General features: G+C 43.1%; 2 protein-coding genes across 2 annotated transcripts; both read right to left on the bottom strand.

Annotated features, from left to right (window-relative positions):
- Window positions 1–10,699: 10,699 nt before the first annotated feature.
- On the bottom strand, window positions 10,700–21,830 carry cav1 (caveolin 1). Its single transcript, XM_069687074.1, has 3 exons — window positions 21,524–21,830; window positions 20,438–20,605; window positions 10,700–12,790 (listed from the first exon to the last, which is right to left on the bottom strand). The coding sequence occupies exons 1-3, from the start codon at window positions 21,557–21,559 to the stop codon at window positions 12,449–12,451; spliced, it is 546 nt and encodes a 181-aa protein (XP_069543175.1). The 5' UTR covers window positions 21,560–21,830; the 3' UTR covers window positions 10,700–12,448.
- Window positions 21,831–25,182: 3,352 nt separating this feature from the next.
- Window positions 25,183–30,849, bottom strand: cav2 (caveolin 2). Its single transcript, XM_069686421.1, has 3 exons — window positions 30,575–30,849; window positions 30,173–30,360; window positions 25,183–27,872 (listed from the first exon to the last, which is right to left on the bottom strand). Exons 1-3 carry the CDS (start codon window positions 30,722–30,724, stop codon window positions 27,722–27,724), a joined length of 489 nt encoding a protein of 162 aa, XP_069542522.1. The 5' UTR covers window positions 30,725–30,849; the 3' UTR covers window positions 25,183–27,721.
- Between the last annotated feature and the right edge of the window lie 21,437 nt (window positions 30,850–52,286).

The raw sequence follows: 52,286 nt of genomic DNA, 5'->3' as shown, positions 1-52,286 counted from the left end.
TACAAACCCTGGTTAACTGCTGACCAGGACAGTAAACTCTGATTGATGCTCCTGACCCATCCGAGGCCCCCCGGCTGCTTCATAACGTGGATGGACTCTTTATTTACCTCTCAGCTGCAGCTTGTTTTAGCTCACGGATGGAGCGGTGATAAAGGGTGTGCTGCCTTCATCACTCAGCGGCGTATCTCCTTCAGCAGGAGCTTTACAGTCTGTGAGAGATAATGAAGGTTCATTAAAGGTGACATGAAAACAGGAGGTCAGGAGAGGGGTTTTAGCTGAGGCTCTTGTCTTTACTAGAGATGTGTGTTAAAGAGGCCTGCTGACAAATCTTTATACTGTTAATTCACAAAAGCTTTACAAACCATGCCAAGCAACACTTTTTGGACACTCTTTTTCTATGCAATTATTTTATTGCAAATAGAAGATTTTGTGCAGTGCTTGCTTTGTAAATGTCCTGCCGACTCATGTCCACATTGTTTCCATCACAGACTGAACCTTTTGTCACCGTCTGGTTACTGCCTGTCAGTCATCACAGGACCCTGCTGGGAGGGTCAGGCAGACTCCATATTTTCATGTCTGGTTAGACAGATCAGCGTGCCCATCTTTCCACTCCCTGTGTGTTAGATAAAGACACTCATAATGAAAGAGGAAATCAAAAGACTACAATCTCATACCTAACAGGAAATGGGTGCTGCAGCAGACAGGAGAGACAACTGTCAATCACTAGTCTTGTCTAAAGATCTGTCTGATCATAACAAAACAACACAGTATCCAAACCCTTCAAAGGCCATCAGTGGAGGTGTGGATGTAATAAAGGAGAAGCTGTATCAACTCAGGAAAGTACACATGTGCTTTTAAGACTGCAGAGTCCATCCACATCCCAGTGATAAGATGTCTTACAAGAGATTTAGCTCCGAATATTAAATGTGGTGAATCAGCTGTTAAGACATGTGATAAATAGTTACATCAGTCTCAAAGTGACTTAAAAATATCCTTATTTTCATACACTGTTAGAAAAACTTTGGGGGGCTAATAGGGCTTATATTTGTTTATATAGGCACATCGCATTACAAGGTAGAGTGGAAATCACAGACTGCTAATGCCAGCAATGAGGATGCTAACTGCTAACTTGGTGGAGGACATCCTGCTACCAAACATGGAGGATTAAGAGGACAAAGAAGACGACTTTCTGAACGAACTGCATTAAATAATGTAAGTTAGCAACGCAAGCAGAAAGTAAGCTACTTCTGTCATGTGCGGCAAGCCTCGGGCTAACGCTAGCTAGAGCTGGCAGGCAGTTGCTAGCTAGCAGGAGTTGTGTATTACTGTAGTGACGTCAGAGGAATCTGCTTTACCACATGTACGCTTATTACACCGCTTTTTACTTACAAAATCAATTATTTGACACAACACATTGATTTGGAAATATAATTCTTTAAAAATGATTATCTTTCCATTTTCTGTTTAAAAATAGTCTGTTACACTCACAGTGAGAGCTGCGCCCATAGCAACGGTTAACTCTAGCCTTCTAGAAATAAGCTAAGCTAGCTGTTTTTACTCATATTAAAATGAGCTAAGCTAGCTGTTATTACTCACATTACATAAAAACATTTCCTCTGATGGTGAAGTAAGTCACGGTGAACGGGACCTTAGGAATCAGCGCAGCGCCTGATTGAGATTTTCTGTCTCGTCACTGTCAGAGTCTGTTGACATTTTCTTTTCTATTCACCGTCTTTAAACTCCGCCGTATCCCGCGCTGTGTTCTGTTTAATCTTTACTTCACGTGCTGTCTTCAGTTTCGTAGATCTCTCTGTCGTAGCCTTCAGTTTATGTATCCTTTAGCCTTCATTGTTTTCTCGCCACTTTCATCTCTTTTCTTTTTTTCCCTCTGAGAACAAATCAACATCAAATTTACTGGACATCTTTCTGTGGATTGATATGATTACACTTAGTCCTTTGGATTATGTGATTAAAGCCGCATCCCTAGCAATGGTCTGTTCTTCATAGCTACGGGCTGTTATCGAGTAATAACAGACCTCAGAATGTAGAACCAAGTATTGAACACAGCAATGTAGTAATACATTTTAGCTGGCCTACAGACGTTTTTTTGCCCACAAATAATTATTTTGTAAATCCACAGAAGCTTTTTGTGGAGACATTTATTCTGATTGTGATTATCTGTGGTGGTTGTTGTTGATTACTTTTGCATTTGATTTGTTCAGTAGTTTTGCTTGGAATTAATTGTGCTTGCTCTGTTAGCCTACGTGCATTTTAATCCTTTCACTGGGATATTAAATCTAATATCTAATAACTTGCATCCTAAATCATGAACACCAACATTAAACAATCCAGCCCCTATAGCTCCCCCAATTATTATTATTATTTTCTTTTACAAATAAGCCTAAATATAATAAAAATGCATTGACATCTCTCTATTTAGCAAAACAAAAGTCTGCTGCATTTCCACTGTGTCATTCCCATCTGAAAGTGTTTATGTGAAGCCTTCAAGAGCTCTTAAACTCTCCGTCCTGCTTGTTTATCTTGAGAGCTTTGACTAAAATAAACTTCACTCAAGTGGCAGTAAAAATGTGTGGGCATTTTTTATCATGCTGTAGGCTATATACTCATGCTTATTTCCTTCTACCTATTTTAATGCAAATAGAAATCTACTGTAAGCTTGAATATTTATTTATATTATATGTTAGACCTGAAATCTAGAGTTTCATAACTTGGAGAGGATGCTGCTTTTTGTTGTGGGCAGTCTTACATCATCTTACTTCCTGCTTGTCTTTGTTCTGGACAAAAAGATAAATAAGTCAACTTTAAAAACATCTATAGTGGAGTTCAGTTGTCAAAAGAATGTAGTTGAACTACCAGTAAGCTGCTGCAAAATGTAGTTAAACTATACATGAAGTTCACTTCTCAACGCTGGCACATGAGCAGTGGTGAAGAGCGCACTGCCAAAATGACTCTACACAAATTCAGAGGAAAAGATGTCGTCACAAAGGTTAATTGTCAGGTGATCTTTGGCAATGCAGTGCAGAAAAAAGAAACAAAACTGGAGACAAGAACAACAAAAGAAACATGTTTTTATAGTTTCCCTGTTATATTTGTAGTGTTCTGTTGAATCAGAGCGATGTGGTTAAAGTGACGTACCTATTCAAAGAGCAGAGGACCAGGTGTGCAAGAAGAACATCTGTAGAGAGGCTGCTGTGGTGCGCGCTGAGCCGGAGGGGATGGATGTGCGCCAGCCTTCCTCTTGCTTGATGTCATAGCATGCTTCATTGTTTTCACTATTCACTTCTCGAACAGCTGACAGAGCGCGCGGCCAAAAATGATTCAGATAGTTCCCCAGGAAGGCAAAATTCAATATCAGACTCTTGTTTTTGTTACACGTGCGGTCACAAAGTTTTTTCAGAGTAAAATAAGGCATGAAGAATTACAAATGTGGTGCAACTGTGCGAAAAAGGAAATTCTGCTCCCTTTAGCTCAGTAGGACGCGTCAGAGGAGCCACAAGTTTATATTTCTACTGGGTACTTTTCAAAGGAGTTCCAGATGCAGGACGAATTAAGTTAACTGAAACATCTAATATTTAATAAAACACTCCACTGTGCATTTTGTAAGAAGAGACAAAGATGAATTGTATTGATTTCTGTGTGAGTTCAGACTCGACGCCCTGCAGGCAAACAGCCGCAGAGACTGTTGTTCTTGTAGTTCTTGTTGTGCTTGGCGTGTGTCTGTGTGTGTGCGTGTGGTCGGTGTGGGGTCTGTGGGGTCGGGGCAAACCAGGACAGCAGCAGCCTCCCTCAGGGTTTGTTTGTTGAAACCAAATAAAGCGGACACGCTGCAGAACACAGAGGGCAGTGTGTAATGATCTGACCCGAAAAAAAATAGATATAAATGTGTTTCAGCTGCAGATGTCTGTTAAGAGATCAGGAAGGACAGGGTTCCGACCACCAGCAAAAGGCTGGACACTGAAAAATAGCCACTTCTTCAAGCCGGTAGGTGTCTCACAGGTGGACATTAGACAAAAGACAGTTATAATAAGATGTTAAAATAACCATAATAAAATTAGATAAATAAAAACAGCACACCAGTTAAGAGAAGGCCCTACACACAGGTCTGTATGTGACTGACTGACTGACTGAGTGACGGTTCTTTCACAGCCGTAGAGAGAGAGAGTTGTGACATCGCAATGGCGGATCACGAAGCATATTGGACCTCCACTGCCGCGACTCTCTGTCTATACGGCTCTGGATACTTTGTTCGAGGAGTAGGCGGGGCTGCTCCTCCGCTGCTCGTCTGCTGTCCTCACCTACGTCCGCAGCGTGCACCTGCTTTCAAACACATTGTCATTGGCCTCATAAGGACAGTCCTTGTAACACATTGCCCACAAAAGCGCACATTGACCTGATGCGGTCAGCCACATACTAGGTTTTGACCTAGTCTTGTTAAGTTTATTATATTTAAAACAAATTCCTACCTGACTATAAACTCTAACTCCTCTCTTAAACAGCAGAAGTCCTGCAGCAGCACAGTGAGGTCAGAGGTCAAGCCTTAAAAGACTGTAGCTAAACAAAGCCTACAGAGTCGATGTGACGAAGCCGTGAAAGTATCCTCTTAACCACCATCTTCAGGGAAGGTGAGCGTCTCTATTTGATGTATTTTGACAGCAATAAATCACACCGAGTCACTGAGTCGTCTCTCTGTAATCTGTGAGGTGTCTGTGAGAGGAAACAGCTGCTGATCCCGAAGCCCTCCGGTGGTGAAAAGCCACAACGTTTATGCCACCCGGACTCTGACTTTCCACTGACGAACCCCCTGAGTCACACAGAGAAGAGACCGAACATCATGTCTGCAGCATTGTTAGTTACATCTGTTCGTGAGCTGCTGGCTCACTCTTTTACCACAGGAGGCCTGTTCACTTGACAACCGATCTGCTGTTATATACACAGTTATTTAACCTGGAACGAGAGATAAATCATCTGAAGAGGGCAGGTAGAGCCGTCAACAGAAAGCACCCTCATAAAGAACACAGTTTAGTTTTATATAAGTGTAATTGCTTTCAGACAGGGTTCAATGTTGATTTATGTTCACACTTAAACTAGCACTAATTTGCATATAGTTTCAATCATCAATGTTTAATCACAGGGTAAATGGATCTCTAATGTAGTACTTGACGTAAACGTATTAGTTAACTGACAACCAAACAAAATGCAGACACAAGATCACATCAGTTATTTTCTTTGTAAAATAAAAACTGATTCATTCTTGCTCGGATCTTTGGAACAAATTACTTCACCACCAAATCGACAATTTGTAATCGAATGGAGCGATGCCATGCCGCGAGCTCGTTCGGGCAGGCAACTCGAGCTGCTCTGATTTCACACTTGACATGCGTCATTCACCGCAACACCAGACAAACACTCGGTCTAGATGTTTCCGCTCTCTCCCTCTGCTATGTTATTTTCACCGCTGCCCTGCAACAGGACTGCGCTCATAATTTCAGCGCCACCACCACCCCAGCATCCACCTGCAGGCTCCGGCTACGGGAGTTTAAGATGTTATGTCATCACTCCTCAAATGTCTGAATGTAGAATAAATTTGCGAGAATACATTTCCTAGACGCCAAACACAAGCTGTGTTCTGCTGCTGTAATAAACATTTAAAACGTGAGTTGTCTGAAATATATAAGTAAAATCTTTATGAAAAAGTATATACTGCAAAAAACAGTCCATCTCACATCACAGGAAAAGAATATGAACATCCAGCAGGAAAGCAAAAAGATTTCGTATTTGTTTTAGCACACACCCTTACTACAATTTGTAAAATTATCACTGTTAAAATATTGTCATGGGTTGATTTGAGGGCTGCACGGTGGTGCAGTGGTTAGCGCTGCTGCCTCACAGATAGAAGGTTCCTAGTTCGAATCCTGGTTCGGACGTAGGAAGCCTTTCTGTGCGGAGTTTGCATGTTCTCCTCGTGCATTTGTGGGTTCCCTCCAGGTACTCCGGCTTCCTCCCACAGTCCAAAGACATGCTCGTTAAAATTGCTTCTAGGTGTGAATGTGAGCATGAAAGGTTGTCTGTCTCTACCAATGACTATATATATAGATGGACAACGCATCTCCATCTGCTCCCATTGTACGAAAGTGATGTCAAAATAGCCCCCGCTATAGGAGCTGCCATCTTTCGATGGTGACGTCATTTGGAGCCAGAGCCTACGCAGTAGAGATCGGTGGGTGGAGCGGCCATAGCCACTTCCGCTAACCAAAACACACACTTAACTTAGCGATTAAAACAGCCAAGATCCTGCACGCCGCCGTGTTTAACAGCAAAACAGCTTCTTTGGGTTGGTCTGAGGTTAACGATTGTTTTAGTAACGTCTCCTCTCGCCATTCCTCCTATCAAATAACTAATTAAAAATAAACTTGTCAGAAAAATGGACATAAATCAGCATGATAAGAACTAGCTATAATGACAGAAAGCATGTTTGAGAAAAATGTATCGGGTGTGTATTTTGATTTTATAGTTTGACTCATCTCGTCCCATCTGTTAACATGGAGGAGGCGGGCTTTATGACCTATACTGCAGCCAGTCAGCAGGGGGCGCCCGAAATGTTTTGGCTTTAGTTTTAGGGAGTTGTCATGTCGTCCATCTTTTTATACAGTCTGTACGGGTCAGCCCTGTGTTTGACTGATGATCAGTCCAGGGTGTACCTCGCCTCTCGCCCAATGACTGCTGTGATAGGCTCTAGTCCCCCCGCGGAGCTGAACAGGATAAGCGGTATAGTTAATGGATGGATGGGTTCACTTGAACAGTCACTGATCGTGTCCTGCCATCATGGACCTGCAGTTGGATAGTTTTTATTCAGACAACAATAATAACATTGCAACACTCCAAAATTTAACAACAGTAAAAATTGCTGCTGTGGTAGTTTTAGAGTTAAATACGCAAAACTGGTGTTATTATGACAAAATTAAAGCCATCACAATTAATTAAAATAAAATTGCACTTAATAATCCATTCATCCATTATCTATACCACTTATCCTGTCCAGGGTCTCGGGGTAACTTATAATAATAAATTTAATTTGTATAGATTTAGTGAAGAGTCGGGAAGCGGCCTTTTGATCTAAAGTGAAACTGACGTCTGAAGCAGGTCATGTTTGCTTTAGCATAATTCTTTAAAGTAGTATAAACAGGATGTGACGAACGCATTAATCAAGGTTCGAGATGTTTATTGTCACTCCGGTTACACGAGTACAATCGTGGGAAATTCTTATGCTGGGAGGCTCCATTTAAAAAAACAAACAAAAACAAAAGAAAAGAAACAAATAAAAAATAAGGATATTTGATCAATATGTACATTTTTCTAAATATATACATCATAAGGAAAAACATACATGTAAGGCAGAAATATACACGTGAGTGAGTATACAATATCCAGGCAAGAAGTCAGAGACTCTGCATTCAAACAATGTTATCAAACATGATACCTACACACCTCACTAATGAGCCCGGCCGTGTCAGCCAACATCCATACCGGCTCTCTCTGTTGCTTCTGTGGTTGGATGGAGAAAGTCCCTGCAGCAGGTTTCTTTATCTGGTGTACCATTTACCCAGAAGAGAAGAGGCTGTCAATAGCTTTGGAATATGTTTAACAATCACATATGAATGTCTGGCTGTTCGTTTACTTTCAGCTGTTTAGTGTACAGTATTATGCACTTCTTTATTCACACCACCAGAGGGAGCTGCTGCATTGTAAACCTGAATTCAGCAGCCCAAAAAAGTGAGTCAAGAGAGGACACAGAAACAAAACTTTCTTACCTGTTATTTCTATTTGATTTATTGGTTGAAAGAAAAATGAATCCCCAAATATTTAGATGGTCGATTAATTGTTTTGTTGCATTTGTTGGTTCAAGTTTCTTGTTTTCTTTAAAGTCTTTGCTTCTTTTGGCATTTTGTAAATGAAAAGTCTTTGGGTTTTGGACTGTTGGCTTAGGACATCACTTTGGGCTTAATGGGACAATGTGATGAGAATTTTTTACAAGCCCCGTACATTTTAGATAGATAGACAAATCTTTATTGCCAAATGTTATAAAAACAACGAAAAGGCAGTTTAGCAGCTCTTTGGCACAGACAAAACAGCAATATTGAGACAAAACAACCACACATGCAAAAAACATGCTACAAACACGCTACAAACATGCTAAACATGGACTAAACATCTAATTGATTAATCATGAAAATAATCAGCTTGTTTAAAGATAATCATAATAATAGTTTATTGCAGCCCTGAGTCTCTTCCCTTACCTCAGCACAGATTTCCAGACACAGATATTAATATTTATTGTGAGTACAGAGTCTATAATCCACCTGAGCTGCAGCTGCGGGCTGACAGAACACCGAGCAAACATGGAGAGAAATGTCAAACTTAGAGAGAGCAGGATCAAACCAGGAATGTCTCTATAGGAGGAGAGGGCATTATAGAAAACTGAACCACCAACAAGCAAAAATCTGTCCAGAACAATATCAGTGTCTATAAAATGTTTTCTTCAGGAAATTAGATCATCTTTAGTCTTTGTACCCAAGGTACGTCAAAAAATGGCAGACTGGGGGCGCTGTTTAGCTCAGTCGGTAGAGCAGGCGCCCCATGTACAGAGACCACAGTCCTCGTCGCACTGATCGCAGGCTCGACTCCCGGTCTGCCGATCATCTGCGCATGTCATCCCCCACTCTCTTCTCCCAACATTTCCTGTCTATCTTCAGCTGTCCTATAAAAATAAAGCCAAAAGGCCAAAAAAATAATCTTAAAATTTTTTATTTTTTTTTAAATGGCAGACTGAAAGGTCAGAAAACATTTTAAAGCAATTATAATATAATGATTTGCTGAAAAGATACAAAACCACTCACATGATGTTCTTTTAATTTGAAACCACATTTATCGTTTCAGGTTTGTAAGATTAGGACCCCCCTGTGATATCTTCAACGGGCTGACTTCCCACGAGCACACAGAGGAGCACTGAGCCAGCAGCTGCTGGTAACTTCTCACCCTGCTTGTATCAGGTCACTGCCATTAGCTCACACATGCCACTGTCCAATCCTGCCGCCTGCATGGAGGTAACAGAGGCTCCTCTGTGCTCTCTCTCATCCTCCTGTTATGTCTGCTTTGATCCTGCACAGCGAAATTTCCCCTGTGGAGCGAGAATGTTTCACTCCATGCTGTGACCTCTGACATCCTGTATAGGAGTTCTCTGTTGTGGTTGCAACTTGTAATGATGATAGTGTGCAGACTGAGCAGAAACTTATTTTAGTATATTTTTTTGAGTGTTTTAAAGATACTACAAACTTCCTTTCTCCAACGGGCTTGTGAACATTTGGGCTCCCGCTGCAATGTTTTTGTTCTCCCTTATTTTTCTCCTCTAATATTGTTTGCGTAGCAAAAACTTAAAAACCATAACTCACCTAAATTGGCAGGTAGATTGCAAATTGCACCCAATACTCAGGCACGTATAATGACACTTATTAACAGTAAACTTGGTTATTACAGCTCCAAATTGAGGTTATTACCTCTAAAACAGCTCCACCCAAAGCCAATATTCGTCTTTTAGATGTCCCAAGTAATGCTGGTGTTTTGTTCTCAAAATGTTATCAATTTTCCCAACATCATATTTATAAGATCTCGTCTCTAAGACCACACGGTCCCAAAACAGGACCATAGAGAAATTATTTCTGGTTTCTTGTGGAAGAAGTCGACTGGCCTGCGCAGAGCCCCGACCTCGAGCCGATCCCACACCTTCGGGATGAACTGGAATGCCGAGTGCGAGCCAGACCTTATCTACCAACTCTAATACCTGACCTTCCTGCATCCCGGTATCAGATCTCCGCAGCCTGGTTACAAAATGTTATAGGAAGACTTTCCGGAGAAGTGACGGGTGTTAAAACAGCAGATTAATAGTTCCAACAATCACACAGGGTTGTGCAGCTTGCTTGTCCACATACTTTTGGCTGTTTAATGCATCTTTGTGACTAAAATGTTATATTAACACCATCACAAACTTGAAACATAAACCCGGAAGCAGCTTCTTTTGCATCCTTGAAAATCAGCCCTTGAAAGATTAAAACAATGAACTATTGTTCAGGTCGACTTGACTTCACTCTCAACGTGTTACTGCTGAATAATTCAGTTTACAGAGAGTCCAGGCTCGCCTCGGGCTGCTTCATTAAGCGCCTGCTCTTGCTGTAAATTAACTTGAATACAGTCAGGAGACTAGACTCCGGTCTCATGAGCATTGCCCAACCCTTTTATTTGTTTCTCCAGTATCCATGGAAATGTTGTGCCAAGCTTTGAGGGGGGAAAAAAACCCTGTGAGCAGCACTACAGGCATTCGGCCTCGCTGACACTGACTCAGATAGAAAGAGAGTTTGCAGGGCACTGCTGCTGGAAATTATTCTTCAGCTGCTCCGGCTTCATTCTTATGTATTTTTTTCCACGAGTAGCTTCAACTGGCCGCTTCCTGCAGTACAGATGAATGAAACCAGTCTCCAAGTATCCGCTGTGAATCATTACATAATTAGATTTGCTATGACTCAGAATCACAAGCAATAAAAAGCAAAAGAACAAAAAAATATACTGTTAACATTTGACTCTAAGGAGAGGCCACTTTAGATAGAAAGAAAGACACATGAACACTGGATTATATTAAATTTTAATGTGCACAGCGTGATATTGTACAAGTAAAAGCAAGAAGGAAAAAACAATTCTTATAAAAATATCACCTTTAGAGCTTAAAAACACTCAATTCAAAGAACAGGTGCTATGATATTACCATCTCTGTGTGCAGACAGCAGGTAGACCGAAGGTGACGGAGTCAAAGCAAGCTTAGTGTCTCAATAAAACACAACCCCCCCACCCTCTTCCTCAATACCCCACCCCATCCTAAAACCCCACTCAGCTTTCCCTCCCTTCACCCATCTCAGGGGCGGGAGGCGACAGTTTGATGCTTTTTAGCATCATGTCCACAGTCGAGAAGCAGGGCAGCAAAAGAAACAAGAAGACAAAAAAGGGGAGGGTGCAAAATTATGACCAGATAACAGACAAAAAGGCATCCAATCACATGCACCTCACATTGTTAAATTCCAATGCATTAACCTGTGTAAGTACCACAACTCTCCACACAAGCTTGTAGAGCATGAAAAAGTTACTGCTAATACCTCTGCACGTGTAGAAAGGAGATCTTCATTAGTGCTTTTCACTAACGATACTGTCACATAGATTAGTGCACTGGAATGTGGCCATAGCTTTTAAAATCTCTGCACACACCCATACAGTACATAAAGGATATTAAAACAAAAAGTTAACCCCTCAAAGTTCTTCATATTCATAGTGTAGGAAATAAAAAAGCATTCACTATGCCACTACGGTGATGTGCATTAACAAGCAGTGAGCTTCACTAAAGAATGATCAGAAAACTCTCGTTGGAGTAAAAAATAAGGGAAAGTTCTTGCAAAATTCAAATGCTAACATTCTCTGTCACACACTCATGTAATATTGAGGATAATGGTGAAGTAAGAAGCCGATGCACAGAGCGAGTGAGCTGTGACGCAGATCATTTCCGTGCCACGAGGCTTTGTGGCGGGCGTGGCGGCGAGCGGACGGCGAGTTGCTGGCGAGGCGACGCAGGTGCATGCAGGAACGAGGGCAGGTTCAGTGTGTCAGACTGCTGGAAAAGCCGGGTGAAGAGGGGCGGGGGTTGGATGTTGGTTTTGGTGGGTTGGAGGTCACGGGGGGGCAGAGGGAGGGCTGCTGCTGCTGCTGCGGTGCTGTTGGGCTTGTTTTGTTTGTGCTGAGTCAGATAGAATTTGGCAGCGCTCGCTCGTTCTCTCTGCTCTGACCTTCCCAACCCCGACGTCCCACCATCCTGCCCCGCCCAGCGGCTCCAAAGAACACAAACACAAATAAGCGCCGGGGACGACAGGGATACGGCCTGACATCCCCTCTTCACATGAATCGATAAAAGTGGGAAGCTCTCCACAGAAACAGTAAGAATGGAGGGAATTTACGTCATGTGGCAGAAAACAGAAATGGAGCTCGGTTTCTTGATGAACACAGTTGGCAAAAAAAAAAGAGCACGAACAAAACAACAACAAAAACCCCGGAGAACGACCCTTTGATTTTCCTGTGCCCACCCATTTGGTTACACCAACACTGGAGAGAAAAAAAACAGCTGGAGAAAAAAAGGCGGGGTCAGGTGCCATGTGACCATGCCCATTCACTTCCAAACAAGCCCCGCCCAGCTCTGGAAAAGAGTCACCTCTCGTTTTCCAGAGGTTTATTTTTTTCTTCTCTGTTAAGACTTTTCCCTCCATCTTGTGTGGCTCTAGCCCTCCCATCTTCCCTCCCCTCTTTCCGTTAATCCTCCTCCTCCTCCTCCTCGTTGAGGATGCTACACCTCCTTGGACGTGCGGATTCGGATGCTGCTGAAGCACTTGCCCATGGCCTCGAACAACGGGTCGCAGAAGGTGTGCACGCAGATGGAGTAGACGCGGCTGATGCAGTGGATCTCGATCAGGTAGCTCTTGATGCACGGCACCACGGCCCAGATGTGGATGAAGGACAGGATGGCGAAGAAGATTCCCCAGATCAGCGCCAGGGGGATGCCGACCAGCGCCGTCAGCAGCCGGTAGCACCAGTACTTGGTGACGGTGAAGGTGGTGAAGCTGGCTTTCCACACGCCGTCAAAGCTGTAGGTCCCTGCAGGCTCAGCGATCACATCCTCAAAGTCCACCTGCAGAGGAAGGAAGAGGAAGAGTAAGAATATAGCTGATAAAATAGTTATAAATGAGATTCATTAGGGATCAAAACTTAGCATTAGCATTGTATATTTGGATCCTTTTCAGCTGTAACTCTTTGATCCATATGAAATGATTAAACTCAATTAATGCCTCCACCAGAAATACATAGAACAATGTACACGATTCGATTTTTTCTTCCACACTTCCCATTTGCTTTCAATGAACGCGACCACTTTGCTTACACTCGCGTCCGCTCAGCCTCGCTGGTCACTTATTGGTGTGAACTGAGGAGTCTTTTCAATCAAGTCAACACCCCACAAGGTTTATTTACTAAATAGTAATCACCGTTTACTTTAAAGGCATGATTCTGACTAAATGAGGGAGAAAAGCTGGTAAAAAGTGGCGCAGCTTGCCTGGTGCTACATGCTAGGTATCCCAGCATGCATTGAGCAGTTCGTGAAAATCTTGGAGACAACTACATAGCTGGTTAGCTCGCAAGTCTTACTGTTAAACAGACTGGCAAATTATATGTACTGTATGTTAGCTGTAGGTAAAGTTTTGGCTCAGCTGTTAGCCAGTAAGCTAATGGTATGCTAGCAACATTTAAAGCTCTATATGAGCCACGGCCTAAAGATATCCTCTTGCAAGGTCTTAGCTAAGATTTGTTCTGTTTCCTGGAGTGAACATTTCATTTGTATTAGAACCTTATTGGATAGGAGTGACTTTTTCAGGTATTAAAACGTAGAAAACATAAACTAAACAAACACATCATGCTCTTATTTTTCCCCGCTAAGCTAGTGACCATGGTATAACCGGGATTATGACCTATAACGCGTTCATTATTGGGAATTTATTGACTCAGCAGGTGCAGAAAGGGAGCCATGCGACGCGCATGTCGTCCATAAATTCCTGATAATTGACACCTCGTCAGCCATTATCCCTTAATTATTTGACAAACCAAGGTAGAAGTTATCGGAAATGAAAACAAAATACTGGTTACCACCACACACTGTTCAGTCTAGAGAGACAGTCAGCACCACCACCAGTGACTCAAACACCTTCATCCACCGCCAGCAGTGTTTCACAAGAGCCCTGATATGATGCTAATGAAACCACCAGATGAATTTTATAGTCCTTCCAATGTGAACTCATTATTTCCACATAAATCAGCAGCTTCACTCCCCGTTAATGTGTCAGATTGCAGACATGGCGAATACGACTGCTGACAGGATTTATATCTCCCCTTGCACTGACTGGTACACAGTGTAACCACCAACCCCTGTGTCCCGCCCAAAGTACTGATCGCTACACACTCTATCACTTTCGACTGCTTTGCTTTCTGCTAATCTACTCAAGGATTTCTGTCTCTAGATAGACAGATAGATGAACACTTTGTTGGATAACATAGAAGTCTTTCTGAGGCTAAATTGGGATCAAAATGGACAAACTAAACATTACAAATTTTCAGCTATTCTTACGTTTACTGATGGCCACAGATGGTCCAGATGTAGCCCGTAAAACCCTGTAAGAGCTGTATCCTCCTGGTGGTTTAACGACGTCGTGTCACCGTTTGATATCTAAATAATTATCAGGTTAAGTCTACTTCCTGGAAGCTTTTACATCCTCGTTGTAAACACTCCCTGTGTGGTGGCAAGTCTTTCTGAGGTGCACAGGAAGCTAGGTGTTTAAAATGTCAGGTTTCGAGGACTAAACAGAAGGAAAACTGCACAAAGAGTGCCAAAGTTCAACAAGAGAAAATCCAAAGAGGAAGACATGCATGTACCACCCATAGTGTTTGAACCCTTCTCTACCTTCCATTAAAACAAACAGAGAACATAGTGCCCCTTTTCATTATACACACATCTCTTTAAATGGGACAATCCCTGCAAGTGTCCGTGACCTGACCAGTGCCGTGTAAGGAACCAAGAGGAAAAGAGGCAACTCGCTCTCTGTATACACAATGCAGACTCTCTCCCTCTCTCATCCTCTGCACCGGCTTCTGAGCGCTGAGTCAATATTTATCTTACAGTTACTTGGAGACTGTGTCCTGCTAACAGAGCAGTCGGGCTACCGAGGGCTGATGGCTGCAATATCAATAAGTCATGCAGATATTATCCAGTGTGACACTGTGGCTCCGACATGGAAAAGTTAAGAGTTTCATTCCTAAGCGAGATAGTCGCCACTGTTTGGAAGACGGGACGGCCATTTACACAAGCTGAGTGATGGCTTTAGAGGAAAGGTCATTAGGTTAACATTTTAGGTCTCTGAAAAAGAACCTGGTTTGAAGGTACGCTTATTTCGTAAAGATGATGATTTCCAGAAGTATATTATTAGGAAAATTGAACCAAATCTATTGTGTGATGTCAGAAATCTATGTTTGAAAAGAGATACAAAAAAGGACCAATAAGCAAAACTTATCTTTAAGGGGGGGTATTATGCTAATTTCAAGCTTCATATATCACTCTGTGATACCTGTGGAGTAGCTTAGCATCATTTACAGTTAAAAATGCTCTTCATTTTTCTCACACTGGTGCTCTGTGCAGGCCCTCATACAGCCTCTGCCTGAAACGACTCAGTCAGCTCTGTCCCTTTAAGAAACCCCGCCCCTACAAAGCCCGCTTTCTTCTGATTGGTCAGCTTTGTGACGTCACAAAGTGCAGCATGTGGAAAAAACTGGCGTTCACAGCAGCCTGTAGACTGAGCTGAGAAGCCTGGGGATTACTCCAACATACTTTTACCTACAGGTTTGAAACTTCACCCACGTTTCGTCTGAACATCCAACATGGTACCATTATGTCTTAAAATGTGAAACAGCATAATAATGAAATAGTCACACATTTTGGGAAATATGTTTATCAGCTTTCTCACCCAAACTGATCTCACCTCTGTTTTGTATAATGTGGAATCCAGATGCTAGTTAGCTTAGCTACAGTACCATTCAGACACGAAACAAGGTGCGACGGCTAGCTTGGCTCTGTCAGTTTGTAACACTTCTATATCTAGTTTGATATAAAAGACAGGGAATATGCTACGTTTATTGATAAAACACCGACATGATTCTCTCAAAGGAGGTTGGACTAGAAATCAAATCTTGATTTCACAGGGTCACCCTTTAACTAATGGAAGATATCTTACTTTTTCCATCCTTGATGTCATATTTGGATCAAACTCTTCAAACATCCCAACAGTCTTTTCTAACATTTTCTAACACAGCATCTTCTTTAAGTTATTCTCTCGGTCCGAGCAGCAGCATAAAGCCTCTCACACGGCACCCAGCTGGCAGAGCTCACTACAGCCTTATAAAATAAATCTGACTGCAGCCACAAAACCAGCGCGCCGTCCGTTTAATTTTTCCACAGCTTCAAATTTTAAAGTGGACCCGCTCTGCTCCAGTTTCCAGAACTTTGAGTGAGACTAAATGAAGGCCTTCTGCACAGAGGCACAAACACAGAGACGGCGGGAGGGTGGAGAGTTTCGACTGCATGGAGGGAAGCTGTTTCTTTCGGTATATACAGTTCTGTATGAGTCATTATGATCACACATCTTTGTTGTACGGTACATTTTTTCATGTTTGCTAATTGGTTTTTGTTTTGTTTGACTTGTTTTATAAGAAAGTGATGATTTCTATTTACTCCAAAGGTATATGAGGACTTTTCTCGGAGGGAAACAGGTAGAACATATGACATGTGGGCAATAGCAAAAACTTCAAGAAGAATTTCAGACACGGTCACTAATGATGTCCAAATATAGACATCTATAGTATCAAAAAAGCAAAACTTTATGTACTTTTACTGCCGCAGCCCACTTATGACGGGTCAAAGCGTTGGTGGACCTCTGCAGTCCAACCAGAGACTTTTAAATGAAACAATGGAGTCTCAGGGTCAGCATGTGACCAGTCCCCATGGCAACTGTAATATTGAGTAAATAAGGGGATGTGCTATTTTCAGAGCTCTAACTTCAGGCTGTCAACCATGCTTGAACACACAAAGCGGGCCTCTGAAGGAGAAGATCAGAGAGTGGAGCACATTAATGGACTCGTCTGTCGGTGTGAAGGCTTCGGTAGCCCGGGGAAAATGTTTGGTTTGATTCAGGGGAGAGATTTGGATGATTGGCAGCGGGGATTTACTGTCTCTGACCGACAGACAAAAGGCTAATTTCACTCATTCAAAGAGGTGAAGTAGTAAGAAGTTAGACACGTTTAATCAGGTATAATTTTGATTCAGAGGTCATCAAAGCAACCCGAACACATTAGCCCGTTAGCTTAGCTGCTACTCCCACATGAGTTTTTACATCAACACCTGAATAAAAATGTATCCTAATTCTAACTTATAATAATCATAGCAAGTCGCTAACTTTCTTGGATGCTTTAATGCAATAATGCAAACCCCTGTTTTTCATGTATTGTGTCGTGTATGCACAGATGTGTTAAATTTGCATGACATTTGGATGGAAACAAAACTCCACTGCTCGGAGTCTGAGAGATTCATGAGCATGTGACGCCTCCGCTTACAGGGGACTGTTTTATTGTTTAGTTGTGAGAGAAGATTTTTTACACAACACAGAGGATAAATCAATGATGAGACAACCATCCCAGATTAGATGTGACCTTCAGGACTTAGATAAGCTGCTTCTCACAACTCCTTCACAAAAATTGTCTCCAGTGGGGGCATTTTTCCTGCACTGACCCCTCCCCTCTGCTATATAAAGACCCACAGAGTCTCCAGAGGAAAAAGCTCTCTTTACAGAGCAAACTCTGCATGCATGTCAGTAGTGGAACTCGTTTGATGTGGCCAGGTGATTGAGGCCAGCTGCAGCAGCTACAGCAGAACAGCTCTGCCAATAAGAATGCATGCATGTGTGTGTCTGTGTGTGCATGCAGTACATCTGCACACGCAATTATAGGTGAGCGCTGTATGTGGGGGTGTGTTTGGTCACGCTGGATTGCAGAATGAGGATTGCTGGAAGGGATTCCCTGCTTGTGCTTTTTCATTGGGGCACACCAAACACACGTTTCCACTTGGCAGAGCTGATTCATTGACCTCAAAGCACCTCAGAGCCGCTGTGTACGGCACACTGTAAAAACCAAACACTCGTCAGAGTTTGTTCCCACATCCAGAGGGGGGCAGTGAGCACATCTGGGTTCCTCGCGATAGAAAAGACAGCCGAGTTCTGCAGCAGTTTTTGAGATCGTAAGACAAATCGGTACGAATTCTCCTTTTAATTTGTGTTGGCAAGCATGAATTTCAAACTAGTGTCTTTATATAGAAAGTATAGTTTGTGCCTGCACGAAAGACCTTTTAGTGTCAGTCATTACTGCAGCGTTTCATGGTGGCAGCGTCAGAGCTTTTACCAGAAAGCTCTTCCGTGAGGCCGCTGTTCGTCTCCCATGTGGAACCAGAAGTCAACATTGACGTATTATTAAAGCCCAAACTGTGACCTTAACATAGCCAAGAAACAAAAAAAAGGTTGGAGTTTTGTCATGCTAAAGCGCCGCATTGAATCAGAAGCATTTAGAAAAGCGATTCAGGTTTTGGTGAAAATATGGCACATCAGGGGAACTTCAAAAGCAGGAAGTTAAGTCACGTTATGCATGCTCATTTGAAATAAATCAACTTTAACTTCTGGTTTCGTGCTGGACACAAACTTCAGTCTACAGGAAGAAAGTCTCAGTATTGTTGGACCCTTCCATCACCACCCAAAGATTCAGGTGACTACTTAAAGACTTTAGTGTCACTTCTAATGTGAATACATTAGTGAGCAATTTGCTGCATGTGTGCACAAAGCTATTCTGATTTTGTGACTCTCTCTCGAACTGCCCTCGTCGACTTCTGGCTGTCACATTAAGTCTAAGATGCTCAGATGCTCTTGTAATCTTAATCTCTAACTAATAACCGATTAGAGCAGGAGTACAAAGTCATTTTTACAGTGTACCCTCATGTGATGTCAGATAACTTCACTTGCAGTCTGCTGAGTTGATTAGAGGGAGGCAGGACAATCGTAAAGCTGCATTCTATTCTCAGACTGGAAGGAGACTCTGACTCACAGTCACAATGCAGGAGAGCTGAGAGGGAGAGACGGCAGAGAGCGCTGGAAGAAGTGGAGACAGAGACAGAGAAAAGGGAAAGCAATGATTGAAGCTCTTCTAAAACAGCTAAAACATTAGAGAAAGTTTAAACTCTCAGTCCTTGCTTCTTGAAAAAGAACATCTTTATGTGGCAGCTTTGGAAGAAGGACCTGCTGGACATATGACTAGCTTTTATACCCCAGAACACCGAATGTACCCTCTTTCCCCCACTAAAAGCTGAAACACAACTTTCTCTCACAGGAATCAGCGTGTCACACGGCAACAATTTACAGCAGAGGCTCCCAAATCTCCAGAGTAATAAATTCTTGTGTTATACGACCATGTGATTTGCAGATATTTGGATATTCTCGTGATGGAGCCTCGTTTAGGAACATGCGCTTCTGCACAGTTCACATGATGAAAGATCACAATTAAAAAAAAATATATCTCAACATGTCTGCTGACCACAATGCCAATAAAGCTTCACCAAATTGAAGTTAATCACATTACAGTACAGCCAGCACAATTTGACATATAGAACAATAAGAGGTTGTATTCTAAATTCCTAATGAACTAATTCCATAATGTGAGACTGCCAGCTGTCATTTGGAACCTGACAGCAGCCAATAAAAAGTAACACATGGATTTTTGCTCTTCTGACGCAACTACAGGCATGTGGAGAGGAGGAGGGTGGAGAGAGGGAGAGACCAGAATGGGAGGAAGAGAAGGGAGGAGAGATGGGGAGTGGTGAGGGATATCCCCTCACTCTAACCAGCTACTTTGGGTGTTTCCCTGTTTTAACAAGGCAGAGTTCAGGCATTTCAAAGAGCTGACCCCTCCTGTCCCATGCAGCGAGCCGTTTGACCCCCACGATCATGACAAAACTGCTCCTTGCTCCCAGCTGCTGCTCCCCGCTACAATCCAGACGCGTCAGGTGGCTCCCAGCGCGCCACTCCTTCTGCTGCTACAACCTCTCCTTCTGCTAACTCCTTTAAACAAAATAAACACCCGGTATTTATGCGGTCAGGCTGCTCTCTTACGGAAAGAATTCTACTTTCCAAACAGCAAGGCGTGTGCAAGAAGGACTGTGGGAAGTGTCTGTTCCAACAACAGGAAATTCGTAACGCTTCCTTTGTTGGAGCGAGGATGTTCAAGTTTTCAAGTCCACCGCTCGTGTGGATATTAACGCACACAGAATGCTTGCCATTGTATCCCTACAATGAGCTTTAATACCTCTGCACAGCTTTTCCTAATAGGGGAAAGTTATTGAGGGGGAACGCTTCTGGAACCACGGTGCGCAAAAGACCTGCTGTGCGCATTTGACGCGCACATACGCACAGATCACCAGTTTGACAGTTCCTACACTACAGCACATAGTTTCCCACTTTAGTTCAGTTTGTATTGAATACCAGGCGGCTCCACTGGGTAGAGGAAACGCTCAAACTCTGCAACAGGTATTTTGGTGACGTTATAGTTTCAGTTGCCAAAAAAATATAAAGATAGCGACACACAACAGCTGCACGTTTGGCACCAAATACAAGTGATCCGTAGTGATCAGCCGTCCAGGTTTACTCACCTTGACAACGTCGTCGTTTACGTGCTTGGGGTCCCGGTTGACCAGGTCGATCTCTTTGGTGTGGACATCCTCCATCGTTTTCTCGTTCAGACTGTCGTTGTCCATGTCTTTGTTGTTCGGTTTGTATATGTTCCCTTGTTTTCGGATGAACGGCGAATGTAGAAACTCCTGTAAGGATCCGGAGGAGGCAGAAAAAGAAGAGAGTGAAGAGGAGGAGGGATAGTGTGCAGCGCGCTGAGAGGGAGAGAGACTGGAACTGTGAGTTACCAGCCTGCCCCACAAACAGGGATGGGTTTAAATGAATAGAAAGTGAAGCACCACACCCCTAGATCCAGCCGCAAGGGGTCCTCACCACCCGGAGTAGAAATCTAATACCCTGACATGACATACAGTTAACTCAATATGGACCTGGGGGCATGGCATTTGCGTAAAAGCGATTATTCAAAATTTCAAACATGTATCTATTTGCTAGGCTTTTACTAAATAGATTTGGGGTATTTTTCTAACAAATAGTGGTCATCAACTATAATTATAATCTAACTTGTAAGTATGTGGACAAATGCAGGTTAAGTGTGGGGAAACACGGTGGATTTCCGTGTTCATAGTTTTAAAACAGTGTGCGTAAAGACCCCTGTGGTCTCCACGGTCCTACTTTGTGCTCCGCGAACATTTCAAGCCCATTATTTATACTCGCAATTAGTTACTGTAAAAACATATGCATGATTGTAGTCTGAAATGTTAGAAAATACTGTGCGTTTACTGTCCTTTGCTCTTTTACGCACGAAAACTTTAAGTGCGTAAAAGCAATAATCAGTTGTTCTGTATTAGCAGGTTAAATCTCGCACCCACATGCTAATGTATACTCAATGGTCCTTCACATTCCCTCAGCGTGTGTGGGAGAAGCGCTCATGACTAGGTGCCAGAAAAAAAGAGATAACAATTGAGACATAGCGCCCTGGAGATGAATAAAAACATATCCTTAATGAGCTCAAATAATCAGCAGCTGCTCGATTACAAAAACTCGTGTCAGCAAAAAAAACTTTTAACTACGAAAAGCGCCAGCAGCACGTAAGAGCCATACTGTACCTCTTCTGTTTCGCCGTCCTTCAGTCCTCCTGTCATGCTGTCCTTAAGTTTGAACAGATAAGCGCGGTGAAACGGACAAGAAGACAATATAGGAAGCCGTGTGGGAGGCGTGGAAGCGAACTAAGAGGACCGGGGCTCTTCTCAGGGACCTCTATGGTGATCTAATTCCTGCCCTTTTCACTGAACGTGACAAGAATTTAATGCCAAGGCTGTGAGGGAAACCTCCGGGGTTTCCTCGGATCCCGCAGAGTGCGTCTCTGCAGCCCGGCTGGCACCTGTGAGGAGTGACGGGAGAGCCGCAGTTAAACCTGCCTGGCTGGAGGAGAGACTGACGCGATGTCAGACCTAGGGGTTGTTTTAACCCGCGTGGAATAACTTTATTTGAGGATCAAGGCAGAGTATAATAAGCTTTTTGTTCAGTGAAATGTGGGCGTTAATTGGAGATGGCAAGGTGTTGATACTTGCCATACCTTCGCCTGAGGGGGACCAACTCGAGTGTTTTTTTATGAATAGAAGAGAGACAGAAAAACAAATATAAACGAAACTAATATAAAATTTATATAATAACAAATCACACTTCATTCAGCTCTTTAAACAATATATTACAAGGTGTCATCACTTTCTTCATCTTTCCACAGAAAATACGTTCATATCAGTATTTAAAATTTATCCAAACAAATTGAGGTGAATTGACACTCCAGCTTCTCAAGGTTGTGAAACACATGCTGGTCACTCTGGTTTGTTTACATTCTTGTATCAGCTCACCTTGGACTGACTTGGCTTACACATTCAGCTGGTGGGAGTGGCACGTACACTGGTTGTCACTGTTACAGATTGTTGTCACATTTAACGGACTTTTTTAGATCATCATGCATAAGGAGCAGCATGCACACAGGTGTCTTGTTGTGAATTGTTGTGGTGCCTCTTAATAAGGCCATCACGATAGAGGGTTTATAACTTGTAATTAATTGTTTTAATAATGGACAATTAATACTTTAATGCTTTAAAGACAGCTGTAGCAAATGAAAAGGCAGGGCTTAGCTAGTGATGCTAATGTTGTTTAAGGTTGAGCGCTGATGCTGGAGAGCCAACTGTCAGGTCTTAAATTAATGTTAGCGTTAGCTGAAACAGAGGCACTGTGATTTTATACTAATTTTCTGTGGTTTCAACATAATACAGATGGTCAGTGAGTTAGTTTAGATGATAATGGTAATTCTTAACTAAAGTACACTAAAATAAGTCCAGCAGAAACAGCAGTTAAATGTCCTGTAGCTAGACGACAGAAACGGCGTTTGGTGATGTAAGGGTAAGGGCGTGAACAGCCTCCTAATACCAGACCGTCTCATTTCAGTTCGGGTTTAACGGTCTATGCAGGCTACGAATGGCGCAACCTCTCCGTAGACCGCCTCCTTCGAAGGCTTAGTTTATTCCTCATAAAAGAGTTATGTAAGCAGGCAAAGCTGTGTTGTCAGAGGCCCAACACAACATCGCTCTACAGGTAATGAGAGGGAAATATGGTCCCATGGCAGAAACGGATCTGTGGGAACTTGATGGCGAGGCAGTTTAGGTTTACGATGTGATTATCAAAAACATTTGAATTCATCTGAAAGAGCAGGGACTGAACAGGTTTGTTTACAGCTGCTTCTGGAGGAGGGTCCTGGAAAAGCTGTGTGATCAAATTTTATGTGACTTTTCCGACCTTTAAAAACAACAGTAAGCTCGTGAGCGCAGGCACGTTGGAAGTAGGGGTGCGGGTGGTGCGACAGCATCTCCTATCGACATCACCTGTTTGTCCGGGATTGTCCCAGTTACAAGCTGGGTGACCAGAGTCCTAGCAGATATTTGTAGAACACTTAAGTGTCCCGGTTTTCAACATTCACTACCAAATTGTCCCACTTTTCACCACAATTAAAATAATAATTATACACTTGTTTTCAGCGCGTACATAGGTGTTAATCATGTTCTGTTCCACTCAATATTACCTTACCCAATCAAAAAACACCACACATCTGAATTCAACATGGATTTGTCTGTATGTGTGTCAATCAATCAATGTGTTGTTGTCAGGGCCGCTGCTATAACGCTTGTCCAGTATGAGATGTGCGTGACGGTGTGCGGCAGCTAACGTTTGTACAGTTTGTCAGATGATTTCAATTGTTTACAAGAGCACAAAGTTGCATACATCAGGCTCTTTATTTTGCTCTGAAAGTGCACCACATTGATGCATTTAACACATCACCCCCTCCAAGAAAATAGTTCCAGCGTCTCTGTATGAGTGACACAAACACGCGTAGCCTCGACTCACTTCCGGCCTGTGATGGTGAACAGAAGGTTAATGTAGTTAATTTACAGACAAATCAAACTCTACACACACAAAGCTGAGGCTGCTATCACTCATTTGCACACAATAGAAGTCATCTGATTCCTTGTCAGGTGCCTTTTTTTTTTGCCAACACACAGGAAGTGATGTAACTATCACAAGGTCTATGTTTAGCTGAGAGAGACTGATAGGAATCCCAGACTATGATAAAGGGTGTGTCTGCATTAAAAGCAGTCACATAGCAACAAAGGCAACAGTGTGGACAGTGTAGTAGTACGATTAAAGGCATTTCACTTCACACATGATTCATTTCTAAATGTAACCTTAAACCTAATAAATAAACCCAGTTAATTTTAAAGTGGTAACAAACAGCAGTGATAATTGCTGCAGAAACGAGTATCTACCACCAGCAGCAGCAGGAGCAGCAGTAACAGAAGGTTTAACAGCAGTAGTCTTCCCAGCTGCAATAGTGTTTGCACAGTGGTGACAGTGTTACTATATACAGCAGCAGCAGTGGTGACAGTTATATCAGATGTATAAAAACAGTCCTATTTACTGTCATTTTTACAGTAAGTCCTCGTTGAAGTGTTTGCCTGACGGTCTGGAGGGAGGCCAGAGGTCAAAGGTCAGGGGCAGCCGCAGAACAGTTACGTTTGGTGTCTTTGGCCGGTGTTTTCAGCATCAGGAGGGCCAGTAGACGTTTCTGCTAGTAGTAGTTGTTGTCGTTATATATATAATTTGTCAATTTATTATTATTATTTTAAGTACTGTTTTAATTCTATATTTTTGGTGTGTAGAAGTCTGGCTGAAGGTTAGAGGTCAGAGTTTACTTTACAGGCACACATTTGTTGCTAAAACATGACAGAAAACAACAGCAACAAAAGCAAAATGTGACTTAAATTAGTATGTTTTAAATATATATGTATATTTTAAACAATATTATGTATATTTAAAGAAAGAGAAAAGAAAGAAAAAGAGAAAAAAGAAGAAAATCAGAGAACAAGAGATGTCCGAGCAGTCAGAATATAGGTTCATCGTAGGTAACTGTTCACACACTGAGTGCAGAACATTACTAAGTTTAAGGATTACACGAACGCCCTCGCGTTGAATGAATGCACAGAGACTTAAGTGTAACAGGTAGAGATGCTGTGCAGGCCTGCAGCTCTCACAGCGAAGCCTCGGGTCATGTTCCATCGACACACAGCTCAGCCGTGTGTAGGAAAGTGTCTAGTGCAATCTCAGCAAAGTGATTTACGAGAGCTTTCTGGCACTCAGTTATCCCGACCGCACTCATCTCCTGTGACAGAAGAAACCACACGCAGAGAATTACCTTGAGGAAACGTTTCTTTATTTTGGTCATGAAGAGCACGTTTGGTTTGTTAAAGCAAAAGTTCCAAAGTTAATAAACCCACAAAAAGCAGGTAAAAATACACGTTACTGATAGATGCATGACGTTTTATACCTCTGCAATGGATATATAACTCTTGAAGAATATCTGGGCTAAGCTGAGGTTGATTAGTGCTTGATGAGGAGGGGAATCGCTGTAGCCACACACCTGTATCTTCCACTATTGCACAACCCTGCCTTGAAAGTCTAAACACAAGCATGTTGGCCGTCAGCTTGTCAGCGGGCTGACATCAGTGAAAGGATTAAAAAAAGCTGTGACAGAACTGCGGGCCTTCAGCTGTCCGCTGGAACAAAACATGAAGCAGCGTCTCTGTGAGAGCTCGCATCTGTAGCACACTGTCTGATTCTCTCTGTTGTGTTTAGCAGGTTAGCTTGCTAGCTTGTAGTTCTATGTTAAGTCAGGTTAAAATACTTGAATCTCACTTAATATCCTGGTAATTCCTACATTTTCCATTTGACCTTTTATCTCCTGACATCATGTTTTCTAAGGGGAATCCTCGGCGCAATACTTTTACACCTGGTCCATATTGCACGCCTAAGCAGCCTATGTGCGTTGCATAACCTCTAAAAGGTTAGAGCACTAACACTTGCGCTTAGGTGGTGCATACATTTTACAAAAATGGCTGCAGTTTGGTTTTGCACTTTGCTAGGTTCAGAGACTTCACTTATGTCAGTTTTTGGTCTGCATGGGACTCAAACGCTCGTCTCCTGGTCCAAGTCCTGTGTTTGTTCGAGCCATCCACCGCCCCTGACGGCCACTCTAGTGGGCTGACCGTCTTTACATACTACATCACGTGCCTTTGTTACAGCACGTTTGCCATGTGTGGTTCACGCTCCATGACCACATCAACCCTGTGTAAAGCCCCAGGAGATGAGCAACAAGCTGCTAATGAAGGCGTCACATCTAGCAGCTCGGTGTTTTTCTCAGGAGTGTAAAAAATGGAGGCAACGTTTGACAGCTGATGTGACTTGTGCCTGCTGGATGTTAGAACAGACAACTGCTCGCTAACATTTATGTTAATTAGAGGCTAGTTTTAACTTAGAGTGACAAAATTAGAGCGAACAGAAGAGAAGCTGAAATCTCAGCAGAATGAGTTAAGTATGTACCTGACACTCAGCTCCATACCTGTTGCAATGATTCGCTCTATGTCCCTTAGATGTTACAGCACATAGCAACTTTCTAAAATCCACTGCATAAAAAAGGGGTGTCGCCTGCGAGCTAGTTTAGGCAGACAACTCGAGCTGCGCTGATTTATAATTGATATGCTTCACTTCCACAGTCACACTTCCTCCCAATGTGGCGTCTATTTAAGCTGCAAGATTTCTAGTCTCTCTCTCCGCTCTGTCATTGTCATCGCTGCCCTGCACCAGTATCATGCTCTTACTTTCAGCCCCACCACCACCCCAGCATCCACCTGCAGGCCCCGAAGAGGGGGGTTTAAGATATTCTCTCATCACTCCTAAATCTGCGAGGAGTGATGAGGTCGGAGCCTAGCGTTGTCTTACTGAAATGTAAAAGTCAAGTTGCTGTGTGATTTCCTCCTCGCTCTAGAAGCATTGCAAACCCCAACCCACTCACTAGCTGTGCTTTAGCAAACAACAAGCACCTCTATACTAAATATGCATGTACCAGAGTCTCAGCGCAACCAAGGCTTCAACCAATACAGTACGAAAGTGTTGTGCATACTCCACTAATGTCAGCGTCTGCCAATCAGGGATTGGTCGTTACAGGATAATAAATTATGAAGCCAACTTTTGGATGATATTTTTTTACATAGATTAGCTTTAAACAACTCTTATAGCTTAGGTCCATATAAAAGCAAATGCCCAATATTATAGCCAGTGCACTGTGAAATCAACACAGCAGCTACAGTTAGCTTGAAAATGTGCAACAAGCTGCATCTTAGCATCTAATAGTCATACTGCTATCTACTGTGATTCATTACATTCAACTTCTAGCTGAAGGTTTTTGCAATATATACAATATATATAAAAAAAAAGCAGAAATATTACATCTCTCAGCAAGTCGGCAGTATGTCTGCCTTATGAACGATGCTACACTCCTCTGAATGATTAAACGTCTCTCAGCAACAAAGTAATGGAATGACAAGAATTCATTTTGGTCACAATCAGAAAAACAACTTTTTCGGTGATGCACGAGTTTCTAAATAGTATCACAACTATTTACTTGGTATAATGACGTCAGTAACAAAGGCCTGCATGCATGCATTTGATGATTTGCAGGTTAAAAGGCATCTTTACTAAAACTGGGGTAAATTTGGTTAAAGGATTTAATGGCTAAATTTCAATCAAAACACAGATGTGTAAGTCCTTCACTTTCCACAAACTGAGCTCTGCTTTCAAGACTTCTTTTCCCTGCAAATCATCAAATTCATCCTTATTGTTGCCATCCTTCTCTGAAATCCGTCCTACATTTCTCTCTCCGTGGGGACAGAGAGGCGTCTGCTGCATCAGTTCTCCACGGCCTTCACTTGAACGGAGGACAGGATCTTTCCCATGCTGTGGAATAGCGGTGTGATGAACGTGTCCGTCAGACTCCTCCACACCACCTGGACTGATGGTAAGAGCATCAGGAAGCACTGGATCAGCGGCATCACCAACCTGGAGGGACGAAGGCAAGCGGACACTTCAGATCGGCAGCTGGGAGAGGATGCGCTCAGAAAGTGCAATAAATGATAAATAGGTGATGTTTTACATGTTGCTTACTGGAGCTGGATAGGAGCTAAGAAGTTTACTTTCTCTGGACTCTGATCTTAAGATTTTGCTAGTTTAGGCTCATTGTCAGTGTCAGGAATTACGGCTGTTTGAAGGGAGTCGGATCTTGTGGCTCCGTTCGTTTCCGAGAGCCTTTCAAAAGAACGGCTCATCGTTCGCGAACGTCACACTACGAGGTAGAGAGAGTGGTCAGACTCGCGAACGTGCCTGCTCTATATTCTCCAGTGTCAGCACGCACGCATATTTAAAATTCTGTGTTTTTAAAATGTAAAAGTAAACAGCAGAATAATTCAGGAACAAGTAATCAACGTCATTGATTTGCCAATAATTTATGATACATCTCTGTATGACTACAGAGATGTCAACAAAAAAACAACAAACGTGGCGGAGGGTGGCGACATGATTCCGCTGCACGTGACCTCGTATAGCGGAGTTGCAGTTGAAAAAGCTGCTGATCGAGGGCGGGCAGTAAAATTTGGGCACAACTATAAGAAGATCGGCTCCCACCTACGACTCAGTTCCCGTCGTTCGCACCCAAGGGCCGTGTAAAAGAATCGGATCGTTTGCGAATGTCGCAACACTACTCAATAGTCAATATCTACTTGTACCCAATTACACCATCAATTATAGGGGTAGTTAGTAGATATGTCCAACTACTTCTTAATCTTATCTTTTGGAGGGAGACAGAGGCTCACATTTGCAGGCTTTGTTTAGCACTATCAGTGTTCAAAGGGCCTTGTTGTCACCTAACAAACAGCGCTGATCTACAGGGGCAAAGCTTGCCTGGGACCTGAGCCTTCGATCTGAAAACTCCACCAAGTTGACATGAAACAGCAGTTTTTCTTCTTCAAAAGTTATCGATCCATTGAAAACCATGGGGCGACTAAAAATTGGCCAATTAGGGGAACTATGTCAGATATTCGTGTCACATGGAGATTAAAACCTGGTCTCCTATATGAACGTCTTGCTTTTGTTTGACCAATCTATAGCCAACTGTTTGCCACTCTGTTTTATCTGTGCTGCACCTGTGTTGATGCTACCAATGTTGCTGCAAATATCTTTAAACTATTTGTCTGCACATTTATGTGGATTTAAGAAATAAACTTGCTAAATATAATCACATAAACAAGTGCACTGTAAGGTGGTTTGTATCTCAACTGCATCACTGTTACTTCCGTGCAGCCTGCGATCTTCCCTCTCATGCGTTACCTCAAATAAAGCAGTGTGTTGTACAGGCTGTGCTCTCCTTTGAAGCAGCACCCCTCTGTGATCTCCCTTCCTGACATTCCACATGTATCGACCACCTCAGCGTCACCACCGAGTACCTCTATTGACGAATACCTGCGGTCGAAAGGAATCATCCAGAACTTGTGACCTCACCTCAGGTTAAAGGTCACCCGAAAGTAACTCTGCAGCTCTCAATCTGCATGTGAAGAATGTCACACTGTGGTCTGCAAACAGGCCTGTGTGGCTGCTAGCATCCCAGCTAACCTGCAAAGGGCACGGGGCGTTTCTTTTTATTTTTCCACTACCAACATTCCTCCTAACTTTCCATAGAGGCGCTTACTTCATGGCTAAAAGTGTTCCATCAAATGTTAATAAATGGACTCTTTGGGTTGTGGAACAGATGCTTAGCTCCAAAAGCGGAGGCACCTGGTTTGGCGTGATGCGGGCGCTTATAGCCGACATAAGCATGACATAGTTATCCAAATATAACGCTGACAAAATGTTTAAATGTTAAACTGCATGTGACGTCCACTGTAAAAATAACTTCTGTCAATGTTTGCCTACAGGGCCAGAACAAGTATGCAGCCAATTAGCAGCAGCCCCTGAGGAGCAGTCGCACACTGTAGTGTTCCTGTTCAGTTCTCACAGGGACGAGGGCTGTGTTTTTGGGACCATGAACCAAATTTTTTAGATGTTTGTGTCACAGAAAAGTGTTGGCAAGGCTGAAAATAAGTTTTAGGATATCTTTTGTACATTATAAGTACTTGTTTCACTACAATATTGAACGTTTAGTGGTACTTTAAATCTCCTACAGTTACAGGTTCTCTTTTCCAAACTATACAGTATTTTAAGCTCATTGCATCACTCTGATATAAAGATGAACCAGGGAAATATCTGGCACTGTGTCAGATCAGCCAGGCTAATCAGAGACCTGCAGCTCGAGAGGAACTTCTCCCTACCAGATGTGGATGCAGCTGAGCACCGCGAACACCACCCCGAGGATGAAAGCCATGGGCACGGCCAGCAGCGTGCTCAGCAGCCGGTACAAGATGAATTTGACCAGCTCGAAGGCGGCGTGGCTTCCTATCCAAACTTTGTCGAAGCTGTGTGCCGAGATGGGCTCCGCGATGACATCTTCAAAGCCGACCTGTCAGATCAAACACACACACGGACACGCAATGAGCTGAAACAATGATGGTGATTGATTGACGCGCAGGCAGCGACTTCCAGGTATTCACGCTGCCAGTCTCACAGATTGTTACATGAAAACAATAAGGTTACAGCACTTTGTAAACTTAGCAGCCGCCACCTTGTGTAGTTTCACTTTCAAAGATTAATTCTGCTCCATGTTCAGACTTTACCTTCAAGTGCGCGTTGATGTCGTTTGGATCTCGGTCCGGCACCGCTGTGTACACGTTCCCCTTCTTCGACAGGATGGGTTCTATCGATCTGTTGAACTCGTCTTCGTCCATAATTATGCTGGTGTCCGATTTCTCCTTTTCCAGACCCATGTTGTGCAGTCAGACGGTGCGGGGAGAGCAGCTGGTGACGGTGCGCTCTGCGCTGTTCGCCGGACTGAGCGCCACCCCGCCCCGTATGGAAAGCAGCGCAGCGCAGCGTGGGGCCGAGGAGACACAACAAGCTCAAAGTCACTTCCCGAGAGCTCAGCGATGACTGATACCACTGTGCGGCGGACTGGCCTCCAGACAGGAGCCGTGCAGACCCCAGAGTCCTCAGGGATAAACCAGCTGAATACACCAGCAGTGTTCATCCATGTGATTGAGCGTGATCAGTGGGAAGAAAAGCTGCAGGCATTCTTCTCTTTTCAAAGTCTGTAAAAGTTGTTCGCTAAGTGGAAACTTTTCTTAATGTTTTGGAATAAGTTACCAACCACACATTTGAGTTATGGTGCAGAAAAACAGAACTTTAAATCACCTGCAGGCCTTTGTTTTTAAAGGAAAGAAACATCCACGTTTATTTTGTAAACGTTTTTAACTGTAGATGTCTGTAATTATTGTTGCTGTAGATGAACACATCACTTCTCTACCTGTTGAGTTGATTAACCACAAATGTTCTTTTCGCTGTGTGCGGATTTATCACTCTCTGGCTGTGTCTCTGAACACTGCAGCCAACATAGTTAGAATAACTGCAGGTCCTCAGATGTCTAAACAGGAACACCAACAGAGAAGCATTCTCCTCAAGCAGCCGCTGCTTCACAGGGAGACGAGGGCAGAGGTTTGACCTCAGCACTCAGCAACATCTTTGTGTATGATGTTTGCAACATTGGAAACGATTATTCTACTAATTAAGAGCATGTGAGGTTAGACAGACATGATGTTAAGTACAGTTTTGCTACTTTTAACACTTTTTAAAATCAAAAAAGAAAGAATAATTATTATGATGTTTTCTTAAGATGCAAATAAATGTTTGTGGAGACAATTATTCTTTGTATATCTGAGACTTCTCTTTGTGCCTGTTTATCCTCCAAGAGTTCAGAAACAAATAGAAAGTGCTTTCAGAGGGAAACTGAAGAATATGGATTGCGAAGATGTATTTATATTTATGTCAAACTGAACAAAAGAGAAAGTTTGGCTTCTTTGAACTTGATTGTCCGATTGACTACAAGGCTAAGCTAACTAGCGGGATTGCATTTTTTAAGGACTTTAGTTAGAGAGAGAGGACGGTGGATAGTGTCGGAAACAGAGGATAAGACAGTCAGGATGACAAGCGACAAGGGGCAGAGGGTGGGAGCTGAGCCTGGGGCTGCCACGACCTCTGTATATAGGATTGTACAAGGATTAAGGATTGTTATGAGTTTAAAAGCTGCAGTATCGGCTTCCTGGCTCCTTTACTGATCTTTCCTCTAATATTACATCACCATGGTGTGAGTGAATACTCTATTCTGATTGGCTGCAGGTTGTCATTAATTCCTAACAATGGATTCATCATGGTAACATCATCTAACATCCTGTTCGCTCAAAGTTCAGTTCACACAGATTAAAATGCACTTGTTCAAGTTCACAGTCCAAAAAAAGAACTAGTTCACCTTAATTTATTTGTTTTTTTTTAGCTGCACAGAGCTGCTCTGAATGTTCATAAGAACTGGCTTCAGCTGTACCAGTAGCTGCATTGTCTGATTAGCTAGCAGCATTAGCCTGCTGGGTGCATGCCAGGTGCCGAAAATCAGACTTTGGCTGCTGTAAAACACGATGCTGGGAAACTCTCTGTACCTCTTGGAGTGTGAGCGGTCCTTCACGGTCTCGTTCTTGTTATGAGCATGTTCAATGAATGTGTTTTTTTAGCACGTGGATCTGACGACGATTTAGCTTCTTATTAATCTATAAACGGACATCATGTAAGTTCAGCTGACAATCTGTTCTAGATCTAAGATTTAACTTGGGATGAATTCCCTTGACGCTGTGTCAGACTTCCGCAGATGCATCAGATCGATCCAACCTCCGTTCAACAAACGACCATTTTAAAAGTTTTGTTCTCCTCTTGAGGACAGACCTGACAAAGTTTGAATTATTACTTCTTACAAATCAGCGTCATGATGTTGAAATTTCGGCAAAAGTAAGACCTGTCAATAACAAGTAAATCACAAGTTTCTCTTTCTGTAACAATGCAGCGCGCGAGAAAGGAAGTCGATTATTGCTTAGCGCCCGGCACGCTCACCCGTGTCCCCAGAGGCTGTATCGTCTCAGACTATAGCTGATGGGAACCGAGATTACTGAAGTAGTACACAATACTTAAATTGCACTAGAACCATATGGGATGATAAATGACTTATATTGCCATTACAGGAGAAACAGAGTTACAGCTTAGATTTCAAGGAAACACTGGTACTTCCTCTTCCTGTCAGAAGGTTCTGGCCTCCACACAGTTCCTAAATACCTGTTAATGGACACCTTGTTTGTCATCTTCACCTTACATGGTTAGAAAATCTGCAGTTTTTTTAGTTAAGATTATCTCAACCAATGAAATTATTTCCTTAAGGGCCGCTCTGTCTCTGCCAAATGTTTGTCCCAACCTGCCTGCAGCCCTCTTCACTTTGCATCTCATTTGTTGATGCGGCAGCCTCAGCATCCTGCCTTTTGATGGGCAACATGTAAACAAGACCCGCTTTTGTTTAGACACCGAGGCCTGGACACATCGCACAAAAAAGTGGGTCAGGACAGTGAGTGACAGCAAAGCAGAAACACGGCAGGACAGAGGGACGTCGGGGGGACAATACAACACCACAATAGTCGTGGATTAACACACAGAGAGCGGCTCTGACAGAAAAGCATTTGGCGAGGGAGGGGAGGCCGGGCAGGCCGGAGGGTGAGGCAGGGACAGAGGACAGCGTTGACATGAGAGAATGTGAGTGTGTGAAAGAGGGAGCAGCAGAGGAAGTTATTGCCTTTGGTTTGTGTTACAGTTTGGATGCCGATAGTGTGATGAGATCATAACAAGGTCTTTGCTGAGCCAGTGGAGGAGCCTTATAAGGACGCAGATTTTGGTCAATCAGTGTGTCCAAAAGGTTTATGCCAGAATGAGATATATCAACTAAAATTACATCACATTTAGAAAAGATATGAGTAAAACTGTTTAGTCTGGTGAAGTGGTTTCTACTGAGTCAAAAGCTGCATTTCCAGCACAGGAACCTTCCCCAGGGACTTTAGGAGGTAGTCAGTGCATTTATTTACCCTGCAAAAGGTCCCTGCTACAGGGGGACTACTTTCTGAGAGTACAGGGGCTTAAGGGAGGGACTTTCAGCACTGGACATTTCTGATTGGTTAATTACTTGCAGAATTCAAAAGGCCACTTTCTCAAGTCAGCTCGCCAGTTTGCCTTATCTTCACAGATCTGCAGACAACAATGGGCTGGAGGAACCTTTTAATCCCTTGAGAAGTCGCCCCTGGGACTGAAAGTCCTGGGTACTTTTGGAAACAGCTTTTAATCTTCCCTTGACTGAAACTTTGGTAAACGTTTACTGTCTGTTGTGCGAGAATCTCGAAGATCTCAGTTTCGTTCTCTTTGGCGGCACCTGTGGCGATAAACGATAATTGCAGGAGCACACTTCCCAGATATCCAGACAGTGTTGCATGTGTGACGTCCACGGTTGGCTCCGGTTGTAACTCTTGATTTTCCTGGCTGACGGTCACTTTCCTTTTCAGACTGTTTGCTTCATCTGAGCGTCGAATCTGTTTCTTTTTCTTTGGATTTTCACGTATTGTTGAAGTTGTATCTGTAGTCATCCATCTTTTCTTTGTTTGTTCAGCCATAGTAGATTACTGTTTACTTGCAACACTTGCAGAGAGCGGAAAAGCAGCCGCTTAGCTCCGCCTATCCTCTCTGGCAGACCAACCACTGCTGGCTGATGGAAAACGTGTCACTAACTGGGCGCCGCTTGTGATTTTTTTCCACCAAAGTCGCCACAGACACCCAGTCTGTAATACTGCAAATGCAAAGGCTTTCATCAGTGGGCCATCGGCTAAATCACCATTGTGTTGCCTCATTCAGTGATAGATAGTAACTTAACAGACATTTATTTACATGAAAATCTTCTAGATTGATTTCAGTACACGCTCATTGTCATGTTCCCAAAGTAATGAATTGTTATAAAAACAATAACTCTATCAAATACAATACTTTCCTCAAGCCTACACCAGCTACTCAAGTTCAGCTCAACAGCTTAAGTTCAAGTCAGCACCTCCAAGTCTGAGGCCGTGGTTCTCTGCCAGAAAAGGGAGTGAGTGTCTGCCTCAAGTGAAGGAGTTTCAGTATCTCGGGGTCTTGTTCACATGTGTGGTCCAAGCGGCCGTAATGAGTATCCTCCGCAGGGTGGCTGGGCTCAGCTTTAGAGATAGGGTGAAGAGCTCGGAGTAGAGCTGCTACTCCTTCGCATCGAAAAGAGCCAGTTGAGGTTGTTTGGGCATCTGATAAGATCCCGTGGGAGGTTTTCCGGGTACTTCTAACTCGATATCCCAAGAGCTCACTGGAGGGATTTTATATCCCATCTAGGCTGGGAATGCCTCGGGATCCCCCAGTAGGAGCGTTGCTGAGGAGAGGGGCGCCTGGGTTCACGTGCTTAGCCTGCATGTAACCTGGCTCTGGATAAGCAGAAGAAATCAAACTTGACTTTACTTGAACATGACATTTATGATCACTAAACTCAGACCAGTTTGTTGACTTATGTCTCAAGAGTTAAATGCTGCAGCAGCTCTTGCACCAGCTGACCTCCGTGTGTCCTGTGAGCCTCTCGATGCTGCAGGTTCACCTTTAATTAATCCACCAAACAGCCACATTCCAGGACATCCCGATCCCGCACTCCTTTGAGACTCAACGTCCCGGTGCAGAGCGGCGTGGAACGTTTCCTCTGATTTCATGAGGAACAAATGCATATTTGTCCAGGAGTTTCCAGGGGGAACAATGATATCAGCGCACTCGCAGAGCACTGGGATTTCCTGCTACACCCAGAGGACCCTCATCTCTGTGGCCTGTAACACACATCACCTTGAGGAGAGGGAGGGGAAGGTGTTGCCTCTGTGACGTGTGAAAAACACATGAGCTTGTGTTTGCTTTTTATTTATTGCAGAAAATCCATTTAAATCACTAAAATATTTACATCATGATTATTTTGTAGGCAATAAGTCACAGATTTGAGCCAAACCAGGAACTTTGTGATGAATGAGACCCAGAGTGTGAAAAATGAATACACAGCGTCAGCTCCGATCTGTGTGGAGCAGCAGAGCTTCTGCGATCGTCTGTGTGTGTATACGAGTGTGTGATTTGTGTGGGAGCACTCACACATGTGATGTATGTGCTCTGCAGTGTATTTATTTTTACCCTTGTATGTTTGTATGAGGTTGTCTGTATAACGTAAATCCTGCCATGATTGTGTTTGTGTATGTGTGCAGAGCCGTATGCTCTGTGTGTATTTATTCCTGTCAGCTCAGGATCGTGCAGGAGAGTCGTGTTCTTCAAGCCCCAGAGGTTGCTCCCTCTCCTGTGCCCCGAGGGTCGCAGGTGGAAGGTGAAAATGTGGATCAAAAAAAGCCTCTAAAATTGTTGGCTTTTCGTGCAAGAGCAGGCGAGCTGAACCAGCCTCACGTCTGGCATTACCATCAGCCATTTTCTCTCTTAAGTTGTCGTCTCTGCGAGTGACTCATGCAAAATTCTTTCCAGTAATAATGAATATTGCTTCCTGGCACAGAGGCTGGTAAAGAATTGGGTCTGTTAAAAACAGAAAATGACCCTAGCTTACTCAAAGCGAGGCCTGACTTGGATGTCTCGGAAACTTACAGATGAAACAAAGCAGCTGTGATAGACAAAAGGAAAGAGAAGCGCAGACTCATGAAGAATGTACATATGACACAGGTGTAACATGCACAGGCCTGCAATAAGTCCAATGATTTCCATAGAATGAGGTCGGTTTATTACTTTTCAAGAAATAAACTTCTGTCTCCTGTTTTTCCTGGCAAGTTCGCGAGCAATAACTTAAATCGTAAACCTGTCGAGTTGAGTGTCTTCATTAGGGCCGGTGTTATTGTCCTCACATCACTGCTCACTGTCAGAAACGCAGCACAGACACGCCCCCTCATCACCTCCGGGTAAAGTAACCTGAAGAAAGACGACGCTCACCTTTGTTGAGGCACATGAACTGAATGTGCAAGAAAACTACAGTAAAGTAAAATATTTACTTTGCAGAGTATTTTACACAAAATCACAACAGTATCTTAATTTCCCCCGAATTTCCCGCCTGGGGATCAATAGAGGATTATCTTTATAAGAGGTTAATGCATCATTGATTTGCTTCTTGCTTTTACTTTTAGGACTTATTCTGTTTTAAAGTAACAATCTTTAACTTTTTCATTTAAATAAATGTCTGTTAAGTCTCTATCTATCGCCGAAAGAGGTAACACAATGGTGATTGAGCCCATGGCCCACTGATGAAAGCCTTTGCATTTGCAGTATCACAGACTGGGTGTCTGTGGCGACATTTGCGGAAAAAATCTCAAGCGGCGCCCAGTTAGTGACGAGTTTTCCATCAGCCAGCAGTGGTTGGTCTGTCAGAGAGGGTAGGTGGAGCTAAGCGGCTGCTTTTCCGCTCTCTGCAAGTGTTGCGAGTAAACAGTAATCTACTATGGCTGAACAAACAAAGAAAAGATGGATGACTACAGATACAACTTCAAAAATAAGTGAAAATCCAAAGAAAAAGTACCAAACTCGACGCTCAGATGAAGCAAACAGTCTAAAAAGGAAAGCGACCGTCAGCCAGGAAAATCAAGAGTTACAACCATGACAAAGGGAGCTAGCCGTAGACGTCTGGTTAAATTGGGACGTGTGTCCCCTTTATTACCAATTGTCGCCAGTGGGTGGCACTCAAGAGCACGAGATTGTTACTTTAAAAGATTCTCATTGTAACCAAAGAACTGTTCTCTGGCAAGTTGCTGTAAATCAAGTTAGCATCAGCTATTTCTTCATAAGATATAATGCAACCCTGCTGTGTGTGCATGCTGGTATGAGTTGCTTAATGACATCCAGACACTGATCAGTACCCTACAGTGCTGCAGGAACAAGAATATTTAAAACTAGCTTTCCCATCCATCCATTATCTATACCATTTTTCCTGTTCGGGGTCGCGGGGGGAGCTGGAGCCTATCCCAGCTGTCATTGGGTGAGAGGCGGGGTTACATGGTCACATTGACTGGCAGTCCAGCCAGTCAATCACAGGGCTGACACAGACAACCATTCACACTCAAATTCACATCTCCAGGCAATTTAGAGTCACCACTGAACCTAACAAGCATGTCCTTGAACTGTGGGAGGAAGCCGGAGTCCCCGGAGGGAACCCACGCATGCACGGGGAGAACATGCAAACTCCACACAGAAAGGCCGACTGCGTCCAAGCCTGGATGCAAACCAGGAAACGTCCAGCTGTGAGGCAACAGTGCTAACCACTGCACCACCATGCAGCCGGAAATCAGCTACATCTACGTCACTCACTAATGTGTTTGGTCTGGGCCTTGGAGATGCAAAAGAGGTGTGGGTTCATGTTCCTGAACAAAACTCTGCCTCTGTTGCAGCTTGTCCACAACAGCGTCACACAACTTAAAAAAAATCAAACTCAAAATGTCCTTAGATAAAAGATTATGTACATATTTGATTGGTCAAACTACACAAAAGCCTCGCAGATTCAGAGTTGAATATTAAAGTACATGTAGTGTTGATACAGTTGTCTCTGCACCACCGCCGTCAGGTGAGGTGGATAGATGGATGGAGAGATGAGAGGGGGAGAAGAGGGATGTCGGTTTCGGAGAGGAGGAATGTCCTGACAGGCCCCGGCATACTGAGCCTCTGACTGTCACATTTGTTCTAGGCAGTGGAAACATTTCTCAACAAGCTTGAAAGCCCCTCAAACCATTTTCCAAAACAGCCCGAATCTGTCTGGCAAGGTGTTGGACGCCATCTGTGCACTTCAGTGTCACCTGTCCCTCTTGCTCTCAATCTCACAGCTGGAAATGTTCCATGTAGATAGTCAATGACAGGACAGGCTTCTTCTGGCTAAATCAAACTTTTTGCCACATTTGCAATTCAAACTAACTTCATAAAAACCTAACAGACACCCTGCTATCAGCTGCTTTCACTCTGGTATCCTCATTTCTCGGTGGCATCATTTCCTGTTTTGTGGGAAGATAACAGGCACCATCTGCTGCCATGACGGGTACAAAACAAACATCATAAAAGCTGATGGGAGCATTTTCCTGTTGAATTAGGCTCTGACAAACCTGCAGGTGTGTGCCTGTCACACAGGAAGCTGGCATGAGGCTGGAAGTCTGCCCCCGGAGTGGGTGGTTTGTTAACGGTTGTAGTGCAGGAACAAGTAAATCGGAGGGAATTTATGTGTAACCATCAGTAAGCACCATGTTGACAAGCGTTACGTTTCCCTAGCAACAAAAGCGGCCTTGGGTCCCATGAAAGGCGTATATAAGTCTAAATTATTATGATTATTATTATTGTTATTATTATTATTATTAGGCTATAAAAATGAATTGCGGGCGCAACGTCCCAATTTAACCAGATGTCCACGGTTGGCTCCCTTTGTTCTCTTGATTTTCCTGGCTGACGGTCGCTTTCCTTTTTAGACTGTTTGCCTTCATCTGAGCGTCGAGTTTGTTTGTTATTGTTGAAGTTGTATCTGTAGTCATCAATCTTTTCTTTGTGTGTTCAGCCATAGTAGATTACTGTTTACTCGCAACACTTGCAGAGACCGGAAAAGCAGCCGCTTAGCTCCGCCTACCCTCTCTGGCAGACCAACCACTGCTGGCTGATGGGAAACGTGTCACTAACTGGGCGCTGCTTGAGATTTTTTTTTCCACGAACGTCGCCACAGACACCCAGTCTGTAATACTACAAATGCATCAGAGGGCCACAGGCTCAATCACCATTGTGTTCTGCGATAGCTAGTGACTTAACAGACATTTATTTAAATAAAAATCTTCAACATTATCACTTTAAACACACTCAACTCAAACTTTCACTCAGAACAGAAAACACAGAAAGCCAACTGATGGTGTTGACCCTCCGGAGACAAAAACCCAGCTGAACAGAGAAACCACAACCTCCTAATGTAGCCTCTCAGCCAGGCTGATTGCCACCAGCTGAGGGAGAAAATCACAGGTGCAGTCAACAGCTCCTAATCAGCAGGGAAACCTGTGACTAACTTTGGATCTCTGTCCACAACACAAGCAGTCCACTGCCTTTCTCTGAGCATGCTGAAATGCGGTTTTTTGCACTGTGAGGTTGAAGACATATTCAAACTTTGAGAGGGGTTTTTTTCAGACCCGAGGCCTTTTCCCCTGAGAGTTTGGTATGTTTACTGAAGCTGGATGTGAACTTGGTTGCGGCCCAGAAAAGCCTGCAGCTCAACTCTCGTAGAGTCCACTAGCTGAATTAATAAACTTGTGTCACCTGTCTTTGTGTCACAAAGTAAAAAACATAACAATAACGTACAGTACATACCAGGTTATAACTGCAGATTCAGTTTGTTTTGGAGAGAAGGAGACGTCTGTGGACAATTTGGCTCTTGTTAGATACCTAAAAACAAGCAGAGCGCTAATAAACAAGCTAAGCTAGCGGCTCAGCTTGCAGCCCTTCAGACCTGCCATGTTCACCAAGTGTCAGATAAAAAACATTTTAACATGAGATAGCTTAATTGAGCTAAGGTCTGATTAACATTACATTTCTGTCTAGCACTACATTGTTGTTGTTTGCTATCATCACGACATTAAAGTCATTTCATGCAGCTCTAAACCAGTGTAGCTAACAAATTACGGTATCAGCATTGCTATTGGTGTACTTGCCAGTATCCGAGCCTCCAATTTTGGCAGTCTCTGAGGCATTTTCAGATACTGGTAGCGGTGTCAGAACAACTCTACTTAAGGGTTAACTTCTCAATAAAGAAATCGACACTAACAGCGCTTGTGTACACACAGTGTATTGTGTAAAGCTGTGAATGAAACCACCCATCTAAGAAAAGTCAGCATTGTAGCTTTGAACTTGTTGGCAGGGAAACATTTGAATAGCTGTTTGTATCCCCTTTCAGTTTGCCACCTTTAAGTTGGAAGTAGAACAGCCTCTTGTGTCATCACCCTAAAGGGCTTTTTAACTCTAAAAATGGAAAACATGACCTCACGTCAAGCGGGAGAATTGTCTGTACGTGTAGCACTCTTTCTCCTTCAATGAAATACTCAGAACCTCAGAGACCTCAGGGGGGAAATGATCACTCAGGACTTTGGTTGTACGCGTTGTTATGCTCGTATTTAAAGAAACTACATAGTCACTATTGAGCAGAGAGAAAATAGCAACAGCATCATTTACGCTGCATTCCCTCTAATCTTTAAGTAACACCCTGTCATCCCAGGACTGATAGAGATTTCACGCCCTGTGCCAAAGGGATGTAATTTCCTCTCACGGATGGCAGACAAAGAATTACTCTCTTAAGTGATGAGGGTTTGGCTCCAACCAGGTGAGAGACACTGATGTTTTTCTCCCTCCTTGAAAGTGATTTTGAGGCTGCACTTCACGTGAAGGATGACAGCATCGGAAGGTATGCGGAGCAGCTGTCGGGTCATGCTCGATACCACACTGGGACAATGTTTCTAGTGTTGAGTCAGACAGACCCACAAAACTATTGGCAACTTTTTTTGTTTGCTTTTTTGGGTAAAAGTGTCCCCTTTCATTCCATTAAACATGAGATATTGATCACATGGTGTTATCTGATGACCAATAATTGTCTTGAAAAAGAACTCAGAACAAATTGACCACCAAAACAGTAGAAAAACCTAAACCCAAATAGCCTCTTTCCCCTTGAGAGTGCAATAGAGGACAGAAAACTTTAATGACTGTTTAAGGTTAGAATCTCTAAGTTTCATTCTCTTTGGTGGCACCTATGGCGATATACAGTCATTGCGGGAGCACACTTCCCAGATATCCATACAGTGTTGCATGTGTGACGTCCACGGTTGGCTCCGGTTGTAACTCTTGATTTTCCTGGCTGACGGTCGCTTTCATTTTTAGACTGTTTGCCTTCATCTGAGCGTCGAATTTGTTTCTTTTTCTTTGGATTTTCACTTCTTGTTGAAGTTGTATCTGTAGTCATCGATCTTTTCTTAGTTTGTTCAGCCATAGTAGATTACTGTTTACTCGCAACACTTGCAGAGAGCGGAAAAGCAGCCGCTTAGCTCCGCCTACCCTCTCTGGCAGACCAACCACTGCTGGGCGCCGCTTGTGATTTTTTTCCACCAAAGTCGCCACAGACACCCAGTCTGCATACTGCAAATGCAAAGGCTTTCATCAGTGGGCTAAATCACCATTGTGTTGCCTCATTCAGTGATAGATAGTGACTTAACAGACATTTATTTAAATGAAAATCTTCCAGATTATTACTTTAAAGTAGCCATGAAGTATTGCCAGCTAAATTTGGTTAAAAGCGTCCATGGAGGGAATGAAATGTAAGTGACACTAACATTAGTAAGACTTAAAATTGAAGAGCACTAAAACTAAGGATTTTTAATTGGAAGCGATGATATTATGAAAAAACACATGTTCAGTATGTAAAAACTCAATGTGCAAAGAAACCATATCAAGCAAATGAATGCAGAGTTAAGTATAAAGAAACACCTAGTTGAATGATAGGCACCTCTTCTGCATTAAAGTACTTTCCAGCGTTGGCGTTGGTTTTAACTCTCTTCTAAAAAGACTGTGTCCTCTGGATGTCGAACTTCATCTCTAGACAGCAACAACACAGTCAAACCTTTGTGCAATTTGGTTTAAAGGTGAAACTGTTATCAAATCGCTAATTTGTGCAGCTGCAGATTTTCACAATACTGCAGACTAAAATGGTGCCAAGTTTCTTCACTCTCGTTACTTGCTCCACATTTGCCATGCGATGCAATACACAATCTCTACCGCCCTCAGTCTGTCCTTTTGTGGCACAAAAGGTCATCTTAGTAGTTATAACTGAACAAACAATCAAGCCGTTAGGAGGGAATGTTAAGTCAAGACACCAAACAACCTCATGACTGGAATCTGTATGGGGTACACCAGAACTAAAATTAAAACTTGCTTTCATGCCAAGTTACCTGTTCAGTTTAAGAACTAAAGGTAGCAATAATTTACAATTAAGCTTCCTCGAACCTCCTTGACTGACACTTTAAACTCATTAGGAAAATGTTTGCTGAGGAATAATGTTGGGAAATTATATTTCCTCTTCCCCTATAGCAGAGCTTGTCTTGTTCGACATGGTTTGGCCAAGTGGTTCTGAAATGGTAAAACAGTTGGAACAACATAATAGTGATATTATACTTTAGTAAAGTTGGGAGATTATCAGCTTATCATCAGCACTTAGCTTATTAATCTTCTTTTCCCCTGTTTTCCCTTGAAACCAGGTAGCTAGCATGAGTTTAAACAAACACAAATGTTGCTCGAGGGTTTCTTCGGATGTGGAAGGAATGCCTGGCTTGTTTAATATCCAAATTAATTGAACCTTTACTTGGTTAGAGGGTAGTTAGGCCAATCCTGTTTGTGGTGTTGTATTGGGAGGTAAAGCTGGGTGTCGTCTGCGTAAGGGTGAAGTAAGACATTAACGTTCTAAATAAGTTTGCCTAGTGGAACCAAATAGATGCAAAACAGGAGAGGACCAAGGACTGAGCCTTGAGGAACACCACATGAGAGATAAATATAAGAGGGTTGAGTTTCAATTGTTAACAGTGGCACAGAAGATCCTTTCAGTGATATAACAGAGAATAAAGAGCCTGTTAATGGACTTTAGATCAGGATGGTGACTTTAGGGCACCAGAGAGTGAGTGATCCATCCATGAACTGACCGGAGGGTCATTTGAAGCACACATGGGTTCCTGAAGGGCCCATCTCAAATCAGAACAGGGCAGAAATGATAAGAAATCTTTCTTAATCAGGGCACATATACAGTTTGAACCAAAGTAAAATGCATAATATAAAATTTTATAATTTCAAATACTTAATAATGTGTCATTGTGTGGATTTATCCAAGCTCCATCTCCCAGGAGGTTCCCACTTCTTCTCACCATAAAGCCTTACTCATGCTGACACAAATACGGGCTGGGCCTGACACGCCCAGCTCCTCCATGAGAATCAGCACATCCCATGCAAGACGCACACACACATCTGCACCAGCCCACACATCCCCAACCACAGCAGCTCTGACTGGAAGCTCTGAATAACTGTTTAAAGATGTCTGCTTTTTCTTTTCTTTCCCTGAATGCTCCATCACCCTCCATCAGGCAGAGGAATGCGAGGGCTTGGCTTTAACTTGGCAAAAACAAGATTTGTGAAACTATGCAACCGATGAAAATAGCAAAACACATCAGAATAATTCTCCTGACTGATGTGCTGTCATTCCGCTCAAATATGCATGCTGTGTGGTTGTTATAATGCATAATGGAATATAATAGAACAGTGGGAAAGGAGAGCGACAAATAGAACTGCTTTCAAAACAACTGAACCCTCTCCACTGATAAACTGTTAATGGTCACGGGAGGTCGAAGCCCACTTAAGTATGCATTGGCTAGAACATGGAAAACCTTCCAGGTGTCTCACATTCATAGACAGACAAAGGCATTCACAGCTATAGGCCATTTGGAGTTCCATCTCACTTGTCCTGCATGTGTTTAACTGCGGGCGGAAACAGAGGCACCTGGAGGAAACCCACAAAGACAGGAAGAACATAAAAGTTAAAGGGTAACTCCTTCCAATTAAACAAACAAAACCTGGTGATATCTTGTCATGTCCTTGGTTTTATTCATCTTGTTTTTAAGATTTCCGCCACCAAAATACAAGAGATGAATGGAGAACGCTACATACTATGTGCTACACCCACATGCACCATCTAAACACATACATTTCTTGCTACTTATAGGCCATACACACTTCTTCCTCTGCTGACACTGAACGCTCACATTGAATATAAATCATAACATGTTCTATTGCCTGACATGAGCTTTATTTAGTCTATTTTGTAAATGCGACATAGAAGCCTTTAGGAAAGAGTCACAAAGTCTGCTTGGATGGCGATTGGGGGCAATGAATGGGTGAAACAAACACAGGACTTGTACCCATGAAACTGGAGTTCAAGTCCAGAAGTCATAAGTTATGTCACATATGTAACATCACATAACTTACATCTTAGACAGTATCCTTTATCTATGTATTTTAACCAAAACCACCATCTTTTTTCTAAACCTAACAAAGTAGCGTTGGTGCCAAAACATAACCAAATTGCAACAAATTTTTGTGAGGTTTAAGCATCAAAACAATTTGGTTAGGTTAAGGAAAAGATCACGGTTTGGGCAAGAATTACAAGTCAACGCTGACCTCTGGTTTCACACCAGATAAGAGAAGTGATCCTGGGTGACATTAACCACTTTTGTGTTGCAGGCACCAAATGACTTCCAATTGACATACATGAGACTGATATTCATGCTGACTTACCGTCGCTAGACATTACATTGCTTCTTCAAAGTTCTTTTTATTAGAGTTTTAACTGTTACAATATTATGTTTATGTTGTACAGTAAAGACGTTAAACCATCTAACCCATCGTTAACCCCACTGGCTACATAACTCCGCTTATATGGTTGTATCTAAAGTACTGAAGCCCTAATCAGACATGCATTCATACATTTATCTCTGTTTTCTTGTGATAACGAGTAGCTAATTTCCGGTTGTTTTCTCGAGACGTTGACATATTTATCTCGTTATCTCGAGATAACAGAGCTCATGATGGTTTCCTCGTGATAATTTTCCGTCGATTTGTAAAACAAAACAACAGGCTGCTCACTGTGACATTACACACCACAACATGCCATGCTGCCATTGCCCACTCTAATGAGTGTTGTTGATGTTTCTATGTTTTGCAACTCTGGGAATGCCAGTTATGATCATCTAACGTTAAGGTGGTGCAGTGTTATCCCGTGATAACGAGATAAATAAGAATCTATAAACACGGGAAAACAACATGTATGGATGCATGTTCGCTTAGGTCTTTCCCAATTTGGCAGCAGTGACAGAAAATGTAAGACTTACTCAACAATAAGGAGATGAATTGAAAACTAAATATTTGCAGGCCAGATTCAGGACTTCAAAGTAAACATGTGGGGTCCTCATGAACCCCGGGGGTTAACAGGTTAAAGCTGCAGATAAACCTTTAAACGCTGCATTGACTGAATACATTCTCTATCTTTGTGATCAATATCACTCGAAACATAACGAATGTATTGAGTTACTTATTTCTGTGTTGTCGTTGTGACTATCATCGCTGCTGTGGTGATAATAGCGGGATCAGAACCTTACTGGGTCAATAATTTAGTTACAGAAAAGCTGACTCTACTCGTCTTTATCGCCTTTGTAAGCAAGACCTAAAAGGAGATATAAACAAGCCCAGTGCTGCTGATAACAAACGAACAAAGCGGGTCAATAATGCTTCAGATAAACCTCTAAAAACATTCTTTATCGACTGTGTAAGGATCTCTGCTCCGGTTGCGCTGAGGTATTCTCATTCCTGAGGTACTTCCACACCTGACACACACATGGAGGGTGTGGCGAGCTGAAGAGCCACGAGCCAATAGACACACAGGCTCGCAGACACACACACTGTGCCTCCCCGGTAGTTTTCCACAGAAATCTAAGCCCGGGACGTGAATGATGCTTTCACACAAAATGGCAACCGCTGGACGGATTTCAAAATGGCACAAAGATTTCTTTTAACACTTTGGGGCGGAAATCTCCGGTTTTAAATGATGCTACTTTGCGGCAGGGTTTCGCCCTCAAGACACAGCATGAGGCCCAGAACACTTTCATAAGTAAAGCGCTGCATTGTCTCTATCTGTCTGCACACACTCCCCCTCTGTACTCACTGTAGATACTGAGACATCTGCTTTGATACTGATCCCAACACACATGTCACAGATATGGTGAGAGCTCCTACAGACCTTGAAAACTCGTGAAAGTTTGTAGGGGGGAAATAAGGCCTTTACATTTTCTGAAAATGAGTGATTATCATTGTGGTTACTTTTTATTAAACGTCATCACCCAGCCTTTTTAATTCGTCTCACTCGTGACTTCTCTTCCCCCAAATATCACACTTCACTTCCTGAGAAAAACACCCTGATAGAGGTCAACGCAGGACACAGCAGCATTTTCAAAATACACTGCTCCTGCTGTAATCTGCAGCTCTATATATATCCTTCAGGTTGGAAAAGTACAAGGTCTTTAAAGTGAAAATAAATGAACAGCCTTGAAACGTTACACCTTTAATGCCTCTCTGTGCTCTTCACTTTCCTGAAAGAGACTACCAACACTTCACATCCTGAGGTAAACACATACGGAGGTTTGAGCCAGTAATACAGCAACTTACTAATATACCTAAAACGTAAAGGATACCGAAATCATGAGAACAAATGGATGATAGCCTTTATCCCCAAACCTTTCAAATATAAAGGGCCAGTTCGCAGATTTTCAACCTCAGTCCTGTCATGCTATTATGAGGAGCTAATGACATTATGGTTGGAAAAAAATGCAATTTTCCTCTGTGCCTTTGGAGGACGCTATCTGCGTCTCCAACAGGCCCTGGAAAACCTCCACCAGACTACGTAAAATGCGTCATCTACACTTCCTCAATCTAGGATGCCGCCTCAGATGTCATGTCTCGTTCGAAAATCGTCAGGTTTGAAATGTAAAATGCAGACCTGAAGATTTTGTACACGATCCACCGGTATATTCTCATTGCATTTCGGATTCTGTAGCTCTCTGAGCCATTGCCTGCAGCGATCAATGTCCTTGACTGGAAAACGGTAGTATTTCCCTCCAGCGTCTCTCGCTGGGCCATTCCGTTCAGAGGGAGGGGCGCAATGCATGCTGGGTGTTGTAGGAATGCAGAACGGGTGAAACCATGAGCTGTTTGTACGACTTTCTCCACAGCTATGGCGGCAATTTAAAATATTATTGCTTCTATCGATTACAGAGAACACCAACTTTGACTGACAGTGGCTCCTTTAATTTTTAAGTGATTAGACAATTTTCATGTAATAAAGTTACGAGAATAACAGTTTTACTGGAGTTGTGGCATCCTCCTGTCATCTCAATTGTTCTTGGTAGTCATAAAACTCAGTCCGAAATTCATCCATGCATTATCTATACCACTTATCCTGTTTAGAGTTGGATGTGTGTGTGTGCGTGCGGAGGGAGGGGGCTGGAGCCAATCCCAGCTGTCATTGGACGAGAGGCAGGGTACACCCTCGACTGATCGCCAGTCAGTCAAAGGGCTGACACATAGAAACAGACAACCTTTCTCACTCACCTACAGGCAATTTAGAGTCACCAATTAACTTAACAAGCATGTTGTTGGACTGTAGGAGGAAGCCGGAGTACCCGGAGAGAACCCACACATGCACGGTGAGAACATGCAAACTCCACAGAGGAAGGCCCACTACTTCCAAAATGGGATTTGAATCAGGAACCTTCTAGCTGTGGGGCGACAACGCTAACCACTGCACCACCGTGCAGCCTGTGATGAGATCGAACATGTTTTTACTCTTTGTTAATGCAAAAAGTATTCAGTATTCATTCTCCAGCACCAAACAGGAAGCAGCAAATCGGGTACTTAGAAAACACTGAGGGGACTCAGTGGACGCTCAAGCTACTGCACACACTGGTGCTGCTATCACCGCGTTCTCACTGAATACGACGCAACAGTTTGACGCTTGCCAGTCTCCAGTGAATGTTTATGAAATGAGGAAGTAAATACCTAGCTAGTGGTATGTTAGCTTGTGATGTTAGCCCAGCTAAAGTCACAGCATCACTGCACAGGTAACAACTTCACAAGGGCAGCTGTGACTAAAGCTGCTAAAAGTTTTAGCTCTATGTAAACTTTTTTGTCCATTTCCACCAGAAGCATGATGGGAAATAATCTCAACAAGAATCTCGACCCTACAAGATACCCACTCTTACAGTCTGCAACTTAAATGTCTTAAGATGTGAGAGGGTGTCGGACAGTCTTCTCAATACAGTGCAACAGGACAGGACGGGTCAGATTCTGGTTACTTTTGTCTGTCATCGATCTACTATGTTGTGTACATTTACATGGCCTGGGTAGTCCAGCCGGTCTCCATGGCAACACTGACGATAAGGACAAGTATCTGGTTCCCATTTCGTCAAAATGATACGTTGTGCGGAGGAATCTCCCTGTGGTGGAAGGAGTGGTTGCTATGCTGCGAACAGGCAGTTGCCATGTTGGGAAGTAACCACAGGGCCAGTCAAACAAACATCCCTTCTCTGAGTCACAGGCCGCCTCCCCCCCCGTCCTCACCCAGGTCCACGGAGTTCCCTCGCTAAAAACGTCCTGACTTGCTGTTTGTCTGTAATCATGCCTGATTTCTCACTCGCTCACTTTCAGTTCCTCTCTTACCCCTCTCTCTCTCTCTCTCTCTCTCTCTTCAGGCGCAGACACTGCCTGCTCTGTTACCTCCTCGCTGCCTTTTCCTGCTCCCTCCACTCACACACCCTTCTGACAAAAACAGCTCCTGGACGATATTTTTAGGGGGTCGCCCCCCTCCCATTTTCTTTCCACCTTGTTCCACAAACAAGCACTCCACTTCTGGAGGAGGAAAGCTCAACTCGCTCACTCATTACGGCCTCATCTGGCATGCATGGTTCAGCCCCCTGACCAAGCGCGGCAGTTTGTTTTAACTTCCCCTTCTACAGACGACAAGATAAAGACCAGATCAGACCGCGTGGGTCAATGTTTAAAGAAAGTCCTCTGTCATTTGGACTCAATTTGCATCTTACTTTTAGGATGGTGCTGTCTCTGAGAGTAGGCAAGATGAAATGAGAAGTGCAAACGTCGGCCTGTAATGCCTGCAGTGTGCAGTCATTATTTCTAAGAGTGTAACATTCAAGTTCAAGTTTTATTTTTGAGCCTGAGTCCAAATCAGAGTCCAAACACAACAGCCAAACAAATGCACATGTAAGCATGTTGCACGGATGTAAACGCACATGCAGGTGAACACACCTGCCAGCACTTTCTTGAAATTGAAAGGAAGAAGGGCCTTATAAGAGAAAGTCTGAATGCAGTCAATAATCGAGTCCAGGTCCAAGTCCGAGTCATCAGTGCTCGAATCCAAGTCTAGTCAAGAGTCCCTAAATCTGGACTCAAGTACAACAACACTGTTGAGTGCTTTCTGGATGTATTCTACTGGTTACATCCTGTGTTACCCGGTTAAAAGGTCATAGGTCAAACTATTCAGCACACAGCCAGTGTTCCACCTCTCTGTCATTAAACCTTTGTGCTGGAGGGCGTGGCTCTGGCCTTTTGGGTCTCATTGTTACATGCATGTAAGCTGAGGAACATTCTTGGAAAAAAGGAGTGTGAGAGAGAGCAGCAGATATCAGAACGCACATTTCCTCTGTTTGTGAACGCAACCTGCAGCGCTGGTGGGAGGATGGGCTCGGCTCAGAGTTCAAGGGCCGCGCTCGGTGACTCCTCGCAAGAGGAAAATAGGAAGGAGGAGGAGGAGGAGGAGGATGGTGGTGTGTTTCTGTAGAGGAGCAGCTGGTCAGGGGTGTTCAAGGTGGAGACAGAAGCTGAGCACATGATAGAGATGAATGAAAAAGAAGGAGACAAGGACACGTGCACCATTTGAGAAATGCAAAAGTCACCATTACAAAGTGTGACGGTTCATTCATCACAAGGTGAGAAAAACAATTCTGAAATGTTCGGTATGACAAAAAACAGAAGACTCTCCTTAAGCAAAAATGATGCTAAAGTCATGCTTAAAGGTCTGCTCTTACAACAGTTCGATGAAATTCTTAGAATCTCCAACGCATTGTCATCCCCAGTCGTCAAGTAGCACTTTGTTACGACCCCTCTTTGATTAGGCATCTGTTTCGAGGTACCCTGAGTGTCTGTTTTAAGGTCTGTTTCCTGTACGTGGTTAGCGTGAAACAGTCTTTTTGGTTAGGTTAGACACATCCATCACCTCTGACCAACCCCACCACCACCATTTATCAGTCTTTAAACTGTCATCTTGAGTGTCTTGAGTGTCTTAGGGTGCTTTCACACCAAAAGTCTGTTTGTTTGATCCGAATCAAAGACCAGATTGTTACACTGTTGCATTTTGCCTCGAGTTTGGTTTGTGTTAACACGGCAGCTTTTATCAGCCGACCAAAGGCTTTGATGCGCGAGGAAACTGCTCTCTGATTGGTCAGAATTTTCACGTGGTAAAACTCCCTGAAGTAAACAAAGAGAGAGAGAGAGCACACACTCCTCAATCACACTCAATACAACTGCGGACTTCTATTTTGTTGTCAGACTTTTTTTTTTACTTCTAACTGAAATTGTTACACAGTTTGATCAGCTCCACTCTCCTTTAGTTTTTCACTGAACAGTGTTAATACCTCCGTACCTCCAGCCTTTGCGAAATTGTTTGGTCAGCCTATATTTCTATTACAGCCCTCGTCTCGTCGCTCCCCCAAGTCTGCCTTCTACTCATCTTGCTGCCTGGCTGCGTGGCTGTCTCTGCAAGTCCGTTAAAAACCCACAAAGCAGTTCTTTGGTTTGCTTTATGTTCTCACCTGAATCAAGCCGGTAGTTTGGTCTGCACCAGAGTTCGAATGCGTGTTCTCACCTGTCCAAACGAACCGGACTTTCAGAGTCCGGACCAAAGCTGTCAGGTGTGAAAGCACCCTATCACTGCAGCGGAAGGATTTAAATTGGCTCATGATTATGTGGGTTATATTGGAATTAGAGTGCATTTCTTTTGGTAGGCATAGGCTAAGTAAGAACAGTGTATTCATCATCACTGCAAAAGGTCAAAGGTCAGTGTCATGGCAGCCTGACCATACCTCCTGGTTAAGTCAGGTAGGTGAAAGCAATGCTAGAGGAAGAGTAATGACAGGATGAAGGTGAGATCAGGAAGGCTTTCAATCCTGTTTTCCCTCTCCCCACTAAAGCCTTACTGGAAGCAGTGGCACACGGCTTTGTTGTGTTGCACGTTTCAGAGGTTTTGAATGAAGGAATGACACAGTGGTTGAGCCTCATAAGTGGAAAAAATCATGGCCTTAGGACATGGGTAATTTAGCAAAACTGTGCAGACAAGTTGGCAGAGAAGTGCTGACTACCAGCAAGAAACACTAAAGGAAGGAGGAAGGGAGTAAACTTAAACTAACTTTGGGAGTGGCAGACTGGGCGGGGTCATTTACATAGAGGATTTCAAACAGGACAACCGCACCACAGGCTGATATTTAGATACTGTGTGAGCTGTGAACAAGCTTTAAATGTTATGTTATTTAGAGCTGATTAGGATTATAAATACTATATACTGTAACCTACGGCCCTACCTACACTGCCTTCCAATTTAGCTAAAAGATTTATAAAACGAATGTCCAATAAAATGTTCTCTAAACTTAAGTCTGACTTTGTTTAAACATCTGATATGACTTTTTAATGATGTTTGATTGCGCTCAGATTTGAACCGACAACATACATGTACAAAAA

Source organism: Semicossyphus pulcher, unplaced genomic scaffold (assembly GCF_022749685.1).
Source record: "Semicossyphus pulcher isolate SPU_LCO1_2020_fin unplaced genomic scaffold, fSemPul1.0.p SCAF_8, whole genome shotgun sequence".
In the NCBI taxonomy this organism is placed as follows: Eukaryota; Metazoa; Chordata; class Actinopteri; order Labriformes; family Labridae; genus Semicossyphus; species Semicossyphus pulcher.
This window is presented reverse-complemented; position numbering and strand designations above follow the sequence as displayed.

What these genes read in the sequence shown, in the direction of transcription:
- cav1 (XM_069687074.1), bottom strand. Translation starts at nt 21,559, where the DNA reads ATGACAGGAGGACTGAAGGACGGCGAAACAGAAGAG. An exon ending in AGGACGGCGAAACAGAAGAG is followed by an intron (nt 20,606 to 21,523) that starts GTACAGTATGGC and finishes GGATCCTTACAG; the next exon opens with GAGTTTCTACATTCGCCGTT. An exon ending in TAAACGACGACGTTGTCAAG is followed by an intron (nt 12,791 to 20,437) that starts GTGAGTAAACCT and finishes CTTCCTCTGCAG; the next exon opens with GTGGACTTTGAGGATGTGAT.
- cav2 (XM_069686421.1), bottom strand. Translation starts at nt 30,724, where the DNA reads ATGGGTCTGGAAAAGGAGAAATCGGACACCAGCATAATTATGGACGAA. An exon ending in ACATCAACGCGCACTTGAAG is followed by an intron (nt 30,361 to 30,574) that starts GTAAAGTCTGAA and finishes TTGATCTGACAG; the next exon opens with GTCGGCTTTGAAGATGTCAT. An exon ending in CTCAGCTGCATCCACATCTG is followed by an intron (nt 27,873 to 30,172) that starts GTAGGGAGAAGT and finishes TCGTCCCTCCAG; the next exon opens with GTTGGTGATGCCGCTGATCC.